Below are 72,089 nucleotides of genomic sequence, written 5' to 3' on the forward strand. Positions count from 1 at the left end.
ATCACCATGCTTCAATACAGATTCTAATAGGAGTAAGGTTTCTGCTTCAGTCCAGACAGCCTTGGAGTTCGCACCATCCATCAACTTGAACTCATCTGCCAATTTGTCCTTGTCATAATTACCACTTTTAAAGCACTTCTCGCATAAATTATAGCTTGCATTCTGGATAAAACCAAGAGAAAGCAATCAAGACAGCTGCTATTCTGAATATACCAATTTTCAAGCATCCTGTAGTTTTCCAACTAAAAGTTATTTTTAATATTTTTCGCCAGCATTGGTAACATAAGTGTATACAAGAAAAATGCTACAGATCAAATTGGCAAATTATCATGCATCGACATATAAATCTTGTTTATTAAACTATCTAGGACGGAAATATCATAAGAAACTGACAAGCAAGTGCAAAATAAAGAAACATGGTCTATTTAGGGGTTCTCAGTACATTGATTTGAAGAGCCAGCGCCCTGCAAGTTGTTCTAAAAATTTTAGCAATCATCAATAAAGATAGTTCCATCAGAGAGTATTTTGCGTCTAGAGGTTAAAGCTTAATAGATCTCCTAACAACTTTTTTGTCTTTGTTATATAAACAATTTTGTCAAAAGCCAAAAGTAACTTATAGAAAGAAAAAATAGTCAAACTATACATTGCAGCTTATCTAAGTCCTACTAATAAGCATTTAGGTACTCATCCATATGAATATCACTCGCTTTGTCACTGGCCTTTCAATAAAGATAGTCTGAAACAGCTCACTTACTAAACCCAAAACAGATACACACAAAGTTTTTACAAAGACAAAGTGATCCACTATATCATGCTCAATTCCTGATCATCTAATTGTTGTACCAATATTGAGCTCAAAATGATAATTCTGGAACACCAAATTATGTTTCCATCCACTCTATTGCGATTACTACATAGCAGTAACTAGAATTCAAAACGAATAAAGAAAACTAGCAAAGAATGAAGTCAAACTACTCAAAAACACACAAAAATACCTTGATGTACTCATAATGACCCGAAGCACACTGTTCTTTGCAACTATCACACACTACACTTTCCTTCCTTTGTGGATCCATCGACTTCCCATAAACATCCGAATAGGACGCCAAAGGTGATGCCTTTACTACACTATCTGCCACATCACCACTCCTCCCCCTGCCACCACCTCCGTCCCCGACGACCACCGGAGACGGAACCGGCACAAGGGGCTTCAAAGAATGAGGAGCTGCCACAACCCTAACCCCATGTGGGGCCCCTTCTTCAACCCTAATCCTCCACTTCTCATCCTCCTTATTATCCTCTTCCTCCGCAGCACCAATAACCGCCGGCGCTATTTCAGTATTACTAGGGTCAAAATTGATCAAACCCCACTTCTCTAGAAAAGTAAATACCTTGTGGAGCACGCTTATATCGCCCACTAATGACTTCCGGACCTCCGTGAAAGTGAGTTTTCGGGTCGGATCCTCACGGTAGGAGGTAATAATGAAATCCCTGTACTCTTTGTAAATCCTGGGCGTCCTTGTAATTGAACTGCCATCGAAGAATTCTCGCAATGATAGCCTCTCTACTTCGTGTATGCTTTGCCAAGAAAACCAACCTTTTTTTCATTCACACAACAACAAAAAAATGTATAAATTAAAGCTAATTTCAGAAAAATACAGACAGGAAGGTTTTGTGGGTTACTTACTTGTGTAACTAGGGATTGTATAAAGATCGTGGTCAGGCTCGTCGGAGGGTTTTAGGTGATTAGGGTTTTGGGAGCGAGATGTATCCATTAATTTGTAGTGTTAAAACCTCGGCATTCGTCGGGTCCAGTTGAGTCGTTCCGAAAGTGCAGGAGGTTGAATTTATAATATTCGTATTTGTATGATAGCATAATTGTTTTAAAATTTTCTTTTGTGCGCAAATAAAAATACTCCTACTTTGCCTTGGTAGAACCGCTAATTCGGTCTTTTGTACCAATATTACTCTAAATTTTCTTGATCTTATATTAACAATTTTATACTTCTATAATTTTACTTGATGTTGCCATTTTTAAGATACAAGTACAATTAAAAGCCATATGTTTTTTTTCTCTTTGAATAACATTTTCTCTATAATTAATATACAATAATATTATTTCTTTAGAGAAATATTTGTCTATATATATACAATAATATTTGTTTCATGAACATTTCCAGCAATAGGAATTAATTTGCTTAGTATGAATGACTTGTACGATTCACCATGCATTTCTTCTAGGCATTTGAATAATTTTGACTCTATAATCTGATGAGAAAAAAAGAATATATAATTAGTTAGGACCTAAATTTTATATTTCCTCTGTCCTAATTTATGCAATATTTTTTGCTTCTCGAGAGTCAATTTGATTAATCTGCAAAACAAAATATACATGAAACATTAAATATATTTTAAAATATTGATCAAAGTTCACAGTAGTTTGAATTTCGAGAAGTAAATGTTATTGTATAGATACACGTGCAACGCACGTGCCGAGGAACTAGTGTGTGTATATATATATTCTGTTATTTCTGTATGTTATATACAAAAATTATATGAATTTTATATACTTTTTCGGCTACTGAATGTAAATAGTTTTTTACGCGGGTTAAAAGTAAAAAAACCTAATAATATGAGATCTATTTTTTTGAAAAAAAGAGAGAAGAAAATGAGTTATTTATATTTGTATATATATGTTTCATAACACCTAGAAAAACCAACCCAATCAATACAAATCATTTCACCTCTTAAGTGTTGGTGTATGAATCCTTAAATACGGCTTAGGTATAGGTGAAATCATTTCACCTTATAAGAACAGTTTCAGGGGTATAAGAATAATGTTGAATATGGTGTATTAATAATGCTTGCATTAGTTATGCTTGCATTAGTTATGATGGTATTAGTTATGCTCACATATTTCTTATCCATTATTTGGTTTGATGTATTAAAGCATTGCATAATTTCTAAAAGAATTATTTATTTACAAAAATACCCTCAAAACTAGTCCATCAATCAAACTTTTTATAAGAAACATATGTTGAGAAATATTTTTATATGAAAAAGTTTAAAAAATTATTTGGTTTGTCTACCTATATTGTAAAATAGAACTAAATATTTATTAATAAAAAAGGAAATATGTTAAGTATTTATTTATTTACTAGAGATATAATTTTATTTCTCACTATTTAAATTATTTTAAACTTGCATTAATATAATAACTAGCATATTTTAATCAAGCATAAATTTTGAACGATAATTTTGTCTTTAACTAAGATAATGCATACATTAAAACTCATTGCATTGCTAATACCATGGTTTTTAATGCATTAGTTATGCATATGATAATACCAAATAGGATGTATAACTAATGCTTGCATAACTAATGCATAGGTTCAAAATGTCTACCAAACAAGGTATTATTAATACACAAAGCTAATGCAAGCATTATTTTATCTAATGCATCCTACCAAACGACCTCTTACAGTGTTGGTGTATGAATTCTTAAATACGGCTTAGGTATAGGTGAAATTATTTCATCTTATAAGAACAATTTCAGGGGTATAGCGTATTAATTTTTAACGCTACAGAATAGCGTATGAATTTTGCACGCTAAACCCTGCAGTCAAATCGTCAAGGGGTATATCGTGATTATTCTTACGCTATACCCTAACGACAAAAATTACCGTTAAGGTATAGCATTTTCAATTTCGGCGTTATATATAGAAATGTATCTTCTTCTTTTTTACACTTATTAACGTTACATTTGTCCGAAAAGACAATAAAAAGGTTCCGGACTCTAAAAAGTTCAACTGTCAATTCTAAAAGTTACAATTGTTCGAATGTTTAAAGAATAAGCATTCCGTTATGAAGCTTTACAGTCGCATCCAATGAAAGTGCTTACTCGTAAAACGGTATAGTTGAATTTATACGTGGATTCTAGACAAGTAAACTAATTTGATCCAGGAAAAATAAAATAATTGAAGAATTATACAATACTTAGCCTCAGAATGTAGATGAAATGACATAAATGACAGTTCCGGGAATAGGGTTTCCGGGCACAGCAATGATGAGATCAAAAAGCGAGAAAGTAAAATTATATTAAGCTTTGTATAGAATGTAGTCTAAGTTAGCTAGAACATTTGTGTCATTCAACTATTACACCTTTATGAATGTTATCCCTTCCGGCGACAAGCGGAATAGCTGCATTCGGTCTTCGGCCATCCCCATCTTAGGTTCCACGTGTCTTTCCTTTAGATAACCAAGTGTCATACCATATTTAACCTATACAGATAGTCCCCCTGTTTTCCGGTGACATAACTCTTGTGTCACCGGGAAGTTGGTAAAAACACTCTTTTGGTGAGAATTACTATAACTCCCTCTGAAGTATTCTAATGGTTGATTAGACGCACGCCTCTCCGCATTTAATGCACCAAATATGCGTCATCCCACGATTCAGCATAGCTTTTGCCAATTGTCGAGGTAATCATGGCCATGAATTTAGCCGCCAAAATTTTACTTATACGCATCATCCTTCTCCTATGCACTTCATAATTCCTCTAACTTCTCACTTGCATCTTTGTTCTCCACCTTTTCTCTAATTCTTTTCAAACAAAAAACCTTTTCCTTCTTCTATTCAATGGCTTCTTCTTCAAAGAGCGTTGGCTCTTCAAAGAGCAAGAACAAAGCCGAAGACTCTGCTCCTCCAACGGTGAGTTCAATCATCCCCAGAAGTCTTAACACCACAAAAGACTTCGAAGAGAAATTCCCTAATATTAACCCTCATACATGGGCTATCAATAGGTATCTTTCTTCCGTTCATCCTTCCAGTATTCCTACTGTGAAGGAAGACTGTTATTTCCATGAGTTAGAAATTATTGCTCCTGATCTATCCGAGTGAGTGACCCTTCCCAAAGAAGGTTTTACATATTTTTACACGTATCCATTTACTTTGGGTGCGTTTTCTTTGAGTGGAGAGCTAGATTCTGTGATTGCAAAATTTTGCCTCCACTACCAAATATGTTTGGCATAAGTAAGTCCTTCTGTGTAGAGGACGGTTGCCTGCCTTTGGCGCTTGTGCAAGGAGACTAGAGAAGAGCTAACCTTAGCTCATATGATGAATCTCTACTCTCCCAAGATTTTCAGTAGGGGAATGATAAACCTCTGAAAATATGGCCACCATGCTTTGTTGACCATCATGGATGATGATAACGACTGTGGGTGGACGAAACGGTTTATTGCAATTACCACCTATAAAATCATTCCAACACGGCTTCATCCTTTCCAGCCGCTTGGAACCGCACTCGTAAGATTTTTCAATTAATATTTTCCTTTACTAAATATTCCATTGTGGCCGTATTGACTCTTCATCCGTCATATGTTTCAGCAAGTTGATGGGTCCCACCGATGGTGGAAAGCTTGGACCGGTGGGTTCAGAAGATCTTGGATGTTACGACACCCGAAACTCGTTTGTGGAAAGTACTGAACCTTAAATATGGGTGGAAGGCCAAGAATCATGGTAACTTAAACTTACCTTGTTTCTATTTTTATGTGAAAACTTGGTTGTAACACTTTTGACTTGTTCATGAAATTAGGTATACCCGCAGGCTCTGTTGCTGTCTCCGAGGAGGACGTCTTGGTTGATCCCGTTGATGCAGCAAGGCTGCTTCTGGAGGCACTTACTTGAACAGGAATCTCCCGGCCTATTTTGGGCGCAAATGCTTCACCACGGGGGACCTAGCCGGAGAACAAGCAACCAAAAAGAAGGTGTTCTTTCTGTGGCGGGGGAAAAAAATAAGAGGGCGAAGACTACTACCCCTGTGTCGTCTCCGGAAGTTGTGATCACTAGCCCTCTTCCCGGGTGAGTCATAGACACTATGTTAGTCGACAATGATGGAGACGCCAGTGATGATGGGGCTTATCTACACAGAAGGCGATGTTTACCATAAACTCAATAGAATGCTCAGTCTGTTGAGTTACTTACACCAACTGAGGATGACGTCTCGGCGCTCTGGGGGAGTTTGATTTGGTAGAAAATGCCAACTCCAGTTATCGGGTCCCAATTGCTGTGCTCGGTACTGCGGGACTGAGTATCGAGTCCCTACCGTCTTTGGTTGGCAAGCATCCAACTGCCAGCACTGCATTTGATGCAACTTCTTCACACCCTTCAACTACATTAGCTTCATCCCCGAATTTACCCGCACCAGCAACTGCTATATCACTTCCATCTTCATCCACTCTCCCACCAGCAACTGTTGCATCATCTCCACCAGCCACATCTAATCACGAAGGAGGATGTTCCTCCTCCCCAGTTCTCAGTTCATGGGAATTTGGGGCAAAATTATGTTGCCCCTTCTGAAGATCCACAGATAAGGAGGAATGTTACCCTCTCTGTCTCTACCGGGTGCAACCTGTTTTCCTAGCCGGTGGAGTGTGCTAACTATATAAAGCCTTTGTCTTTAGAGAAAGATTGGGAAAAGATTCAAGCACTCTCGGGGGGAGTGTTTGTTGAATAATGTCATGCACAATGCCGCAACGGTGCTTCCCTTTCTTCCTTTGTTATTTCTTCTACTTTTATATGAATGTATTCTAAGTTTTACTTTTCTTGTTTTGTAGGCCAACTTTCTTGCTTCTAAGGGCCTTCAGAGGTTGATTCGTAAGAAGGAGGAACTTACTTCTGAGCGGGATGAACTTTTGGTGGAACGGGATCAAACCGTTCTCCACCTTTCGAAACTGCAAACCAAAGCTACTGAGGCTGTTGTTTTGGAGGCTCGTTTGCAGTAAAGCATGAAAAAGGTGGTAACCCTTAGCCAAAGAATAGGCCTGTTGAGGGTTAGAATTGATGAATCTAAGGCTAAATAGGCTGAAGTCCAGGATGCCATTCTTGCTGCAACCAAGCGTGAGGCTGCCACTGCTAAAAAAGTGACTGACTTAGAGGCAGCCTTGAACTCCAAAATCGAAGAGCTTGCTCGTTTAACCAAAAAGTTGAACTTCGGTCAAAGCTTTAATTTAGAAGAACTCGGGTTACTAATAATCAGAAATAAATAAGGGAAATTGATTTGGCTAACAACAAGATAGACAGAAGAAAATAAAGTAAACCAGTATATTAAGATGATTTCTCGTGTCCTTACAAATGATCCATTCTCTCCTTTTTATAGCTATCTCAAAGATATATGTTTTGCCTTTGTCGTAATAAGGCCATTACAGACAATTAAATGCATTAAATGCTATGTTACATAATCATTGTAATTTAATGCTTATTAAATATTGTATCTGTACTCTCTTGTGCTATCAGATTCATTCTCCTTGATTTTTGGGTATAAATAGGTACGAGCGTGAGTCTTTTGAATAACTGCTCGTGCCTCTACGTGTACCTCTGCTCGTGTCTCTTTGCCAATCATCACTATTTGACCAGCCTCCGTGTCATGACACGTCATCTTCCAATCACTTCAATATGTAAACTCAATTTTTCCAATACAGATAGTCCCCCCACTTGTCATTTATTCATCAATTGAATATTTGGGAAGTAGATTTTATTAAAGCGGGAATATTTACTGCCAGTAATGCTACGATAGAATCGACACTTCAATTGTCATTTCCATTTAATGCTTATCACACGTGGCACCCTTTTATTGGCTCTGCAACTTTGCAACACTTTTTAAGGATTTTTTACGGCTTCACTAATCACGAAGCGACAGTTCTCATTATGACTTTTCCATCATTGCACCTTTTCCTTTGACGGTTGCTTCTTAGTATAAATATAGTTTTTGTCTTTATCCTTATCACATAAAGTTCTCTAAATATTCAATTCTTGAATCTTTGTTTGCTTCTTCCTCGTACTATCATGTCTTCATCAAACCCTAACCCTAGAAAAGTCCCCATAGTTGATAACTTTCCTCTTACCCCTAGCAGGAGTAGAAGGGGAGGTAGACTTCGTAATTTAGGATCTTCTTCTATACGTGGTTCTTCTCTTCCTTCATCTAGTTCCAGTCCTTCTTTTAGAACTAGAGATTCTTTCTCACAAAGATCTTCTTCCAGGGGTAAGGAACCCGTTGAACCTGTTCGTGAACCTACAGTAGAAGAAATAGTTCCTGCAGAACTATCTTTCTACAATGATAGGCGTCCCTTAGAAATCAAGTATCCTCTTTAGATCATGCAGATATCTATCCAACTCAGATCACAGAGGGTCTGATTTCTTTAGTTCGTAAAGACTGTCATTGGAGTCATGACTTCCCTATCATAATTCCCAACGCGAATCAAAGAATCACCTCTTATTTAATTGGATTTTTCTTTGTTTATACATACTCTTTCACATTAGGATTCAAACCTACTATTGATCCTGTTATTCTTGAATTCTGTCATTTTTCGATGTTTGCTTAAGTCAAATTGGCCCTATAATGTGGAGGGTTGTTTCCTGTTTGAGGCACTTGACTAACATGGTCGGTGTGCCTTTCATTTTGCTCATTTAATTCACCTTTACTCTCCCAGACTTTTCCGCCTAGGTGTTTTTACTTTAGTAGCAAGGAGCAAAAGAGTTCTAGTTAGTCCAGAAGATGACAGAGACCGTGGCTGGTACGCCAGGTTTGTTGCTGCCCCCACTGTTGGTTTAGTGGGTGATGAAAATGTTCCCTTCCCCAAGAAGTGGAATTTTGCACGTGAGTTTTCTTTTTTAATAACTTTCTCGTACCTTTTTCTTTAATTTTGATGATCATTATTCTCATTTTCCTTTTCTTTTTCAGCAACCATGGGAATTGTTGAGGAAATTTCTAATTTCTGTGGTTGGGTAGGAAAGTTATTAAATATAACCCCAATGGAGGGTAGATCTTGAAAGAATTTTTCCCAACGATTTGGTTGGAAAGTGAAAACTCATGGTAAGAGTTTTTTTATTTTTTATTTAACTCTTTATTATTTTTCCCAAAACTTATCTTAATCCTTCTTTTTATCAGGATTTCTTGTTCGAGGGATTAGTGTCGAGGCGGTCGTGGCTTCCCGTATTTCTTTGGAAAGAGCCCAAGAGATAATCTTGGGTTCTTCATCGAAAAGGAAAGCTGCTAGTGACCAAGACTCTAAAGAAGAGGAAGATGGGGGTTCCTTGGTAAAAAGGCCACGAGCTCGTAGACGAATCATTTCTGATGATGAAGTATCCCCCCCATCGTTTTGTTCCTCTTACCGAGTCTATTGAAGCCCCGGTGACGATCCCTGATGATGAAGTTCTCGTTGCTGCTCATGATTCAGTTGAGCAACTTTTTAACCGCGGGATTGGTGGTGAAAATTTAGGTCCGATTTCTGATGAAGCACCTCTTGCTTCTTTTTCTACTCCCGTTCCTGTGATTCCTCCTTTACCGGTCGTGGCTGTTACCGTTCCTCCCCAGGCTATTATGACTACTTTCATAGTTCCTCTCTCGACTACTCCTCATTAAACTGCTCCTTACACAGAAGTTGGTTCTTCAAGTAGGAGTGGTGCTATGAGGCGAGTTACCATTGAAGTTTCCACTGAAGTTAACCTTTTAAGGAAATCAAGTCAAGCTTGCGTGTGGCTAAAGCCTTTGATTGGTCCAGTTGAGAGAGCTAAGCTTGATAGCCATAATTCTATGACCTTGATGAATGATAAAGTGCATGCTTCTTTAAAGGTATTCCTTTTTCAAGCTTTACTTTGTCATTTTTCTATCTTCAGGATTCTCATTTTTTCCCCTCTTTTTTTAGGTCAATTTAATTGGCACGGAGATGATGAAAAGGGTTACCCTCTTAGAGCAATTAGTGTGTGACTACCAAGTGGAGGCGGATAATTGGAAGGAACAGTGTGAAAGTTTTCAAATCGACGTGGAAACTTTAGAAGAAAGTAAAAGTACTTTAGAGCAGCAGGTACGGGCTTTGACTTCAGAGTTGGCAGTTGAAAAAGCTTATTCAAATCAAGCAGGTAAGGAAAAGGCTCGTATGGAAACCTCTTTTTCCGAGCAATTGTCCAAGGCAAGTGAAGAAATTAGAGAGTCGAGGGATCTCTTGGGTGAAAAAGAAGCATATGCTGGTGAACTCGTGCAGAATTTGACTCAAACTCAAGAAGAACTCTGGGTATCTTCTGATAAGGTTTGTTCTTTAGAAAATTCCCACGCTTCTCTTCAAGCTTCTTATGAATTTGCCTTGGCTGAAAATGAAAAGTTAAGAAACGAATTATTGACTGGGAAAGAGATTACGAGATCCTTGAAGATAAAACTGTCATTGAAGTGAGTTAGGCGTTTTTAAATTCTCGCCATGATACCCTCGTTAAAGTTAGCCAGGAGAATTTTAACTTGGAATCTGAGTTAGCCAAGATCAAAGAGACAATTGATACGACTCAACAGAACCAAGATTTTTCTTCTCCTGTGGCTGAAGTTTCTGAAAATGTTGAAGATGATACGAGTATCCCCACTCCTTCAAGTCAAGTTGAGCATGTTGTTGTTGATGTCCCTGCTTCAGTTCCTTCATCTTCTCAGTGAAAAGTTTATGTTGTTTGAATTCCTTTGTGGTTTTTTTTCTTTTGGTGGTATGTGATTGTGACCCTTGGTCTTTTTAAGGGTTTGTTGAAAACGGTAAGTCCCTAGTCCTTTTATGGGGCACTTTGTATAAACAACTTTTGGTTTATGACTAAGTTCATACTTAGTCTAAACTTTTTAATAAGAAGTTTCCGTTGTTGTTTGAACTTCTGTTTTGTTTATTCTTGCCTTTATTTTTAAGGACTTACTGAATAACTTGCATTTTTATTCTTCAAAAATGCTTCTGTTAACTTTATGAATACTTGACTTAATCATGAATTTTATAAAAGAGAACCCTTTTATATTCGATACTTAATGAAGAAGACATCTCAACTTCATAATGGTGTTAATGCACGATAAAAGAAATAGGAATACACATATTTTTTGGAATAACTTCGTCAAGTTTTTATTTGAACTTTGTCAAGTTTTAAATAATACTTTACATGTATTTAAATTACTTCTATAACTTTCTCGTAACTGTTTTCCTTACAACAGATTTCAAAAAAGAAAATGAATACAAGGTTTTTACTTATAACCCGTTTCAGTACATTGCCTTTACCCTAACTATGATAAGGTTTTTCTTTGGCCTTAGCTCGTGACTTTGCTCTGCACTTGACTCACTCAATTAGTAAACTTCTTAGGCTTGAACTTTGATTATTTCCCAATCTTCTTTGCCTTCTTTATACACATGTCTATGTATATTATATAGCCCCCCAAGTGTTTGAGCTTTGAAGTATGAAGTCTCGAGCACTTGATTGTTCCTCTCATTTGGTCCTTTCCCTGAAAAGGAAAAACACACGGGACTCGGAGGTGCGATTATAGATGAAGACTGCTTAACCCGTCTGAATATCTATCAGAATAGTTGTAACCCTAGACCAGGGAATTTTAATTTATTCCACGTGCCTTGCAGGTCGTGATTCATCATTTAGTACGGGCTAGCTTTTTGCCTATCATCTAAAATCGTTAGTAAAATTTTAACAATTCAAAAATAAAATTTTAAAATATGGATACCTGACCGTGGGTATTCCTTAAAAATAGTATCTCTTCAGGTGAATGGCATTCCAGTGTGAAGGTAGTGTCTTGCCATCTATCGTTTCCAACTCGTATACTCTTTTTCCTGTGATACTATGAATCTTGTAGGGTCCTTCCCGGGTTGAACTCAATTTTCCCGCATTAGCCGCCTTCGTAGATTGAAAATCTTTTTTGAGCACGAAGTCCCCAATCTTGAAGTATCTTAGACGCGTTTTTCGATTGTAGTATTGTTCCATGACATGCTTTTGTGCTGCCATTCTTATTAATGCAGCTTCCCTTTTTCCTTCAAGTAGATCAAGGTTTATGTGCATTTCTTCGTCATTGTATTCTTCTAACGCTTGTGTAAACCTCATGCTTGGATCTCCTATCTCAACTGGAATTAAGGCTTCAACTCCATAAACCAATGAGAATGGTGTTTCTCTCGTACTTGTTTTTGATGTTGTGCGGTTTGCCCATAAAGCACCAGGTAGCAATTCTGGCCAATTACCTTTGGATTTCTCCAAACGCTTCTATAAATTGTTGATAATGACTTTGTTTGTTGACTCAGCTTGTCCATTACCCACCGGATGATAAGATGTGGATGTAATCCTTTTAATCTGCCAACTTTGGAAAAACTCTGTGATTTGTGCGCCTATAAATTGAGGTCTATTATCAGACACGATTTCCTTTGGCACACCGAATCGACATATGATATTTCGCCAAATGAAATCTCTAACTTCTTTTTCTCGCACCTGTTTGAATGCTCCTGCTTCCACCCATTTAGTAAAATAGTCAGTGAGTACAAGCAAGAATTTTACCTGTCCTTTTGCTTGTGGTAGTGGTCCCACAATATCCATCCCCCATTTCATAAATGTCCACAGTGCAATAATCGGATGTAACAACTCCGTAGGTCTATACATGTTATTACCGTATCTTTGGCATTTATCACATTTAGCCACAAAATTTTCCACTTCGTCTTCCATTTTAGGCCAATAATAACCTGCCATAATCATGGTTCTTACCAATGACCTTCCTCCGGCATAATTCCCATAATGCCCCTCGTGTATTTCTCTCATTACATATTCCGTCTGTGAAGGCCCGAGGCACCTTGCTAAGGGACCACCAAACATTTTTGGATAAAGATTGCCTTGCTTTAAACAATATCGAGCAACCTTTTTTTGAAGCGCGTGAGCTTTTTTCTTGTCTTCAAGGATGGTTCCATACTGCAAAAAAAGCAACAATCTCGTTCCTCCAATCCCAGGTTAAGTTATTAAAATTTACCTCATTTTTGTCTGGATCAAGTACTGAATGAAACAAATGAATTACAGAAGCATTTTCATTGTTTGCCACGCCTGCTGTATATGCGAGATTGGCTAGGGCGTCCGCCTCGACATTTTCATCTCTTGGTATTTGCATAACTTTCCAGATTTGGAATTGTCTGATTAGATCTGTACCTTCTCTAAGTACTGCTGCATCCGTGCTTCCCTGGCCGTATAAGTCCCCAGCATTTGATTAACTACGAGCTGCGAATCACTTTTGATTACAATTTGATTAATGCCGAGTTCATGTGTTAGTTCTAAACCTACAATCACAGCTTCATACTCTGCCTCATTGTTAGTTATAGAATGACATTTAATGGCTTATCGAATGGTTTCACCCGTAGGCGGTACCAAAATAATTCCTAAGCCTGCACCCTTCACATTAGATGAACCATCAATAAATAAAGTCCAAATTCCCGGATTAGATCCGTTGAACACCTGTAATTCTTTTTCTGCTTCCACTTGCATTCCTTGGCTAAAATCAGCCACAAAATATGCTAACACTTGAGATTTTATTGCGGTTCTAGGCTGGTATGTGATGTCATATTCACTTAATTCTATAGCTCATTTGGCTAACCTACCTGACAACTCATGCTTGTGTAATATATTGTGTAATGGATAAGTAGTTACTACAGCAATAAGGTGATATTGAAAATAAGGCCTTAATTTTCTAGATGCCATGATAAATGCAAGTGCAAGCTTTTCTAATTAAGGATACCGCGTCTCCGCATCTAATAAAGTTTTGCTGACATAATAAATCGGAGATTGTTTACCTTGATCTTCACGAACTAACACAGCACTTACCGCTACTTCGAAGACAGCAAGGTAGATGAGCAATCTTTCCCCAACTTTTGGTTTTGCGAGCAACGGCAGATTTGATAAGTATGTCTTCAAATTTTTGAGTGCCTGTTGACATTCCTCAGTCCATTCGAACTGATCTTGCTTTTTAAGAGCTGAAAAGAATTTAAAGCATTTTTCTGATGATTTGGAAATGAATCTCCCCAAGGCTGCAATTCTTCCTGTCAACCTTTGCACTTCTTTTTTACTTGTAAGCATGTCTGGGATTTCTTCAATGGCTTTAATCTGTGCGGGATTTACTTCAATACCACATTTAGAAACAAGAAAACCCAAAAACTTACCTGATGCAACACCGAATACACATTTCTCAGGATATAATTTCATATTGAATTTTCGCAAGATCTAAAACATATCAGACAAGTGTGATATATGATCCCCTGAATGTTGAGTTTTAATGAGCATATCGTCTATATAGACCTCCATAGTTTTTCCCAAATGTTCTTGAAACATTTTGGTCACTAGTCTTTGATATGTTGCACCAGCAGTCTTGAGACTAAAGGCATTACTTTATAACAGTAAGTTCCCATGTCTGTTATAAATGAAGTTTTTTCTTCATCTATAGGATCCATTTTGATCTGGTTGTATCCTGAATACGCATCTAAAAAGCTTAACAATTCATGTCCTGTAGTAGCATCAATTAGTTGATCTATATGTGGTAATGGAAAAGAATCTTTAGGACAAGCTTTGTTAAGGTCTATGTAATCTAAGCAAACTCGCCATTTACCATTCGTTTTCGGTACCACAATAGTATTGGCTAACCAATTAGGATACTTTACCTCACGGATAGACCCAATTTTTAGTAATTTTTGGACCTCATCTTGAATCACCTGATTTTTGAAAGTTCCTTGCTTTCTCTTCTTTTGTTTGACAGGCGGATATGATGGGTCTTCATTTAATTTGTGAGTCATTACCTCTGGTGGTATCCCTGTCATAACAGAATGGGACCAAGCAAAACAATCCACGTTAGTTTTCAAAAATTCAATCAACTTACCTTTCATGTCCTGGCTTAGATTGGCCCCTACGTAGACTTTCCTTTCAGGCCATTGTGTGCATAACAGTACAGCCTCCAGTTCTTCAATTGTTGTTTTGATATTTTGTTTTCCTCTGGTTCTTGAATGGCATCAGGCCTTGAGTCCACATCTGTTCGCCATTGTTCAGTTGAGGTTTGTGTTGTGGTACCCTCATCTGGATTCTGTAACTGCTATTTTTCTTCGTTTCTCGTACTTGAATCTGCTATAGAGTTTATGCTCCTGGATGTCTGTTGATCCTCACGGATTTGACATATTCCACATGGTGATGGAAATTTAATTACTTGGTGTAAGGTCGACGGAACGACATCTATATCGTGGATCCATGGTCTCCCGAGAATCATATTGTAAGCCATCTCCATATCTACCACCTGAAACTTTACATCTTTGACAACTCCTTCTGCGAATGTAGTAAGTATTACCTCCCTTTTCGTCACCACGCTTGAATTGTCAAATCCAGACAAAGTATGCGCTTTTGATATTAATTTATCTTCAGTTTGCATCTCGCGTAGTACTCTTAGCAGAATAATGTTCACGGAACTACCTGGATCAATCAAAACTCGTTTCACATTAGTATCATGTACAAGTAGAGATATTACCAGTGCATAGTTATGTGGAGATAATATGCCATCCGCATCTGCATCATCAAACATAATACTTTCTTCCTCTAAGACATGTCGCACCTGCTTTCCGTGGGTAATTGTGACTTTGGAAACTTTATTGGTTGTTGTGTACGTCATACCATTGATGTCTTCACCTCCGCTTATAACATTATCGGTCCTTTTGGGAGAAGATGGTTTGGGGAGCTCCTGCCTATTCTTCATGTATGCTTGCTTACCTCTCTTACTGAATAATTCAGTGAGATACCCTTGCTTAAATAGATGATCAACTTCACCTTGTAGCAACCTACAGTCTGCCATTTTATGCCCATGATTGTTGTGAAATTCGCACCAGTGATCAGGATTGCACTTATTTGGATTCGATCTCATTTCTTTTGGCCACCGCACCTTATCACCCATGCTTCTTAAAACAGCTATGAGCTCGGAAGTGCTTACATTAAAATTATAGCCGCCAAATCTTGCCTTCAAGTTTCTATCATTATCCCGTGAATCTCGCGTGTTTTGATCATTCCCAAATCTTGATGGCGAGCCCGACTATCTATTCCTCGACCAATGATCGTACCTGGGATTGTCGAGTTTTTACCGTGAATCTTTTCCCGCTGGGCCCATATATGGTTCGTACTTGTTTTTACCGAACCTTTTTTCGGTTTTCGCCCGTCTGGAACTTACCTTTTCTTCTTTTTAAGATCGTGAAATAATATTATCTTCTATCCTTAGCTTCGTGCTATACTTATTGTAAACGTCATTCCACGTTGTGGCAGGGAATTCACGAACACTTTCCTTGATTTGCCTCGTGGCTTCTGAACTTTTTTCATTCAAATTACTAGTGAAGGCTATAGCTGCCCAATTGTCCGGTACACGCGGTAACGTCATCCTTTCACACTGGAACCTATCCACAAACTCTCTAAGAAACTCTGAGTCCCCTTGCTTAATCTTGAAAATATCCTCCATTCTTTTTTCGACTTTTTGAGCTCCAGAGGGTGCTTTGATAAATGAATCTGCAATCTCAGCAAAAGAATTTATGGAATTTTCGGGTAAAAGAGAATACCATGTTAATGCTCCCTTAGTAAGTGTTTTACCGAATTTTTTGACCAATACTGATTCAATTTCTTATTTGGTCAAGTCGTTACCTTTTACGCCTATTGTGAATGCAGTCGTGTGGTCTCGTAGATCAGTTGTTCCATCGTATTTTGGAATATCATGCATTTTGAATTTCTTTGGAATTGGGAGGGGAGCAGCACTTGGCTTCCAAGGTTGTTGTGAATATTTATCCATATCTATCTCTTTGATTACGGGCGGTACTCCAGGTATTTGCTCTATGCGGTCACTTGCTCCTTGAGTTGTTTCTGCAATGTTAGTATTAAATTTTATAAATTAGAATTGACTAAGTTACCTAGTTCTCCTTCTCGTGACTCGCTGGGGATTCCACCACTACCTGAATTAGCAAGACCAGAACGAGGGTTCTCCAAAGTGTTGTTATTTGGAGTGGGTGGTGGTAGTGCAACAGGTAATTGGCTGACAAAGGCCTCAAAAGCTTTATTGACTTGTTGAGCGATTAGCTTTTACAAAGCTTCATTGATGGCTTCATCATTTTCAAATTGAGTGTTTCCATTTGCATGAGATCCATCAGGAATGCCTTCTCGAGACTATCGAGGGGAGCTTTGGGGAGAAGGGATCGGGGTGTGATCATCTTATGGATTCCCCTGGAGTTGATGGTTTCCTTGGGGTGTTATCATTAATGTTTGACATGGTTGATGCAACAAAAAAGGTTAGGCTAAGAAAGAATAGATTATCAGATTCCCGGTAACAGAACCAATTTGTTTAACCAAAAAGTTGAACTTTGGTCAAAGCTTTAATTTAGAAAAACTCGGGTTACTGATAATCAGAAATGAATAAGGGAAATTGATTTTGCTAACAACAAGATAGACAGAAGAAAATAAAGTAAACCAGTATATTAATATGATTTCTCGTGTCCTTACAAATGATCCATTCTCTCATTTTTATAGCTATCTCAAAGATATACATTTTGTCTTTGTCATAATAAGGCCATTATAGACAATTAAATGCATTAAATGCTACGTTATATAATCATTGTAATTTAATGATTATTAAATACTGTATTTGTACTCTCTTGTACTGTCAGATTCATTCTCTTTAATTTTTGGGTATAAATAGGTACGAGCGTTGAGTTTTTTGAATAACTGCTCGTGTCTCTACTTGTACCTCTGCTCGTATCTATTGCAACTCATGCCTCTTTGCCAATCATCACTCTTTGACCAGCCTCCGTGTCATGAAACGTCATCTTCCAATCACTTCAATATGTAAACTCAATTTTCCCAATACATTGTTGTTGCAAGGGCAAAACATTCCTAGTTTGAAGAGAAGCATAGGAAACTATCGAGCATAACAGGCTTTTTAGTTCAATTGTTTGCGACCTTGATATTAGCCTCAGATCTGTTAGGTCTTCTGGGGAAAGCCTTTCTACCGAGGTAATTCAACTCAAAGAAGAACTTAAGCACCGAGCGGCTTCCCTCATTATTGAAAAAACTTATGCCATGTACAGCATGAGGAGAAAAACCTTGGAAGAGGCCGAAGAAGGTATCATTGACTTTAATACCGAAATTTCTAAGATTTGAGAGCTTGAGTTGGCTGTTAAAAATGGACTCCCAGCGCAGTCTGATACTCCTAATTCTTCTAGTTCCAGTTTCGAGTTTTCGGGAATTGAAGAGGAATCGGAAGGCAACGATATTAAATACTAAACTGGGGAAAATGTTAAGCCATCGGTGGATCCACCTACTTCTCCTGGGGGCGCAGATACTTCTCTTCCTCCTGATTCCGGAGATACTACAGTTTAGCTCTTCTTTTCTTTTCCTATTCTTGTACTTTTGCCTTTTGGCATGTTCTTGTAAATAAAGATATATTTTTTCTCAAGTATTGTTTGAGTCTTACTTTTGTTTGAATATCCATGCAAGTCTTTACCTTTTGCATTTGCTTAAGAATTTTGCGCACGTTTTTCTGTTCGCGCTCTATTATGTGTAGTCTCGGATGAATTTTCCTCGAAGAACTTTGGTTCCAAGCATTATCCCCTTTTACGTGAGGATTTCTATAAGTATTTGCACAAGTTTACTTTTTGCGTCCTTTCGTGTACGTCTTGTAGTGCATTTTTTTCCGAAGGCATTTTGATTCCGAGCATAAATTCTTTCGAAACTAACCCTTTAACGTGAGGGTTTTCATAAGAGAGGGCCTTCTTATATTTACGGTGCTCTTGAAGAGGACGTCTCATGTTCATTACGGCATTAATATTTGAAGTACATGTTTAACTTTCAAATGACAAAGTTAGTTCATCGTTCAGATAAGAAACACGATAAAAACAAAAGGATTTTAAAAGTAGACAAGCATTTACTATGCTAAAAAGAAACTGCCATTACTTGTGGTTGTCTCGTACAACTTGTTTCTACGGGGTTGGTTGTGCAGCCCCCGATCCCAACGGTGCATTTATGTTTCCAAATTTTTGTTTCCCGATTGGCATGGCAGCCAATGTTGCGGTATCCTTATATCCTGGAATTAGGTGACGAATTCTCATAGTAACTCGGACTCTCTCTGCGTAATCCTGAATATATCGGCCTTCTGGGCTTGTACTTTTCTAGCCCCGGCATGGGCCTTGATGAAAGAATCCATGAGCATCTCAAAGGAATCTATGGAATGCTCGGGTAATATTGAATACCACATCAGAGCTTCCTTCATGAGAGTTTTCCAAATTTCTTTAGCAACACAGATTCAATTTTGTGAGGCGATAAATCATTTCCTTTTACCACCATTGTGTAGGTGGTAATATGCTCCTGAAGGTCTAAAGTTCCATCATATTTTGGCACTTCAGGTAGTTTTGAACCACTTCGGAATTAACTCTGGTGCTGCACTTGGCTTGTACGAAAATTGAGTATACTTCTTTGAATCCAGGCCCTTCAGTACTGGTGGCGCCCCAGGATTTGGTCCATGCGGGCGTTTACTCGGCTCATAAACATAAAAGTTTGTTCTTGAAAGGATCGTTCTCGTTATTGAGACCGAATTCGCTCCCCCAGCTCCATCGAAGCGAACTTCACCCATGGGAGTGTTGTTGTCGACCCTCTGAGTTGTTTGATTTGCGAGGGCACCGGGAGGAATTGGATCTCATCAATTATTTGAAGCCCCTGACAGTGCCTGCTTCAACTCCATCATAACCTTGTTCTGTCGCGTGAGATGGCCTAGGATGATCGCATGTTGCTCTTGCAAGAACCTTACCGCGTCAACGACATGCTCCTCATCAGCATCATCGGGAGTTGCCTCCCTAACTTGTCGAGGATACTGCCTGTCATGCACCGGTGTAGCGCCATTCCCCTCATTATGGGTATCACTGATTGAGTCCTCCAAGTGAGACTGATCTCCTCGAATCTCAGGGTTGTGCACGTTGTTAATAGTGTTATTTGCCATTTCTTGTGATTTTCTTTAAGGCAAAATAATCAAAGCACGTTAGTAAAAAAGGCAAGGATCAACTTAATTACATGGCTATCTAGGGCCCATGGTGGGCGCCAAACTATTTACCCGTAAAACAGTACAGTTGAATTTATACGTGGTTTCTAGACAAGGGAACTAATTTGATCCTGAAATAATAAAATAATTGAAGAATTATCCAATACTTAGCCTCAGAATGTAGGTGAAATGACAGTTCCGGGAACGGAGTTTTCGGGCACAGCAATGAGGATATCAAAAAGCGAGAAAGTAAAATTATGTTAAACTCTGTATAGAATGTGATGTAAGTTAGCCAGAAAATTCGTGTCCTTTACAATGATATTTGGGCTCACTATTTATAGTTGTGTCTAGGGAAGGAGGTCCTAGGATCGTGCCCTCCTTTAATGTCAATTATGAGGGTCATTGATGAAGATATAACGGTGAATATAAATGTCAAATTCTGTGTAACGGGTCGTCGTCCTTAATGTTGCGGATATACTTTATTAAATGCTACCGGGCGCAGAGTATTTAATATACCTCTATGAACGTTATCCCTTCCGGCGACAAACAGAATAGCTGAGTTCAGTCTTCGGCCATCCCCATCTTGGATTCCACGTGTCTTTCCTTTAGATTACCACGTGTCATACCATATTCCCTATACAGAAAGGTCACTATCTATTGACCTTGGATGAATTTTAAATATACAAATGAGCAAAACAGAAAAGAAAAAGTCCCCAAAGCCAATCATATCAGAGACATTACCCACCATAGGGATATGATATTCGATCAAGTTTCAAATTTCAGAAGCATTGTAAGGTATGTATCCTCCCCCCGCTTTGTTACCGAGTCAACTTGTGCGGGAAAAGAGTTAGCAAAATTCAGTTTTTTTGGCTATTAAGGAGATAAAAATTCTTATAGTGAGTTGGGATGCCATCGGTAAGATTATTCTTTTTACGTATTGTTTAACATAAAATTGGTATCGACTGATTCAAATTTATGTTTCCTTTCTTCCTCCTTTATGTTCTTTCCTTAATTTTATTTTATTTTTTTGTGTGTTTTAAACCTCTATTTAATTTAGTACTATAATCTTGAAAATCCCATAAACTTTTGGGATGTTTACAAAGAGATCAAAATATCAAATTATGTCTTTCTCAAGTCTTATCGTAGTTTCACAAGATCAACTCAGAGTGCAGTGCTTCTTGACAATCAAATACTTCACGAGGATCCACATAAATCCTTTACTCGATGGAGAATAATACAAAGAGAAGAACTAACAAAGAAAAATAGATTGTATTCACATTGTTTATCAATAAACTTATTTTTCTTTAAAAAAATTATATATTGTACCTTACCATAGGCGTCACCCCTAAAGAAGATGAACAATTCATAAGGGAAGCTCAAATGTTCTCTTCCTCTACAACCTCAACGATTTGTTTCTGTTTTCCTGTATATTTATATACATAATACAAAATTTATCTATAATGAATTGATGTCTCACATCATTTTGGCTAGCATTGACATTTATTTTTACTTTGTATGTTTCCCCTTTTTTGTGTGACATATTTTCTATTTTTAATAGGAGAAACTTTTGAAAATATTTATAAAATCAAATTTAAATACGCATGTATTAAATATGTATTATTTCTAAACAAAGAACGTAAAATTCTTGAAACTTTTTTCAATTCATAGGAAATCTAAGAGCTAATTAATTAAAAAATACATGACCAATTATGTGAGTAAGAGTGAATTGCACTTACATTTGAGAGTGGTCTTTCGTATGTCTTTAGCTATATTAAATTTTTTAACCAAATTAGTTTTGGCGCTTTTCTAAAGTCTATTTTATTGTATGATTTTCAATTTTACATATAATTCAATTTTGTGAATAGATTCAAAATTTGTATCGGTGATATTGTGAATTTTGGAGTTATCCATAAGAGAATATTTATATTTGTCTTTTATGTGTGAAAAATCTATCTTTTTTATCTCGATTAAGTTTTTTCAAGAATTATATTGCTAATTTATTTTTTTGACTATATAAATATATATATATATATATATATATATATATATATATATATATAGAGCTGAAGAATTGGAAAGATGATGTGGCACCTTCCAATGCCCAGCATTTTATTTACCTTATTTTACTGATAATAATGTAATATAAACTCACAATTAATGGAATAAACAGTCGTAATGTAACTCCCATGAAATATGGTTGTTACCGATACAACACTTTGTATTCTGTATTTATATGGACGTTGCAACCCTTCATTTTTCATAGTATTTATTGAGGATAAAAAACGCCTGTAGTCTCAACTCTTATATAAATATAGATGTGCAACAATGCAAAACGTTAAAAGAAGCTTATCTTAGTAAAGGTTAAAACGGCAATGGCTTTTCCTGCCAGATTTCTTCCATTTTTAATCACATATATTGCTTCTCTCCACTTATCCTTTTTCATTAGGAATATGTAGAGTTTTAAGGTTTGGGTGGGGTTTGGTTTAACGAAATCGTTGCTCTTCTTTTTGTGGGAATTACTAAATGTTCACCACCCAAATGTCTGTCTTTTCCTAACACAGAAGTATTCCTCTTTGTTGTTCTACCTATCTTGATTACCTCTTTCCACTTGCTCTTTTTTGCCATTTCACTTGTCATTGTTTTAACTTAGAAAATTACCTCTCAATTTCTTCTCCTGATTTTTCTGAAAGGATAACAATATTTCTTCTTAGGCTTTTAGCTTTTGATGGGTACTGTTGCCATCGCTATTGTCATATAATAGCTTTTGTGTGTTTGTGGGTGTGTATTTCTTACTTTTTATTTATCATGTATTCTTCCGGGAAATGATGAAAGTCCTGTCATTTTGTTCATGAGGTCATAATTGTTGAAATGTTAGTTATAGTGTTAGAATGTATAGTTGGATGCCAGCTATGCTAAGTTAGTAGAGCATTAGTTAGTTAAGTAGGTACTTAACTAATAGCTTAAATAATGTGTGTGTATATATATATATATATATATATATATATACACCAATTGTCAGTCAAATAATCAATTTAACAGAAAATGAAGAGAATCACTTGTTTCTCTGTCTCTGCGTAACTATTTCTTCACCTCCATAGTTCAGCAACTCAATCTAGATCTAGGATTTCATTGTGGTATCAGAGCTCGCGTTGAAGATCCACGCATTGTTTATCAAGTTCCGAGAGTCTTAGCTGCATCCAGCAATCGAGGTAGAGCAAGTTGGAGAAATTTTTTGATATCTTCGAAGTTAGGGCTCAATCGACAGTCAATGACTGTATTTCCTCTATTCTTCTTCATCTAAGCTCAATTATTGTTCAACAATGGCGATCGAGAGTGAAGAAATTGATACAAGTGCAGCAACAGACGGAGGAGGTCCTATCTTAATCGATCAACATCATCCATTATTCCTTCAACCATGCGATACTCCAGGTAGTTCCCTAATTTCAGTCAAATTAACTGGACCTGAGAATTATACAATGTGGAGTAGTACAATGCGTGTGAGTTTACTAGGAAAAAGTAAGCTAGGGTTTGTGGATAGTAAATACCCTAAGGAGAAGTTTGATATAACTCTTCATGAATTGTGGGGAAAATGTAATGCCATAGTACTCTCATGGATCATGAATTCAGTAAGGGCTGAATTGTTTAGTGGCATGGTGTATGCCTCAAGCGCTCACAAAATGTGGATGGACCTCAAAGAAAGGTTTGATAAAATCAATGGCTCTCATGTGTTGTATCTTCACAAACATATTGCCACTTTGACTCCAGTAATATCCTCTATGTCAACTTACTTTTCTAAGTTGAAGCAACACTGGGCAGAGTTTGATGCTCTTATGCCCTGCCCTGGGTGTGGCTGTGAGGAATCAAAGAAGTATGTTGAGCATTTTCAATATTAAAGGCTATTGCAGTTTTTGATGGGGTTGAATGAGTCCTATTCACAATCTAGCAACCAAATATTGAACATGCTGCCCATACCTTCTATCATTAGAGCCTATTCCATAATCATTTCTAAAGAAAGTAGAAGATCTATGTGTCAGACATCTCAAATTGTTGAAGTAACTGAGGGAATTGCTTTGTTTAGTAGCAAAAATATAGGTGTACCAAACAGTGGCATAGGTCTATTCAGTGGGAAAGGTCATAATAACTCAGAAGGCTCTACAGGAGGAAACAACTACTCCGGTGGACAATTCTATGTTGGAGGAAACAATTATAGATAGAAAAGGAACTCTCTATACTGTGATTATTGCAATTTTAAGGGACATATTAGGGAGAACTGCTACAAGCTAAATAGATATCCCCCTGACTTTAAGACTAAGAAAAAATTGGCTCAGGGAATGCAGTGCATCATGCTCAAGATGCATCAAATGATACAGGAAATAGTCAAGTTGTTACTGCTGCTAATTTTGCAGGTTCTTCACAGGTACAACATAGTACTACAACTGTACAGGGGATTCAGAATGTGATGTTCAACATTCCTCAATTCACTCAGGAGCAGTATCAATAGATAATTCAGCTAATCGGAAAAGGGAGTGAAGGCAACAGTACAAGTACACCAGGGTCAGCAGGTATGACATCTTGTGTAATGAACTCAAAAGTGTTGGCTAAGTGGATAGTAGACTCAGGTTCTTCAAGTCGCATGATGCATAGCCTTAATTTGTTGATTAATCGTAAGTTGATTGCTAATAATAAGGGTGGTATAGTTCAACTTCCTACAGGAAATATAGCTCACATCAGCCATATAGGACCCTCATATATTGTTCAGGGTCAAAGGATTAGTAATGTTCTACACATACCTAATTTTAAATACTTACTCTTTGTCTCAAAGCTAACTAAGGATATGAGATGGGCAGTGATGTTCTTCCTTGAATTTTGTATTTTTCAGGAACTCTAGTGGACATGTAAAGGGGATTGGTAGAGAAGATAATGGGCTATATATGTTCTACTCTAGAGATGCCAGTACAATTGGACTTCAAGTTCCTAGTACAATTTCTAAACTTTTAGTTCCTAAACCACCACCTATTGTAAATATGACCAAAAATAATAGGATAATGGATGTAGCCTTGTGGCATAAGAGATTAGGGCATACACTTAAAAAGACTTTGAGGAGCATTGTTGTATTTCAGGATTGTGAATGCAAGAATACTACTGAGTCCTGTAATGTATGTCCTTTAGCTAAACAAACCAGACTTCCTTTTCTTTTGAGCACTACTAACACTAATGTTTGTTTTCATACATTGTATTGTGATGTGTGGGGACCATACAGAGTCCTTACCTATGATGGCAAGAAGTATTTCCTTACTCTTATAGATGACTACTCTAGATACTGTTGGATATTCTTGTTGCCTACTAAGGCAGAAGTGATTGTTGCTCTTAGATCCTTTATTCTAATGATTCAGAATATGTATTCCGCTTCTGTGAAGATCTTTAGGTCAGATAATGGGAGTGAATTTCTTAACTCTCAAGTGGCTGAGTTGTTAAGGTCTAAGGGAATTATTCATCAAACCTCTTGCATATATACTCCATAGCAGAATAGAGTTGCAGAGAGGAGACACACATATATTTTAGATGTTTCCAGGTCTCTAAGGTTTCATGCGGTTGTTCCTCTTCGATTTTGGGGTGAGTGTATTACCACATCTATGTATATCATCAACAGACTGCCCTCAGCTGTGATTTAAGGGAAATCTCCCTTTGAAGTTTTACTTGGTCATGCTTCTTCCTTAGATCATATGAGAGTGTTTATCTGTCTTGGTTATGTTACAGAGGTGAAGAAGTCTGACAAATTTTCAGAGTAATCCCAGCTCTTTTCTTAGGCTATTCTATAACACAAAAGGGTTACAAAATGTATGGTATTCACTCCAGGACATTCACTGTCAGTCGAGGTGTAGTGTTTAAGGAAGATGTATTTCCTTTCAAGTATGCTCATACTACCTCTTCTATATTCCATGTCTTGGATCTTACTTCTGCTATTCTCTCTTTTCCTGAAAATAAGTCATCATATCAGCACTCTCAGCTTATTCCTTCTACTAATTCTTCACCTGGTGATAAGATTCCTCTCCAACACAACAAGTGAAACTGCAGCAGGCACTGGTGAAGCTTCATCTGGTGGCGGTCATGATGTCTCAATGTCTCTACCAGCTGAGCCAAGCTTGCCCTTATCTTCACCACTGCTTGCTCTTGAGGCTCCTCTTACCAGAATGTCCAATAGAGATAGCAGACCTCCTATTTGGATGAAGAACTATGTCACTCACAACAGAGGAAAGTCTTATTGCTGCTATCCTATCTCCACTTGTGTCAACTATGATAATGTCTCCTCATCCTTTGGCAGTGCTTTGGCAATTTATTCTGTCATTGTTGAACCAAAAACATTTGCTAAAGCTGTCAAAGATCCTAAGTGGATTGCTGAAATGAAGGATAAAATTTTAGTTTTGGAGGATAACAACGCTTGGAGTATAGTTACTTTGCCTCCAAGAAAGATGCCCATTGGCTGCAAATGGGTCTTTAAAGTTAAGTACACTTCTACAGGAGAGGTAGAAAGATATAAAGCACGGCTTGCAAATGGGTCTTTAAAGTTAAGTACACTTCTACAGGAGAGGTAGAAAGATATAAAGCACGGCTTGTAGCCAAAGGTTACAGTCAACAGGAAGGTCTAGATTACATTGAAACTTTCTCTCTGGTGGCTAAAATGCTCACTGTGAGGTCTGTTCTAGCCATAGTTGCTGCCAAACAATGGTTCATCTATCATATGGATGTTCATAATATTTTTTTTGCATGGAGAGTTGCTTGAAGAAGTATACATGGAGGTTCCTCCTGGTTTTGCAAGCCATGGAGGGAAACAGATGGCTTGCAAACTTCATAAGTCCTTGTATAGACTTAAATAGGCCCCTAGATAGTGGAGAAGCTCACGGATGCATTAGTTCAGCTTGGATTTACTCAAAGTCATTTTGACTATTCATTATTTACAAAAAAAAAAAGGTGCAGACAGAACTGGTACTAGTACTAGTCTATGTTGATGACCTGTTGGTAACAGGAAACAGTCCAAGTCTGATCTTACAAACTAGAAATGATTTAAAGCTCAAGTTTAAGATAAAGGATCTGGGTGAACTTAATTTCTTTCTGGGGATAGAGTTTGCCAGGTCAAAGCAAGGGATTGTGATGAGCCAAAGGAAGTATGCACTGGAGTTAATTGTTGAACTGGGACTTGGTGGTGCCAAACCTGTTGGTACATCCCTGGAGACCAGCTATAAGCTCACCTCTGTTGTGTTTGATAGTTTCATAAACAAAAGCTCTTCTAATGAAGCTGATACAGAAGACAAAGAACTGGAGAATGCTGGTCTTTATCAAAGGTTGATAGGCAGACTTTTGTATCTTACCATGACTAGAATTGATATCTCATATGTAGTTTAGGTACTTAGTCAGTTTAAGCACAGACCTAAGCAGTCTCATATAGATGTTGCTCTAAGAGTTGTCAGGTACATCAAGACAGCTCCAGGACTTGGTCTGTTGAAGCCCTTAGAAGGATCTGAAAAACTTGAAGTTTATTGTGACTCAGATTGGGTTGGTTGCTTACAAACAAGAAGATCAGTAACAAGATATGTGGTTAAGGTTGGTGATGCATTGATATCTTGAAAGTCCAAAAAGCAGGAAACAGTTACTAGAAGTTCAGCTGAAGCAGAGTTTAGAAGCATGGCTTCAATTGTTACAGAATTAATTTGGCTACAAGATTGTTCTCAGAGTTGGGAGTGAAGGTCACTTTGCCTATAGACCTACACTGTGACAGCAAAGTTGCAATTCAGATTGCAGCTAATCCTATTTTTCATGAACGTACCAAACATTGATATTGATTGTCACTTTGTGAGGGAAAAATCGTACCAGGGTTGATCAAGACTCATCATGTGCCTACCAAAGAACAACAAGCTGATTTGCTTACTAAGAGCCTTGGGAAAGCACAACACGACTATGTGATGTCCAAGCTGAGGTTGAAGGATCTGTTTCAACCATCAGCTTGAGGGAGGGTGTTGAAATGTTAGTTATAGTGTTAGAATGTACAACTGGATGTCAGCTATGCTAAGTTAGTGGAGCATTAGTTAGTTAAGTAGGTACTTAACTAATAGCTTAGGTAGTATGTGCGTGTGTGTGTGAATATATATATATATATATATATATATATATATATATATATATATATATACACACACACCAATGTACAATGTAATAACCAATTTAACAGAAAATTAAGAGAATCACTTGGTCTCTGTGTAACTGCTTCTTCACCTCCATAGTTCAGCAGCTCAATCTAGATCTAGGATTTCATCAATAATTATGTTATCCAATGCTTGGAATGTAAAATTGTATTCTTTTAACATAAATCCTCAACTGGACTAATTGGAATTTCCACAGTCTATCGACTATCAATGACATGACATTCACGTATTTAATTCACACAAGTTTTCTCTTATCTCAGGAAAAACTGACAGTGCAACATGCCACCAAGGGGTTAGACTCATATTTAACAACCGTTAAGGGAGTTGAGGTCGGGGAAGGACAGTAGGGAAAGCAAGGATAGCAGTTTCATCTATTACTTATGGGAGATCAATATAATGTGCATGTCATTTTAAAACTGTAATCGATGTCCTCTAGGGATCGCTAAAAGTCATTAAATAACTTATTAAGTAGATCATTTTCTTAGTAGCCTGCACTCGTCTTGAACTTTCTTAGTCCAGACCTTAGGTGGCTGTAGTTGTATGGTTTATGTTTTTGACTTTTATGTTTCATCAGCTTCTAAGTTTTCTATGTTTTCTTTGTCAAATTCATATATGTTAACTTTAATTTATAGTTTCATATTTAAATTGAAGTAGTTTTTATAGACCCGTCAAATAATTTTGTATAGCATGTTAGAAGAAGATCATGAAGATACTTCTGTTTTCAATCAATAGGATTAAAATCTGTGTGAACTATTTTAATATTTGATATTTTTAAAAAGGAAATTGATTAGTTTTTACGTCTCTGTATATGGCTAATTGAAAGCACCATAAGTGGTTATTAAATTAACGTTTTGAGGAAGACATTAGAATCAGTGGTAACTTCAAATCCAATGACTTGCTCAAGAATAACGAGCAATTTTGTGTGTTATAAAGATTTTGTTCTTGTACACATTAAAGTCCAAAAATGAGGTACGATTATTTGAGAAAGGATAATCAACCCTGAGAAAATGTTTATTTTAAGGCACGATAAAGTCTTTTGTATAATTCTAACGAATTAAATACTTCTATATGCATGCATAGACTTATATTATTTTTATGCTTTATTGAAGTTTACTTTTAGCAATTTAGATGATCTGAGTAATTCACATATAATGTAGTCTGAATTTACATCGCAAGAAGCGCGGACTAGTTAATCATACCAGGCATACGAATTTTCAGAAGTCAAACCAAACAATTGACACCTTGTAGGGTTGTACCGTCGGCTTTTTCTGGATCTCTAGTTCACTTCTCTTTACAGAAGAAATGCAGATTTTGTAAGCTCCAATTGAAACCGAATATTCTCACGTTGCCGCATTTGAGACAAATGACATATAGTCCCATCTTCCACGCAGCATCTTCAAATATGATTTACTGTATATTTTAAGATCAATTTACTGTAGCTGCAAATTTTGTCTTTTAACTAATTAATGCATAAATGAGATTTATCATGAAAATACAAACCCTTTTTTATCAACGAGCAAGTGAGAGAAAAAGAGACATAAAATCCAAGATAAAACTTAAATGGCATTAAGAAACTGAAAATTTGCATTTTCTTAAATATTTTACTGTTGTACTTGTACATATTAGTATATCTCATTTTTTGCACCTTTGGTTTCAAATTGGAATGATCTGAAATAACTATACAAACTTGAAACATCTTCAGCCCCTAACCTTATATCAACCACTATTGGAGCATTACAACTTATAGACAATTTCAATTTAACATCCGCATTTCAACTTAGTTTATCTGGAATCTGCTCTTTCAAATTAATAGCCCTTCAATCAATTATCACAGAAAAAGGTACTTGAAACTTAGAGGAGATAGCTGAGAAAGCAAAGGGAACAGGAAGCCAATTGTCACCACCAGAACAATATTAGCATACATATTGACAATATGCATTTTTTCCCTTCCAACATCCATTCACGAGACACCTTTCATTGTTTCAACTCCCAGTTCAATAAATAATTTCCCCCCTCGAAGCTGGAAAGCGATCAGTCAATTTCTTAAACCATTGGCATCTAGGGACATAGAAGGGCCACCTTTTATCAAATAGAAACTAAAGTGCTACGAACAGCCTCAGAAACCAGGGAAGCTGTGTTCTCATCAGCAACGCTTATCATGGTTCGTGTTGCTGTAACCTCTATTAAGGCTTCATTGGGCTCCGAGATGCATACAATTGATACGTTTTCTGATCCATTAGTAATCTGGGCATGCTGTGCAGTTGCTTTCATCCCCATCTTCTTTAGGGCCATCAGAAGGGAGTTCAAGTCAACTCTACCCAGAAATAACAATGGCCTATCTTGTGAAGAAAGCACTTGCTTCTTTCCAAGAACTAACTGATGTTTTCCCTGCTCAACGAGCAACTCTCCCTTTAATCTTACAATATTATTTTCTTGTATTACTTTTGTATAATTGAGCAGCTCAGGAGCCAAGTCCATGGCGATGTACATATCTGCATTATTTAACTTAGGTATAACTACAGTTTCATTTTCAGAGAAATAACTGACTGAAATTGTGGGGTTCCAACAGCTAATATGGGACCTCAAACCCTCAGGAACCTGAAATAAGCAAAAGAGGTAGTAGTTAAGAGAGCATGAATGACAGTTCAGTATCTTGGAGCAGAAAATTTGGGGTTGGGGTTGGGGTTTGTGGGGGAGGAGAGAGGGGGGCTACCAGCACATGTTTAGGTTGTAGTATCTTTAGTAAAGGTATAGCTCTCTTTAGCCTGCAAAATAGAAAATGAAGTTTGTATTTGTAATGACTAGAAGCCAGATGGTAATTAAAGAGCTATGAATTTGTAGTAATTGAAATAGAAATAAAAAATAATGTCTATTGTGTGAACTTAATAATTAAAACTAAAGAAAATGAGGAGTCTTCACTGTGAAATCTAGTTATGAACTGTTACAAGAACAGTCTCAAAAAGCTTAGTAATCTTCCTCGGAATATGTTGTGGAAAACTAAAGCTCCAACTAAAGTAGCATGTTTTGGGTGGTTTGCTACATATGGTGCTTGCCTGACACAAGATAACTTACAGAAAAAGGAGTCTTAGCCTCTGTAACAGGTGTTTATGTGAACGCTCTTTTGAAACTGTTAAATAATTTGCTGCTGCTTTATAAACAAACATGGAGGATATGGTCCCTATTCCTAAACATCTTTGATGTTCATTAGGTGATTCAGAAAGCTTCAGAGATTTACTACACTGCTGGCAAGGTCAAAGAATGGAAAGAAGACTGAAGAAGATCTGGAGATCAATTCCTTTATGTATCATAAGGACAGTGTGACATGAGAGAAACAGAAGATGTTTTGAAGGAAGAAAGGAGATGATTGCCTCTGTATTATTCAGATGTTTGCCAAATTTGTTTTGCTGGCATAGAGAAAATACTGTGATTGGTATGTCTGATTTTATGGAACCGCTTGATTCTGTTTTTATGTGGCAGATGATGTAATCTTGAACTTCGTAACCTTTTGCTGTACCCTTACTGCTTTATCAACAAAACGCTTTACCTTATCAAAAACAAAACACTTAAAGGGGGGATGGTATGTAAACTATCCAAGAGTACAGCCATGCGCATCTAATGGGTTCTTTTCTAATTCTCAAAACTCGCCTATAAACTACCTAAAAAAGATAATCAATCATATGGTAAGCAGCCAAGTGACTTTAGATCAAACATTGTGGACCCTTCCAAGAAGCATCTTGTACTTTTGTTTTTTCCTAAGGCACCTCTTAATAATAGTTCTAGCAAATTCAGCGAAGTCCAACAGAACTTATAGAGCACCAAAAGGATAAAGAGCTAAAAGCCAGACAGGCGCTGTCTGCTTCACATGAGAGAGGATCAAAAAAAGTTTGCTTACTTTATTCCAGAGATGAATGAACATTGAAGGACCTTCATTGAAATTGGCTTGAAAGGCAAAAAAGCCAAATTGATATCAGCTCCTTCCTGTGAAATGTGAAACATTGACCTCAATAATATCGTCAAGCTTGACATTAGTCATACAACCAGATACACGAGATTTGTGAATGTGAAAAGTCATATAGCTGGCATGCACCTCCATAATAAGCAAAGAGTTAGGATCGGCACACCAACGTTGAAGGAGATGAACAACAGGGCCAAGTCGCAAACTCCAGTGAGGACAAAATGCTATGCAAGGTTCCTGCCAACTTGTTCTGAGCATATATATTAGACTAGGCCATTGATGTTGATGGTAACAGCAGCTCCAATAACATTTCTTTTCTTTCTTTTTTCATAACCAAAGACAACAGTGAAGTCAAAAGATGTAAAAGGATAGAAACGGTGTAACAAAGCCAAAATAGCGTCTACAGTAAGATGATTAAGATTATTAAGCAGGTTACTATGCTCATTCTTTGTAGCTTATATTTCGACATGAGGAGACAGAATATATCTTACAGGAATTTCGATGAATGAATTGCAGGAGATACCAAGAGCTTTTTTTCCTTTGACAGCTGAATATGAGTGAATAGAGGTTGCCCAGAATAGAGCTGTGGACCCACACATAAAACAAAAAGAAATGCATAATATCTACTTGCTCAGCTTTATGTTTTAACAACAAAAGGATTAGATTCACAGTGATTATCAGTTAATGTAGTACTCTTTCTTGACGTTGACCGCACAGCCATTCAGGTATGATATTGGAAAATGCCAATAACTCTTCTGCCGCAGAAGAAACAAAATATATAGGAACCTACACAGCACAAAAACACCCAGTTTAAATACATATAAAACATATTTCAGCTGAAGCAAATTTAGGTATCCGCAACTAAGTGTGCAAAAATTATAAATGAAAGGAAGCAAAACTTGAGAATTGGAAGATTCTTGTCCATGTGTATTGATCAGAGACGGATTCAAAATATATCTTTAATAACGGGTGGCAATAGTCCACGATTGTGTATAATATCTAGGAAATACGAATCTCTCGATGTTCATTCCTTCCTACCATCAGGATTACAATTAGTATAACTATGAATTTATATCTCCAACAGCAATATCAACAAACAACATTGGAAGGGATGGGGGAAATGCTATTGATCTCTCGTCACTGAAAGTATACTCAAGTTTCATACCGATCGAAAAAGAAGTATACTCGTGTTTCAGTAAATTCTTGGAAATCCTTGAATTTTCCAAGTAAATGAAGACTCAAATTCTAATAAATTATGAAGATGAAGATGAAGAGAAGAGAAGAGAAAATCTTTGTTTGAACTTTGAAATATCCGGCTAACAATATAAGTACTCATTATATAGGAGTTTTGAGCTACATGAAATAAAGGCACGTTTCCTAACTTTTGAGATTCTTTCTTTGATTGTTACCTAACACTTGAGATTTTTAATTATGAAATAATGATCAAGATAGCATACACTTGACTAACATAATAATTAAGAATATTCTATATTATTCTTAATGATTCTCTTCAACACGCTCCCAAATTCAAAATAGAAAAACAACCGAAGTTTGTATATTTCGAAAACAAGAACATTTAAAAAGAATTACTGGAGTAGCAAATAATTGTCTGAATAGCATATTGTGTAGCCAAATAATGAACAGTCATCAGAAAGAATAAATTGTGCTGAAAATCTTTCCACAGGATGTTTACTTGCCTAGGATCATAATACAGAGATTTCTATGAGATGAATCACAATATACCACCCAAAAAAAATGTGAACTCAAAATTAAAAAAATCTTTAATATATAATACCCTCATGATTTAATATTTTTATAATATACTTTATTTTTATATACTAAAGCAAGCCGCCTTACTTTAAGAGTATTTTTGTCATTTTAGGTGATCATATCCAGCAAACGTGCTGAATACATGTGCAATTTTTACACCATACCTTCAAATTTGAAGATTCTAGTGAAAGTGATACATGTTCCAATAGCTTCAACATGACTCCAGGCCGTCCAATAGGAATAAGGACTGATCCTCCGTCATTAATAGAGTCCAAAGCACATGAACATATAAAAGATACTTTGTCCATCTCTTCTGAGTACTCATCTGAATCAAGCCAGGACTCAGTTATTGTTTCCCAACAACTACCAGTATCACTGCACATGTTTCAAGTTTCAAAGCTCATGACTTCCCCTTCCAGAAAATATGTAAATGATACGGAGGAAGATGAATAAAGGATGAATCAGAAAATGGATGGAGAACAAGAGAAGACTGCTCACCTATGCATGCCGGACAGCTTCAGTTATATGTATAATATTCCAGAATAATACAAAAGGAATGTACCTTGGATAGGAACTGGCAGTAGCAGGAGGGAAATCATTCTTTTCACTATCAACATCATTGCAGGCTGTGAAGTCTGAATATAATAGAACATCACTTCCTTCAAGAGCTTTGTAATCAAAACTGGATGCAGTTGTTGATGCAAAAACTGAGCCAGAAAGATATGTGATGCTTCCTTTTGGACTTAGGATATTCCAATTACATGCACCTATCTCCAAACCAGAGCTGAACGCTTTTATGGTCAATGTGCCATTATAGCAGGCTTCTTCAGCATACTTAAGGGATTGAACCTTCTCCATGCAACCCCTGATATCAGCTGCACTGAAAAATTTTCCCATCACTTTTGCAGATCATATAAAGATCAACCCATAACAAACACAGAGCTTCAAAGTCTCCGCTTCATTTTTCATTTTTCGACTACTGGCTATGTGAACCAGGGTCCTTTTCTTTAAGACTGGGATGAATAGTCAAATTCTGTATAAAAAACGTCTAACTGTCCATTTCCAAGTCAGTAAGTTTGTAACTGAAAAATAAATGCATCCACATGTAACTATATATAGGTACTGAGAAGGAACTGACTCCTATTTACTTCCACTACCATACCAAATTGAAGGTCTCGCTATTTTCATGTCTCAGTTTAATGTCCCCTCCGATGAGCAGATATCTAATTTGCAAAAGCACAACTCCTTACAACTTCATAGAAATCATAACAGACTATTCACTAACTTAAACCAGTAAATTTGATATAGAATGAAAGTAGCCTATGTTTATATTGGTGAAAAAAATTCTGAGACACCTGCAATCATGTATTCTCAGTTTCTTACGGTATGTTATTTCTATGCTTCTGTATCAAGAAGAACATTTACATCCAAGTCCATCCTACAAAAAAAGCACAACAAGCATCTAAAAACTTAGGCATAAGTAGCAGAGTAATATCTAGTAAGTAAACGCACTAATTGATGAAAGCAAACCACAAGAAACATGACAAAAACAGATCTTTCTATCAAATGAAATAAGAAGTGTTAATGCCGATTATGGAGTAGGACCTTGGAAGTACATTAGCAAGTTGGGAAATGATTTTTTCCAATATGTTCATTTCAAGCCGCGCAATGGAGCACCCATCAAGTTCTAGAAGGGTAAGTGGCTCAATAATACTACACTTATGGAGGACTATCCTAATCTATTCCACTTTGCTCTGGACAAGAACTCCTCAATTGCTCAAAACAGAACTAGCAATACCTGGGATATGCACTTTAGAAGAGCTGCTCAAGACTGGGAGATTGAAAGCTTGATGGAAATGATAGCAAAAGTGGAGGCTTACAATATTGATGGGAATGCTTCATACATGATGAGATGGGGCAGTAAGGGTAGTTTCACTGTCAAAGAATGTTATAGGCAACTCAATTCTCGGAATCAAGTAATTGATGCATGGCCTTGGAAGCTGATATGGAGGACCAAATTACCAGTGAAGGTCATTGGTTTCAACTGGACAGCCCTACCTGAAGCTTGCCTAACTCAAGACAATCTCAACAGAAGAGGGATTCAACTGGTTAATAGATGTTATCCATGCAGGAGGAACCAGGAGTCTATCAGTCACCTATTCCTGCATTGTCCACTGTCCAGTAGCCATTGACATACGGACCATGTTCTACTGTACTTTTGGGATAAGTTGGGTCACGCCACAGAATCTGAGAGAGGCGTGCTTGAGTTGGAGTCTTTGGCAAGTTGATAAGTCCATCAAAAAGATCTGGATTATGATCCCTGCAGTTATTTTTTGGAGTCTATGGAATGAGAGAAACAAAAGATGGTTTGATGGCATCTCAAAACAAAAGATGGTTTGATGGCATCTCAACTCCAAACCACTCTCTTAAAGCCAGTTGTTTAACCATCTTTTTTTGCTGGACAAAGTCGTCCCCAACAGTTAGTACTGAACACTTTTTGGAGTTTGTTAGCACTCTTGTCCTGGATAGAGACATTGTAATGGGGCTAGCAACTCACTTTTGTTATTTTTGTATTTATGCTTCTTGTAAGTAGCTCCTTGTAATCTTGCATCTTCTTGATGCCTTCTCTTTTAATACAACAATTTACTTCATCAAAAAGAAAAAGTGTTACCTGTATATGGGCATCCATCCACCAAGTTCTGTCCCTTCACTGCCTAAAACAATATCCTTTAGTGCCATAGGAAGTAGTTCAAGCTTTTCCCATGTCATCCATTGAGGGCAACCAGACTCTTCAGGTCCATAAAATTGTCTCAACTCCATATGCATGGAAACAAGGTCTTCCATCATCAGTTTCCCTAGTCTGGAAGCTGCTTCCGTTACATATACCTGATGAGATAACCACATTATAAGAAATTCACCAGCATAAGGTTAATTCTATTTATAAATGCAAGAAAATATCCTTTCCATCACCTTCGATCTAAAATCTTTGAGGCGGGTAAGAAATGGTAACCCTAGCATACCCATCGGACTTGAGATTAGTACCACATCTATGGAATAAATACTCCAAAGCTGCAAGCTTTTCACAGTTTTGTACCAAGGCTCAGCCCGTATCAAACTTTTGGAATCAAGAGACTCCCCAACTTCCCGTCTTACAGACTCTGAATTTGATGAACTTTGGACACTAACATTTGAAGTTTTTTCATCAAGCAGAGAAGATGTAACAATTGGTAGGGGAGAGAAGACCGAGAGTGCTGAAAGGTCCAAAGGGCAGTCAAATAACACCCGGAAGCCACTAATATTGACTATGTGGCATGGTGGGAAATAATAGCCCCTGCCCTCACTTAAACATGTCTGCAAATGTTGGAATCCATGAATACATGATGTCAGTATGTACTCCAAAAATATGCACGCAAGCAAATATGCAGAGAAGGGAAGAGACTTACAAACTTCATGGTATGGAAGATTGCTAAAAGTTTCTCGCCAACCAGAATCTCATACTGTTGCAAGGATACCAGACTACAAAAGAAATACATAATAGTAAAAGCAACTTAAAAAAAAAGTAAATCAGCAGTATAAAAAGAGTAGTATGAAGCAGTGGCAGCTCATGATTCCAGGAACAGGTCAGTTCAAAATCAAGAACAGCATAAAACTACATGAAAGCAGAAATATGGATCTTTAGTTTTAACTTTACGGGGTTGGGCAAAACTACTGCTTTAGTGGTCTCCTTCCACCCAAAAGTATAGACTGGAAAATTGCAGATATAAGCAACCAGTTGGACCAAAAATCTAAACAATAGGATCACTTCCTTCACAACACTGATCTCATGCAGCATGGATCCTGGTTTTTTCTAGCTTTTGCTGCTGTTGTAATGCCTCATGAGTCCATGTTTTCACTCTTCTTCAGTTTTTTTCTTTTTTTTTTCCTTTTGGATCAGTAAAGTCCATGTTTTCACTTGAATTTTGAGTCCAGATTTTCTTATTTTCTCTTCTCTTTTTTCATCTCATAATTGGCTAATTGCCTATTTTGGACTGCATCATATAACCTTTGAAGGAGTAAACTCAGACAAGATTTTTTTTTTTTTTTTGCCTTGCAGTTTATTTGAATCAAAGACCAAGGATGAGAATACTTCAGGCAAAAGGAAATACCAAGATTTAAAGAAAAAGATTTAACAAGACTGCAATTGGAGAGGAAAAATGTATCACTTTCGAAAGTGGCTTTACCAAGTTTGAAGTTACTAGAACAATAGTCATCACAGAACACCAAGAATTTCCTCTTGCGACATGACAACTTAAATTAGCTCTCTTCAAACTGCATTAGAGAATGATATAATCAGAAGCCTTTAGCAACAACAAAAAAATGCTTAGCCTCTTTGATTCAACTTACGTGGCTCTCATTATTTCATGTCATTTTTCAGTAGATTTATCTTTTTTAACTTTTCCCATCAAAAGAATTACCATTTTCAGCTTGTAAGTGAAATTTCTTATGCTGCAACTTTTACAAGTAAATAATTTACCTTCCACAATTCTAAATCCAGAACAAATCATACTACATGATGGATATCAAAGAAGTTGCAGAAATGATAAACAAAAAGGGTCCATTAGCAAGGAAATGAGAACTCTACTATTGTTTTCAAAAAGCTAATTCCTTTATTTTCCTTTTTTCCATGAATATATACAACAAAACTTGATTAGAAATTACGAAGAGAAGAAGCAGATTAAGAACGCCAAACTTCGAAGCCAATATAAGTAAGAACGCAAATTAACTAGTAAAAATCATATGAAGTATGAAAAATAAGCTTAGACTTCCATTATACAGATGATAGAAAAATCAAAAGGAAAAGTGTTTAGGGTTTAAGGTTTATGCCACATGAGAATCGCAGAGAACGAAAGGTAACTCACAACTCGATTTCGCCGGAGAAAGCACTGATGGTTAGCCCGTAGCCGTAGAAATTATAGAAAAGAGGAAACCGCAAAAGGGAGAGAATGGTCGAAATATTGATGCTCAATAGAAACCAGATTTAGTACCTTTTTTTTTTCTTTGGCTGGTAATTTTCAGTACTTATGTAAAGGGGCGGGAGATCTCTGTGTTGTGATTTTTTGCACGTTTTGATATCACAGTTAATTTAAGCAGTTCTTCCAGGGCAATTAGCAAAGTGTGTAAAGGTTTAAGGATCAAAAGTGTCCGAATTTTGCATACATTAAGGTCTAGGGAACTATATTTGTTAAGTATGACTGGCAAGCGGGCGGGTCGGGTCGGATATTGTTCGGGTCGAAAACGGGTAATGAAAAACGGATCAATTATCTGACCCGATCCATACTTAATACGGATAAAAAACGGGTTAACCAGACCCATATTATCCATGAATTCTTGCATATGATTACTTTTGGAAGAATTTTTAGTTTTCCTAACTTGAGGAACCCCCAATTCGAGGCTTTACAAATGTAAAAGTTAGACTCGTTGGTTATACATTGGTTATTCATTTTCTAAATGAATAATATGGTTTTTATCCATATTTGACCCATTTTTAAAAAGTTCATTATCCAACCGATTTTTTAGTGGATAATATGGGTGGTTAATTGTTTTCTTTTAACCATTTTACCAACCCTAATGTTAAGTGATATATATCTATCTATATTTATATCTATATTATAGAAACCCTTAAGTCAAAAGTTAAATTACCAAAATACCCTTTTAAATCATTTAAATACTTTACATATAAAAAAAATTACACAAAATGGTAAATTTAATTGAGAAGATGCAACCCTTCGTAGTTAGAGGCGAACCTACGTTGGGGGTTGAGGGGTCACGGGACCCCGTTAACCTCGGCAAAAATCTTGTATATATCTTATGTATTCTACTTACTTATTTAGAAGAGCGCAGAAGCTGCTCTCCGTCGACATCCCTGCTTAGGTACAGGGGTATTTTCGTATTTTCGTATTTTCAGATATCTTTTGTGGTTCTAGCGCTTACACGTGCGCTGAAGTTCGGTGAGTAAGCCATGTGAGATAACAACACATATACAGATATTTCTACTTCTTTTCCATGGAATTTCATCTGGCTCCATCATCTCTTCGCTATCTCAAATACCAATCGAGTTCTCTCCATCGGTTTTTGTTTTGTGAATATCAGTACTTTTACTGAGGTTTGCATCGAATCCGAAACTTTTCTAATGCCTTTTTGGGCAAAAAATACATTTCTACTACTAAAAAAAGTTACATAAATAACTAAAACGCAATATAATACTGCGTTTTACTTTAACAGAAAGTTAGCCTTTAAAGTAAAATGCAGTACTATACTGCGTATTATTAAAAAATTAATTTTTTTAAGGAAAACGCAGTATAATACTGCATTTTTCTTAAACGCAGAATTGTACTGCGTTTCCCTATTATCGGGCCCACTTCTGCAGAACCTGCTGGGAATATTTTTTTAATGCAAAACGCAGTACAATATTGCGTTTAAGGAAAACGCAGTATTATACTGCGTTTTGCTTTAAAATTTGGGCCCACCAATAAGTGTTCTGAGGATAACTGGCATACCAATAATTCAAATACATAAAACGTGGTATTGTAGTGCGTTTTACATAATAAAAAAAATCTGTACCCCAAGCTTATTTAAAGGCGTTTGAATTTTATGAAAATCCATTCAATACTTTCCTTCAAACTTTCGTTCATACTTCTCATTTCTTCTTATCAATCATTTTTTTACAATGTCTGAAGAGCCAAAAATAAGGGTTTCATTATATTGGGGGTGAGGTTGTGCTGGAGAATAACTCTGTGAGGTATAGCTCACCTCCACAGTGTCATGTTAAATTGCCGCTTACAATGGAGTACGATAAATTGGTATCGTTGTTACGTAAAAAAATGAGTCAGAGGAAGCGTTCGGTTAACCTTAAAGTAACCAGTAGATTTCCGTATTCAGTTACTCCGCAGGGGTTTGCTTATTACTCTGAGTTTAACATCGAAGATGATGAAACTCTTAGAGTTTTTTTGCGAATTCCGAATGAATACAGGGAATTTACTATAATAAAATTGTTGGAAATGTACGTCAAGGTGGAAGACGTTCCCAATAATGAGGGCGTGCATAGTAGGGATACCCCCAGTCATCGGGTGGTTATTCTGGAGCAGTTTTTGCCGGACAGATTGCCGATGAAAGAGCTTGCCTTGATTTAAACTTGTCACCACTGGCGAATGAGCAGCCACAAAATAATTTTTCGACTTTATATAATCCACAAGACGACTGGTAAACTTCAATTTTTCTACGCTTTAGCGATGTTTATTTTATGTTTGAATTGGATTTGTATTAACACTCATATTTTTCATAGGGGTACCGTCCGGATATGAATTTTACAAGTTATGACCCCGCCCCTAGTTAGAATATGCATAGTTCTGGAGTATTGGACCACGGTGGTCCATCCAGGAGTCATCACCAACAAGATAATATCCATCATGAAACGTCAAGACAGTACGACTTGTAAGTAAAGTGATATATCTATTTCTAAAGTATTTATTTAGTTGGGTAACTTATCATTTTGTTCTTTTTGTGAAGTGAAAACGAGCTTCTTGATGTTCCCGACCTCACACAGTTGCCCATAGACGACGTATTCACTCGTGAGTTGGCAGATGCGCAGAGTCAGGAAGATGATAATGATTATGACAACAATGCGGATGAGTCTGGAGATGACACACCCTTCCATGATGAGGGTGATAATGAGGAGGGAGTGAATGTTGAACCTGAGCTGACGAGGGAGCATGTTCCTCCACCTCCCGCTAGACCAAGAGTGTACGAGTCCCACGTGCCATTTCATGAGCGTAATATTCCCTACCTTGATAATTTGCCAAGTATGTCGAACATGGATGCTCTCACAAAGGATGATGATGAAATTCGGTTAGCGATGTGGGATGAGTCTAGACCAGCTGTTCTGACAAAGGGTATGTATTTCCCTGACAAAGCTCGCCTAATTAGGGCTGTAAAAATCTACAGTATAAGAGAGTGTCGTGAGATGATAGTAAGTGAGTCAACTACGGAGGTATACAAGGTTGTATGTCGTAGAGACTTTATGAGTTGTCACTGGATGTTGCATGCCAGCAAGAAGAAATCAGGTTTGTGGAAAGTGGGTAAATTTATTAGCACCCACAGATGTGAAATGGACACATTCAATGAGAATCACTTCAACCTGGATGTGGACTTGATTTCTCTTGTCTTGATTCCATATTTGGAAGTGTCCATTAGGTTCAAGATTAAAGAGTGTATTACAGCCGTCCACCAAGAGTATGGTTGTACTATAACCAAAAGAAAGGCATATCTCGGTCACAAACGTGCCTTTGAACTTATTTATGGCGACTGGGATAAGTCTTTTTCAAATCTGCTCAGGTACATGGCCACACTGCAACACTTTAACCTCGACACTATTGTTGAATGGAGGTGTGAGCATAGTCCGGACATACCCAAATATATTTTCAACTATGTGTTCTGGTCATTTAAAGCAGCAATTGATGGTTTTGTGCATTGTCGTCCTGTAATTTCCATAGACGGTACTCATGTCTATGGAAAGTATGATATTAAGCTTTTGATTGCAGTTGCAGTTGATGCCAATGGCCAAATATTTCCACTAGCTTTTGCCATTTGTGCCAACGAAAGTGAAGCGATGTGGACGTTTTTTTTGAACCACTTGAAGCAGCACGTTGTCAAACAACGTTCAGGTATTTGTCTAATATCCGATCGACATGGTGGTATTTTAAGTTCTGTACGACACTTGCCTGAATGGCAGGAACCATATGCATACCACCGTTACTATGTGAGGCACCTGAAGGCCAATTTCCAGAAGAAATATCCTGACAAGGCCTTGCATGACTTAATATGGATGGCTGCAACTGAGCACCAACAGTGCAAATTCACCAGGCGTATGGAAGCGATCCGGCAGATAGATCTACGAGCCTTTACTTGGTTGATGGGACATGAGCTTCACATGTGGATATTTCATGCTGATGGCGGTAGACGATGGGGAGCCCTCACTACAAACGTGTCGGAGTCATTCAATGCTTGTTGAAGTCTGCCTGTGGACTGCCTGTCACTGCCATGGTCCGCATGACATTCAAACAAAGTGTGGAGAGGTTAGTTGAAAGGCATGGAGCTACATCGGCATTGATGGATAAGGGTGTTCAATTTATGCCAATACCCATGAAAAGATTTGAAAGGTACAGGAGGCGAGCACAATGGCATTCGTTTCTACAGTACGATGATGACCGGGGTGTTTTTGAAGTTAAGACCGCTATTCGCGGACACCGTGGGAATAATTTACAGATGGTGAATGAAGCCAGAAGGTTTTGTTCATGTGGGAAATGGACCATCTACCACATGTCGTGCGCACATGAGTTGAAGTGCTTTCAACAAGTTGGATATGGGGCAACCAACTATATTGATAGGTAATATAGTGTTGTTGAATACGTAGACACGTATAGCGGGTAGTTGCAACCATTAGGTGCTTAGCATTATTGGTCGCCGGAACCTTTTAAGATGGTATGTAACAAGGACTATTTGCGCAAGCTGCAAGTGAAAAAGAGAACGCGTATACATAACCAAATGGATGTTGGTGACACCGTTTATGCGTGTAAATGTGGCATATGCTCGCATCCAGGACACGACCATCGTAAATGTCCTTCAGGTGGTGTGCGTGGCGGTGGTAATCCAGCTCCTGGTGCAAGTTCGTCGAATGTACCCAACTATCAAGGATACCCCTAGTCTTTTGTTTTGGTTTTGTTTTTTTTAATATGTGTCTGTACTTGTGTATGTTGCAATATATATCAAGTAAAATTATGTTCCACAATCTTGTTACATCTTATTTTTTAACGTGACGTTTTGATATAGTTGTTCAAATATTAAACTTATTTGTGTTAGTAAAGAAGACCAAGAATGTGGAATAAAAAAAATTACGTATTAAAAAATAAATCTAATATGTAAAGCGTGGTACAATAATACGTTTTATCTATTGTATTGTTGTTCTCAAAAAGCTGGAATGACTGAAGAAAAAGCTGTTTCATTGCAGAACAACTTTAATATGTAAAGTGTGGTATAATACTACGTTTTGTTGAGTTGTCATGTCGTTCTGAAAAAGCTGAAAACCATGTGAAAAACCTGTTTTGTTGCAGAATAACTTTAATATGTAAAGCATGGTATAATACTACGTTTTGTTGAGTTGTCATGTCGTTTAACTTCAATAACTAAAACGCAGTATAATACTATGTTTTGTGTGAAATATTGACTATAAATAACGGGCGCATGCTACTTATGTTCTGCGCTTAACAATAACCAAAGTTTCTCTTTAAGAAATGTCTCAACAACCCATTTATGTCCCAAGGTGCTATTGCGGAGAAAAATGCAGTTTGTACAAATGGTGGCCAGATGGTGGACGCCGCTACTGGGCATGTATGAACAAGGAGGATGAGCAACCCGACAAGCCTACATGTAAATTTGAGGTATGGATGGATGAACCATGTAACCAAGAGTACTACAAAGAAAGAATTTATGATCTTCATATTACCTGTACGAGGCAAGCGATACGCGAGCGCCGAACCAACCAAGAAATTGATGAGTTGAAGGCGAAACTCAATGAGGTAGAAGAAGAGAAAAAAAGCTGGAAGACCAACTCCAGTGGTTGGAGCAAATAGTAGTACGTGGTCGTGACTAAACAGTGGCTTGTACGTGTTGAGCGTACTAGTGTATCTTTATGTTTCCCTTGTCAAGTATTTTCATTAGTTCTACTGTTTGTTTTTGTTATGTGTATCGTTAGATTTACCGTGTTTGTGTTTGTGTTGTCATGTTTAAATAAAATTGTTGTTCAAATTCTGTCACAATAACCTGTGTCGTTAAACTAGAATTGTTGCCATTATCTACATAATGTATTATTTTCTTTATAGAATTGTTCAAACATTCAACATATTGGTGTTACTAAAGAACACCAATCTAAAAATTTTAAAAAAAAATTATGTGCAAAGCATGGTATAAGACTACGTTTGTATAGTACTACGAAGGGTTGCATCCTTCCAGAAGGACGAACAACTCATTCACGTTTTAAAATTCCGATTAATATTGATGAAAAGTTCACTTGCAATATCAGCAAGCAAAGCTCACTGGCATCTTTGATTTGTGATCCAAAGTTGATTGTTTGGGATGAAGTATCAATGGTAAAAAAAAGAACATGATTGAAGCTTTAGATTCTCTTCTAAAAGATATAATGGACACAAATATGCTTTTTGGCGGAAAAGTAGTTGTGTTTGGAGGAGATTTTAGACAAACTCTACCTGTAGTTCGAGTGGGAAAAAGGAAGACTTCATTCGAGAAAGCATATTGAACTCTGAAATATGGAATGAGCTTGAAAAACTACGATTATCAGAAAATATGCGTGCGAGAATTGATCCCTCTTTCTGTGAATATTTGATGCGAATTGGAAATGGAATAGAAAAGAAAAATATGGATAACAAAATACAAATCCCGAGGTCTTTTATTGTTCCTTATACTACTGAAAGACAATTGTTGGACATGTTATTCAAAATAATATATCTTGATTTGCATACTCTTTTTCAGGATTCCTCTATTTTAACTTTCCATGTTATTTTAACGACTAAAAATGATTTTGTTGATGAAATAAATGATAGGCTTATAACTCAATTTCCTAAAGATGCTAAGATATTTGTTGCAACTGATGAAACTATTGGACCGAATGATCAAAGTCAATTTAAGGATTTTTTACATTTATTGAATCCTGGTGGTTTGCCTCCTTACAAACTAATACTGAAACAAAATTGTCCCGTCATGTTATTGCGAAATTTAAATCCTTGTGAAGGTTTATGCAATGGTACATGATGGATATGCTGCGATTTTAAGAGTCGTGTTATAAGCGCTCGAATTGCAAGTGGTGATTTTAAGAATACACATGTATTTATCCCCAGAATATCATTATTATCTTCAGATGATGAAAAATTACCTAATCCCATTTAAAAGAACATAATTTCCTGTACGTCTGTGTTTTGCTATGACTATAAATAAAGCACAAGGACAAACATTAGATTATGTTGGAATTTATTTGCGCAAACCAGTATTTTCTCATGGCCAATTATATGTTGCTTTATCGAGGGCGAAGAGTGCAAACTCTATAAAAATATTAATCCGACCACCTACTGCAAATAGCGATGATAATCAATCTACATATAACATAGTATATGACGAAATCATTCAAAAGACCCTTCTATAGCTTTGTGCCTTTGTTGTTTAAGTTCTTTGCATGACTATATATTTGTTTTAGTGAATGCTACTTCTCATTTTCTAGGTCTTGGAAAAAAAGGGAAACAACATCTAATGTTCTATTAAGCTCGAAATAACTTTTTGAAAATTACTATGTAGCAGAGTTTGCTTGTTTACTCGCAAAATCTTGGCCAAGCTTTTATCCTTATGATGTGCAATATATGAATAAAACTATTGGCATTGTGAAATTCTTTCGGACGAGCAATAAGTCAAAGCATTAGTGTCTACAAATCTCAATATATGAAGACTTGTTACATATTTATGATAACACTGATTAATGGTTCGAATTCAATTGAAAAAATCATTCTAGAAAGGTTAACAACATACCTACAAGTCTATCAGTTTTGTTCTACATAGAAAGGGAACACATCTTTCAACCAAGCATTAGCGAGAGGAACCAAAAGAAAGTCAAGCCATCAAGTGAAGGGCTGAAACTAGAATCTTCCACACCATCAAGAAGAATGTAAAAGGTGAGTCTTGTCTTCTTAAGTATCTATAATTGAGATTTGGTTCTTTCCCCTCACCTTTCAATTGATATGATTGAAATATAATGTAGCTTAGATTTGCTTATTTCCTCACAATTCTGAGTGTATTTATGTTATCTAATTGCAGGAAGTAGCTACTTTATTTAGGGATTTTGATTTACTGGAAAAGAAAACCTTTTAGGTTCTCAGATGAAGGGGAAAGTCTTACTCGGTGGTGATGATTGATCATTAAAAACTAGGGAGGATAAATTAGGGAGGATGATATGCTGGTTATTCAAGTTTTGATGCCTCAATGTTCTAGATTTAGAGGTAAACAATATGCCAAATGTGCCCATTTGTATTAGCTTACCTGCAACAATTTTTTTAACCACATGAAATCAATTTAAATTTGATGTTTCATCTTAGCATGGTTATTGAGCATTATGAAATCTTACTGTTTCAAAGGCCTCTCTGTAGTCTTTATGATTGATGAGATGATGTCATTTTGATTAAGTAATTTTTTTTTCTTTTGTTGTCACATATGAATACCAATATTGACTTGCATAAGTGTGATGAGAACTAAAATAAAAGCGCACATTTACTGTTAGTACAAAACCCATGTTCTGCACTTCATACTCTGGAATTTGGTAAAATTTGGTAAAAGAACTATTGAAACAGATTTCTATGGTCAGACTGGTTGTTCCATTCTGTGTTTTAAAATAAAGAAAGAGGAAACCATCTGTATGGTCTTTGATTAATCTGATAATTCAAGCATTAAGAACTCCTAAAAAAAATTTCTCCCACAATTTTCTTCAAAAATGTCTTAACAAAGAGAACCTCTCATATGCATTAGAGTTTCTTCCATTCTACCACGAGGCATGAATGTCCTTTCTTGTTTGAAATTTGTGTCTTAGATAGGCCTGTTGATTTCTTGAACCATTCGGAGTTTGAGTAAATACTTTTGTCACTATCATAATTATATATTCTAATTGAAGCATCCACTTGCTCCCTTGCGTATACCCTTCTATCTGCTTTCACTATTTTCCTACAACTATAATTATAAATAGCAAAATTTTTGCTCTGCTGTTATGTGTTGTGTAATAAGATCGGTAGATTTTCAAAATATGATACTCTGCCGGTTCTTATAAATTTTTCAGTCACATAGTATTTGACATCTTTTACAAAAATCCATATTTGGTTTCTCTACATGTTTCTGCTCTTAACTGGATAGTAGTTGTAGTTTCAATTCTTTTCAACTGACCATTTCAGCCTATATTGGTTTTCCAATTGCCTTTACTTAATTGGTACAGAAATCATGTAAACATTAGTTATGATATCAAGTCTACATCATAGACTAAACACTTGGCAAGATCAAAGGTACCTTTTAACGTGTTCCAGCTATATTCCATTACCATTCTGAGACTTCAGATTATACTTTATTTCAGGAGACGAACTTACTGTTGTTTTGATTTTGGATGAATGAAGAGATGGGCATCATACAACCTAGCAACATATTTTTGTCCCTGTATTATTTGTTGCATATCTCCAACTATTTGAACACAAATCATCAGTTTACTCAGGTAATTCAGGTAATTCCTGTTACTTGAACAAATCATTAGTTGGAAATGTAATATATCGCTTTTGCTATTTTTTAAGAACAGATATTTAAGTGTCCTTACCGCATAGAGGAAGTTTGTAGATTTGTATGAATGGATATTTAGGTGTCTTGGGGCATATAGGAATTTTTTGCTACTTATGTGCCCCCTGTTTGTTCTTCTGTTTTATCACTTAAATAAATATATACATCTCTATTTCTCTCAATTCCGGTTTCCTTAATTGATTGGTGATTTCCTGCTAAAGGAATTCTGAGAGTGACAGTAGCTTCGTTGTGTCATTTGGGATGTATGTGCAAAATTTTAGGTCATTCGGACGAGATTTGGTAGGCTTTTTGATCGAAAGCATAATTTAAGAGTTCTTGGAGTTCTTAGGCTTGAATCTCTTGTTAAATTAGTGATTTGATGTTGTTGTGAGCATCCCGAGGTTTTGAACAAGTTTGAACGATGTCATGGGATGTGTTGGTGCAATTGATTTTGAATTCCAGAAGTTCCGGGTAGGTTCCGGGATGTTTTAGGCCAAAATCATAGCTGTTGCAGGTCTAGAAGGGTTGCAGGCCTCGGAACCCACCCGTGCGGACCGCACAAAACGAAGTGCGGCCGCGGTATGTGCTGTGCAGACCGCACAAAATGAAGTGCGGCCGCCGTGGTTTTGTGCGGACCGTGGTGCTTTTGCGCAGACCGCAGTGGTTCTGTGCGGACCGCGGAGGCTGAGATATGAGGAGTACTCTATAAATACGAGGTTTTGGGTTTTATTTGATATTTTAACCTACATAGCTCGGATTTTGGCGATTTTTCGAAGGTTTTTCAAGAAATTCATTGGGGTAAGTGATTCTAACTCAGATTTGGCTAGCGTACATGAATCTATCATTGAATTCATCATTTAATTCGTGATTTGAGATGGAATTTGGGAAGAAAATTGTGAAAACTTTCAAAAATGTAAAATGATGATCTGAAGGACCAAATGGTATCGGAATTGGAAAATTTTCATATGATTAGACTCGTGAGAGTATAAAGATTCAAGTTTTGTGAATTTTGAAAAATTCTGAGATGCGGGCCCGAGGGTCGTGTTTGACCAAATTCTAGAATTTTGTGGTAATTCGATTGTTTTCACTTGGGCTTTGTTCGCTTAGCCTATTGTGATGTATTAGTTTTGATTTTAGATAGACTCGAAGCGCGTGGAGGCCGATTCGAGGGGCAAAGGCATCGCGAGATAGAGATTTAGCCGGTTCGAGGTGAGTAATGAATGTAAATGATGTCCTGAGGGTTTGAAACCCCGGATTTGCACATCGTAGTGCTATATTGAGGTGAGACACACGCTTGATGATGAGCGTGGGTCGTTTACTATTGGAGATTGTGACTTGGTCCGTCCTGAGTGATGCTTTTACCGCATATTTTGGTTTAAACTTATTTGTTCTCATCAATGTTTGAACTGACTGCCATATTTGGGCTTCGTGCCAATTATTTGAACCCTCCGGGGAGTTTTATCACTATTTCCTCACTGTTTTGACTTATTACTTGAACTCAGTCGTACCGTTTTCCACTGTTTTACAACTCCGCCACTTTTTACTCGGTTTTGAAACTAAAATGATATATTAAATGATGTTTTGGGCTGAGAACTACTATTTTACTAATGCCCGAGGGGCTTATATGATTTCTGGACTGAGTACGACCAAGGGCCAGATGTGAGGATACTATGGGATCGGGCTGCGCGCCGCAACAGTGTTATACTAATATTGATATGAGGCCGAGGGCCTAGATTTGATGCCACGAGATGGCTTGATATTGCGCTTGGACCGTAAGGGGCCCCTCCCGGAGTCTGCACACCCCCAGTGAGCGTCGCCGACGATAAATGTATGGATTGGGCTGCACGCCGCAACGGATACTATATGGTACCGTTCCATGTGTTGATTTTCTTTATATGTCCGTCACTTAACTGCTTATTTGTTGTAGCATTTCCATATTTCGTTTCCATTGGTTTATTGCTTTTATATTACTTGTTTAAAATGCCGCATTATAGATTACTCTATGTTTCTCCGTGATTTCTTATTCTCAGTCATTATTTATGCTTATTACTCACTGGGTCGGAGTACTCACATTACTCTCTGCACCTTGCGTGCAGATCCAGGTGCATCTGAGGTTGAGTGAGGATTTTCAGTTGAGCAGCGCATATCCGGGAGCATCGAGGTAGCTGCATGGCGTCCGCAACCCTGATCTCTCCTTTCTATCCTTTTGTTTTATCCGCATTCCTTAGATTGATATGTATTAGGGTGATAAACTGGTATTAGAGGCTCAGACTTGTGACACCGGATCTATATGGGCTATGTAGTAGTAGTTTTATCATTTGAAACTCCGCCTATTTATCTCTGGTTTTAGACTTTTAATATGGTGTTTTGGTAATTTAACTGTGTTAGCTAATAATGAACTATATAAGAAATGGGTTGAGGTTGTTAATTGGTCAGGCTTGCCTAACAGTGTGTTGGGCGCCATCTTGGCCGGGGTTGGGGTTGTGACACTAGGTATCAGAGCCTAGGTTACATAGGTCTCGCAAGTCATGAGCCGGTTTAGTAGAGTTTCGCTGATCGGTACAGAGACGTCTATATTCATCCTCGAGAGGCTACAGAACCTTTAGGAAAAACTTCATATTCTTGAAATTCTAGTCGTGCAACTTTGTTGATCCGAGAACTAAACTTCTGTTATTCCGTTCTCTCACAGATGGTGAGGACGCAAGCTACCGGATGAGGTGGACGACCACCAGTGCCACCCACTGAGGCCACCAGAGGCCGGGGATGCGGTTGTGGACGTAGTAGAGGTAGAGTAGCAAGGGCAACACCTATTGATCCCCCAGCTGCCCCGGCTCCAGATCAGGCTCCAGCAGCACCAGTTCAGGAACCAGCTATGCCCATCGTGATTCCGGGTCTTCAGGAGGCCGTGGCACAGATCTTATCAGTTTGCACTGGCTTGGCTCAGGCAGTTTCAGCCACTACCGCAACAACTACTTCACAGGTCGGGGGAGGCAATCATACCCCCGCTGCTCGCACACCTGAGCAGGTAGTGCAGGGACTACAGACACCGGGGGCACCTCCAGCTCAGCCAGTTGCACCAGTTCAGGAGTTCATGGTACCAGTTATGCGACATGATAAGCAGCGTCGTCTTGAGAGGTTTGATAGACTTCAGCCTCCGTCATTCAGTGGTGCTGAGGGCGAGGATGCCCAGGGTTTTCTTGAAAAGTGTCAGTGGATGCTCCATACAGCAGGGATCCTTGAGTCTAGTGGTGTAGCATTTACCACTTTCAGTTCTCGGGGGCTGCCTTTACTTGGTGGGAGGATTTTGAGAGGCGTAGGCTTGTCGGTGCAGCACCCCTTTCTTGGCAGCAGTTCTCCGCTCTCTTCTTGGAGAAATATGTACTGCAGTCCCGCAGAGAGGAGCTATGTAGGCAGTTTGCAGGGGGGTATGACCGTGACCCAGTATAAGATGAGGTTTTCTAAGTTGGCTCGTCATGCCATTTGGATGATTCCGATAGATCGTGAGAGGGTCGGGAGATTTGTGGATGGACTTAACTACCATCTCCATATTCTGATGACTAGAGAGAGAGAGTATTGGGTGCTACGTTAGAGGAGGTGGTTGATATCTCTCGTGAGATTGAGATTGTTCGCCGTAGGGAGCGAGAGGAGAGGGAGGCCAAGAGGCCTCAAGGATCGGGCAGTTATAGTAGAGCTCCGTCGAGGGGCTAGTCCCAACATGGTAGAGGTCGTTCTTTCAGGCCTGCTCAGTCGGCCCGTCTAGAGTATCGTGGGGCATCTTCAGGTCGTGGTCATCAAAAGTCCCAGTAGGGCCAGCCTTCATTCAGCGCCCTCCCAGCTCAGAGTTCATCTCATGCCCCATCAGCTCAGGGTTCTTCTGCAACGAGTGCATCTGCTAGTCACTCCGGTGCGAGGGGTTAACTTCAGTCCCCATCTCCAGCACTGGGTAGTTGTTATGAGTGCGGAGAGTTTGGACATATGAGGAGGCAGTGCCCTCGACTTCGTGATGGTCAGTTTTAGCAGAGGGGTCAACCCTCAGTTTCTGCTCCAATTACTTCACCACCCGCCCAGCCAACTAGGGGTGGAGGTCAGGAAGCCAGGGGTCGCCCTAGAGGGGGAGGCCGATCAGGCGGTGGCCAGGCTCGTTTCTATGCTATTCCAGGCAGGCCAGATGCTATTGCTTTAGATGTTGTCATTACAGGTATTGTTTTAGTCTACCACAGAGATGCCTCTGTATTATTTGATCCCGGTTCCACCTTTTCTTATGTATCATCATACTTTGCTCATTATTTGGGTATGCCCCATGAGTTTCTTGCTTTACTTGTTCATGTATCTACCCCGGTGGGCGATACTGTTATTGTAGACCGTGTGTACCGGTCATGTGTGGTGACTATTGGAGGTCTGGAAACCCGAGTAGATCTATTGCTATTGAGCATGGTGGATTTTGATGTCATTTTGGGCAGGGATTGGCTATCTCCGTGTCGTGCTATTCTAGACTGTCATGCTAAGACAGTCACTTTGGCTATGCCGGGTGTACCGCAGATCGAGTGGCGTGGTGTGACTGATTATGTTCCTAGTAGAGTGATATCTTTCTTGAAGGCCCAACATATGGTTTGGAAGGGTTGCCTTTCATATTTAGCATTTGTGAGAGATGTGGAAGCTAAGACTCCTAGCATTGATTCTGTTCCAGTTGTGAGGGATTTTCCTGATGTGTTTCTTGTAGACCTGCCGGGCATGCCACCGGATAGGGATATTGATTTTGGTATTGACCTAGTGTCGGGCACTCAGCCCATTTCTATTCCGCCATATCGTATGGCACCAGCAAAGTTGAAGGAATTGAAAGAACAACTTCAGGAACTCCTAGATAAGGGGTTCATTCGGCCTAGTATGTCACCTTGGGGTGCACTGATTTTGTTTGTGAAGAAGAAGGATGTCACGATGAGAATGTGCATTGATTATAGGTAATTGAACAAAGTAACAATTAAGAACAAGTATCCTTTGCCTCGCATTGATGATTTATTTGATCATCTTCAGGGAGTGAGAGTGTTCTCCAAGATTGATCTCCGTTCCGGTTATCACCAGTTGAAGATCGGGGATTCAGATATTCTTAAGACTACCTTCAGGACCAGATATGGTCATTATGAGTTTCTTGTAATGTCTTTCGGGCTAACCAATGCCCTAGTAGCATTCATGCATTTGATGAACAACGTGTTCCGGCCTTATTTGGATTCGTTCATTATTGTATTCATTGATGATATTCTGGTGTACTCGGTAGTCAAGAGGAGCACGCGGAGCATTTGAGACTTGTGTTGCAAAGATTGAGGGAGGAGAAACTTTATGCAAAATTCTCCAAGTGTTAATTTTGGCTCAGTTCAGTGGTTTTCTTGGGGCACGTGGTGTCCAGCGAGGGTATTCAGGTTGATCCAAAGAAGATAGAGGCGGTTCAGAGTTGTCCTAGACCGTTCTCAGCCATAGAGATTCGTAGCTTTCTTGGGTTGGCAGGCTATTATCGCTGGTTTGTTCAGGGATTCTCATCTATCGCATCACCCTTGACCAAGTTGACTCAGAAGGGTGTTTCATTTGTATGGTCAGACGAGTGTGAAAAGAGCTTTCAGAAGCTCAAGACAGCTTTGACCACAACTCCAGTGTTGGTTTTTCCATCAGCTTCAGGTTCATATACCGTGTATTGTGGTGCTTCGAGAGTTTGGATTGGTTGTGTATTGATGTAGGAGGGTAGAGTTATTACTTATGCTTCTCGTCAGTTGAAGCCCCATGAGAAGAACTACCCTGTTCATGATTTGGAGTTGGCTGCCATAGTTCATGCATTGAAGATTTGGAGACATTATTTGTATGGTGTATCTTGTGAGATATTCACCGATCATCGCAGTCTTCAACATTTGTTCAAGCAAAAGGATCTTAATTTGAGGCAGCAGAGATGGTTGGAGTTTCTTAAGGATTATGATATCACCATATTGTATCATCCGGGAAAGGCCAATGTAATGGCCGATGTGTTGAGCCGAAAGCCAATGAGTATGGGAAGTTTGGCATATATTCCAGTTTGGGAGAGACCTCTTGCAATTGATGTTCAGGCCTTGACCAATCGGTTCGTGAGGTTGGATATTTCGGAGTCCAGTTGGGTGTTGGCATGTGTGGTTTCTCGGTCTTCCTTATATGATCGCATCAGAGAGCGTCAGTATGATGATCCGTATTTGCTTGCCCTTAAGGACAGAGTTCAGCATGATGATGCTAGAGATGTGACCATCGATGATGATGGTGTGTTGAGGATGCATGGCCGGATTTGTGTGCCCAATATGGATGGGCTTAGAGAGTTGATTCTGGAGGAGGCCCATAGCTCACGGTATTCTATCCATCCGGGTGCCACGAAGATGTACCAGTATTTGAGGCATCACTATTGGTGGAGAAGAATGAAGAAAGATATTGTGGGATTTGCAGCTCGGTGTCTCAACTGTCAGCAAGTAAAATATGAGCATCAGAGACCGGGTGGCTTGCTTCAGCAGATGGTTATTCCCGAGTGGAAGTGGGAGAAGATTACTATGGACTTTGTGGTTGGACTTCCTCGGACTTTGAAGAAGTTTGATGCTATTTGGGTGATTGTGGATCGGCTGACCAAGTCCGCACACTTTATCCCTGTGTGTACTACCTATTCTTCAGAGTGGTTGGCAGGGATTTATATTCGGGAGATTGTTCGGTTGCATGGTGTTCCGGTTTCCATCATCTCAGATAGAGGTACTCAGTTTACTTCCCAGTTTTGGAAATTTGTTTAGCGAGAGTTGGGTACTCAGGTGGAGTTGAGCACAGCTTTTCATCCTTAGACGGACGGACAGTCCGAGCGTACGATTCAGATATTGGAGGACATGTTGCGTGCTTGTGTTATTGACTTTGGAGGTTCATGGGATGAGTTTCTACCGCTTGCATAGTTTGCTTACAACAACAACTACCAGTCGAGTATTCAGATAGCTCCATATGAGGCTTTGTACGGGAGGCGGTGTAGATCTCCAGTTGGTTGGTTCGAGCCCGGCGAGGCTAGACTATTGGGGACAGATTTGGCTCAGGATGCCTTAGAGAAGGTGAAGGTGATTCAAGAGAGGCTTCGTACAGCACAGTCGTGTCAGAAGAGTTATGCGGACCGGAAGGTTCGAGATGTGTCCTACATGGTCGGTGAGAAGGTCTTGCTGAAGGTTTCGCCCATGAAGGGTGTTATGAGGTTTGGGAAGAAAGGGAAGTTGAGTCCGCGGTTCATTGGGCCTTTTGAGGTGCTTCGGAGGATTGGGGAGGTGGCTTATGAGCTTGCTTTGCTACCCAGCTTGTCGAGCGTGCATCCGGTATTTCATGTTTCTATGCTCCGGAAGTATATTGGGGAGTCGTCTCATGTTTTGGACTTCAGCACGGTTCAGTTGGATGATGATTTGACCTATGATGTGGAGCCAGTAGCAATTTTAGGTCGTCAGGTTTGAAAGTTGAAGTCAAAGGATATAACTTCAGTGAAAGTGCAGTGGAGAGGTCGGCCCGTGGAGGAGGCTACCTGGGAGACCAAGCGGGAGATGCGGAGCAAATATCCTCACCTGTTTGAGGCTTCAGGTATGTTTCTTGACTCGTTCGAGGATGAATGTTTGTCTAATTTGGGGAGGATGTGACGACCCGGCCAGTCATCTCATGAGTTACCGCTTCGTTTTCCCCTATTTTAGCTTCTTTACGCTTCGTTATCCGTGTTTTATGTGATCGGGTTGATTAGTTCGAGTTCGTAGAGGATTTGGTAAGAAATGAGACACTTAGTCTCTTTTAAGAAGGCTTAAGTTGGAAAGTGAACCGAATGTTGACTTATGTATTAGAAGGTTCGGAAGTGAGTTCCGATGGTTCGGCTAGCTTCGGGAGGTGATTTGTGACTTAGGAGCGCGATCGGAATGGGTTTTGCAGTTGTAGAGAAGATTTAGGCTTAAATTGGCGAAGTTGATATTTTGGCGGTTCCGGTTGATAGGCGAGATTTTGATATAGGGGTCGGAATGGAATTCCGAGAGTGACAGTAGCTTCGTTGTGTCATTTGGGATGTGTGTGCTAAATTTTAGGTCATTCGGACGAGATTTAATAGACTTTTTGATCGAAAGCATAATTTAAGAGTTCTTGGAGTTCTTAGGCTTGAATCCCTTGTTAAATTAATAATTTGATGTTGTTGTGAGCGTCCCGAGGTTTTGAACAAGTTTGAACGATGTCATGGGATATGTTGGTGCAATTGGTTTTGCCACGGTATGTGTTGTGTGGACCGCACAAAATGAAGTGCGGCCGCGGTGGTTTTGTGCGGACCGTGGTGCTTTTGCGCAGACCGCGGTGGTTCTGTGCGGACCGCGGAGGCTGAGATATGAGGGGTACTCTATAAATACGAGGTTTTGGGTTTTATTTGATATTTTAACCTACATAGCTCGGATTTTGGCGATTTTTTGAAGGTTTTTCAAGAAATTCATCGGGGTAAGTGATTCTAACTCAGATTTGGCTAGAGTACATGAATCTATCATTGAATTCATCATTTAATTCGTGATTTGAGATGGAATTTGGGAAGAAAATTGTGAAAACTTTCAAAAATATAAAATGATGATCTGAAGGACCAAATGGTATCGGAATTGGATAATTTTCATATGATTAGACTCGTGAGAGTATAAGGATTCGAGTTTTGTGAATTTTGTCAAATTTCGAGATGCGGGCCCGGGGGCCGGGTTTGACCAAATTCTAGAATTTTGTGGTAATTTGATTGTTTTCGCTTGAGGTTTGTTCCCTTAGCCTATTGTGATGTATTCGTTCTGATTTTGGATAGATTTGACGTGCGTGGAGGCCGATTCGAGGGGCAAGGGCATCGTGAGATAGAGATTTAGCCGGTTCGAGGTGAGTAATGAATGTAAATGATGTCCTGAAGGTTTGAAACCCCGGATTTGCACATCGTAGTGCTATATTAAGGTGAGACACGCGCTTGATGATGAGCGTTGGGTCGTTTACTATTGGGAATTGTGACTTGATCTGTCCCGAGTGATGATTTTACCGCGTATTTTGGTTGAAACTTATTTGTTCTCATCAATGTTTGAACTGACTGCCATATTTGGGTTTCGTGCCAATTATTTGAACTCTCCAGGGAGTTTTATCATTATTTCCTTACTGTTTTGACTTACTACTTGAACTCAGTCGTACCGTTTTCCAATGTTTTACAACTCCGCCACTTTTTACTCGGTTTTGAAACTAAAATGATATATTAAATGATGTTTTGGGCTGAGAACTACTGTTTTACTAATGCCCGAGGGGCTTATATGATTTCTGGACTAAGTACGGCCAATGGCCAGATGTGTGGATACTATGGGATCGGGCTGCGCGCCGCAGCAGTGTTATACTGATATTGATATGAGGCCGAGGGCCTAGATTTGATGCCACGAGATGGCTTGATATTGATCTTGGACCGTAAGGGGCCCTTCCCGGAGTCTGCATACCCCCCAGTGAGCGTCGCCGACGATAAATGTATGGATCGGGCTGCACGCCGCAACGGATACTATATGGTACCGTTCTATGTGTTGATTTTCTTTATATGTCCATCACTTAACTGCTTATTTGTTGTAGCATTTCCATATTTCGTTTCCATTGGTTTATTGCTTTCATATTACTTGTTTAAAATGCCGCATTATAGATTACTCTGTGTTTCTCCATGATTTCTTATTCTCAGTCATTATTTATGCTTATTACTCACATTACGTGCAAATCTAGGTGCATCTGAGGCTGAGTGAGGATTTTCAGTTGAGCAGCGCATATCCGGGAGCATCGAGGTAGCTGCATGGTGTCCGCAGCCCTGATCTCTTCTTTCTATCCTTTTGTTTTATCCGCATTCCTTAGATTGATATGTATTAGGGCGATAAACTGGTATTAGAGGCTCAGACTTGTGACACCGGATCTATATGGGCTATGTAGTAGTAGTTTTATCATTTGAAACTCCGCCTATTTAACTCTGGTTTCAGACTTTTAATATGGTGTTTTGGTAATTTAACTGTATTAGCTAATAATGAACTATATAAGATATGGGTTGAGGTTGTAAATTAATTAAATTCCGGCAAGGGAACAACATCAATAATCTCAACATCCCGGCAAGGGAGATAATCAACAAAGCAACAATATCCCGGCAAGGGGACAATTTAATAACTCTTTCTCTTTCTTTCACTTTTATTTCATAACTCACTTTACCACTTGAGCCAATGCTCCAAAGGGTTCAATCATCTCATATACTTTCACAATTCATAATATAACTTTAGCAAATGCTCCAAAGGGTTCAATCATCTCATATACTTTCACAATTCATAATATAACTTGAGCCAATGCTCCTCGATGTTCAAAGGTTACAATTCCTTCCACAAACTTTCCACAACAATTAGAAATCATCACCAAGGCATGAAAGATACAACGAAATCAGGATCTTCAAAATTTAAAGACTCATGGTCATGCTAGACACCAACGTATAGATACTCGTCGCCATGCCTATACGTCGTACTCAACAATTATCACGTAGCAAATAAGACTCAACTTCTAATCCCTCAAGCTAAGGTTAGACCAAACACTTACCTCGGTGGCTCGAACACAACTCAAGTTTCAATTATAGCTTTACCCCTCAATTCCTCCGCCAATTCGCTCGTATCTAGCCACAAGTTACTTAATTACATCAATAAACGCTAAATGAATTAATTTGAATGCATGAAAATGAGTTTCCCAAAGTTTTACCCAAAAAGTCAAAATCGCCCCCGGGCCCACGTGGTCAAAACCCGAAGTTCGAACCAAAACTTGATTACCCATTCCCCCACGAGATTAAATATGTAATTTGTTTTGAAATCGGGCCTCAAATCGAGGTCCAAATTCCCAATTTTTGAAAAACCTAGGTTCTACCCAAAACACCCAAAATTTCCCCATGAAAATAATTGATTTGAAGTTGAAATCATGTTAAAAGATGTTAATGATTAAAGAAAACTAGTGAAAATGACTTACAAAATTTGGAGAAGAAATGTTGTTTAAAAAATCGCCTCTTATGTTTTTGGGGTCTTAAAAATGAAAAATACCTAAAAATCCCGTCTAAATATACTGCCCTCAGATGCCCTGTGCGGACCGCACAAAATCAACCGCGGCCGCACAGGCCTTCCTGTGTTCTGTAGTGACAGGCTTAGTATTTTGGCCATAACATTCTTTATAGATGTTCAAATTGTGATTCCTTTATTTTTCTGGAAACTAGACATGAAGGGCTACAACTTTCGTTTTTGAATCATGTCAAAATTCCTTATGGATCAGAATATATAGGCTTCAAAAGTCGGACCAGTGAAGTGTTCTTCACCGCAGACCGCACCAAAACTAGTGCGGCCGCACAGGCCCTCACCGCGTCCGCACAAAATCCAGTGCAGCCGCAGAAGCCCCTCCGCGGCACCATTCCTTTTTGTGATGACCGCACTGGTCGGTTCAGAGGCCTTCCACCTCTCTGAACCAGCAATACCTATGTTTTTAAGCCTAAGACATCCCGGAACCTACCAGAAACTCACCCGAGCCCTCGGAACTCCAAACTAAGGGTGCATACTAACTCAAAAACGTCATATGGACCTAATCGTGTAATCAAATCATCAAAATAACATCAGGAACATCAAATTAAATCTTGAGATCAATGAAATTTTCTCAAAACTTCTTTAACCATAAATTTTGCAATTTAAGTCCGAATCATGTCATATGGCATCCCTTTTTGACAAAATTCCACAGAAATGTCTTAAATCATATTTAAAACCTGTACCGGGCATCGGAACCGAAATACGGGCCCGATACCATCATGTTCTAATCAAATTTCATTTCAAATTTCTTTAAACAATTCCAGAAAACAATTTCCTTTGAAAATTCATTCCTCGGGCTTGGGATCTCGGAATTCGATTCCGGGCATACACCAAGTCTCATATTTTCCTACGGACCCTCCAGGACCATCAAATTACGGGTCCAGGTCCATTTACCCAAACGTTGACCGAAGTCAAATTAGCTCATTTTATAATCAAAACTTATCATTTTTCACAGATTATCATATTTAAGCTTTCTGGCTGCGCGTCCGGACTGTGCATGCAAATTGAGGTGACTCTAAATGAGGTTTTCAAGGCCTCAGAACACGGAATTTTATTGTAAAACAACCGTTCATCCTCGAACGGACAGAAGAAGGAAGTACCTGAGTCGGGGAAAAGATGAGGATAACGTCTCCGCATATCGAACTCGGACTCCCAAGTCGGTGCCTCAGGAGGCTGACCTCTCCATTAAACACGAACAGAAGGAAAACTTATCGACCTCAACTAACGAACCTGCCGGTCTAGAATAGCTACCGACTCCTCCTCATAAGACAAGTCCTTATCCAACTGGACAGTGATGAAATCTAACACGTGGGATGGATCGCCGTGATATTTTCGGAGCATGGACACATGAAACACTGGATGCACGACTAATAAGCTCGGCGGCAATGCAAGTCTATAAGCCACCTCTCCCACTCGATCAATAATCTCAAATGGACCAGTGAACCTAGGGCTAAGCTTGCCCTTCTTCCCAAATCTCATCACGCCCTTCATAGGCGACACTCGGAGCAATACCTGCTCTCCAACCATAAAAGCCACATCTCGAACCTTGCGGTCTGCATAACTCTTTTGCCTGGACTGAGCTGTACAAAGCCTATCCTAAATAATATTGACCTTTTCCAAAGCCTCCTGAACCAGATCCGTACCCAACAATCGAGCCTCTCCCAGCTCAAACCATCTAACCGAAGATCGACACCGCCTACAATATAAAGCCTCATAATGAGCCATCTAGATACTCGACTGGTAACTGTTATTGTAGGCAAACTCTGCTAAAGGAAAAAATTGATCCCACGAGCCTCCAAAGTCAATGACACAAGCTCGGAGCATATCCTCTAAAATCTGAATAGTCCGCTCGGACTGCCCGTCCGTCTGAGGATGAAATGTTGTACTCAACTCAACCTGGGTGCCCAACTCTCGCTGAACTGCTCTCTAGAAACGCGAGGTAAACTACGTACCTCGGTCTGAAATGATAAATATAGGCACACCATGAAGATGAACAATCTCCCAGATATAGATATCAGCTAACCTCTCGGATGAATAGGAGACCACCACAGGACTGAAATGCGTTGACTTGGTCAGCCTATCAACAATGACCCATACTGCATCAAACTTCCTCTGAATCTACGGGAGTCCAACAATGAAATCCATAGTGATCCGCTCCCACTTCCACTCGGGAAGCTCAATCCTCTGAAATAAACCACCAGGCCTCTAATGCTCGTACTTAACCTGCTGACAATTCAAATACCGAGCTACATATGCAACGATATCCTTCTTCATTCTCTACCACCAATAATGCTACCGCAAATCCTGATACATCTTTGCGGTGCCCGGATGAATAGAGTACCGAGAGCTATGGGCCTCCTCTAGAATTAACTCTCGGAGCCCATCCACATTAGGCACACAAACTCGACCCTGCAATCTCAAAACTCCATCATCATCTAAGGTAACCTGCTTGGCACCTCCACACTATACCGTGTCTCTAAGGACACACAAATAGGGATCATCATACTGCTGATCACGGATACACTCCAATAAAGAAGAACGAGCGACCGTGCAGGCCAATATACGACTAGGCTTAGAAATATCCAGCCTCACAAACTGATTGGCCAAAGCCTGAACGTCCAAAGCAAGCAGTCTCTCACCGACCGAAATATAAGCAAGACTGCCCATACTAGCTGACTTCATACTCAACGCATCGGCCACCACATTGGCTTTCCCGGATGATACAAGATAGTGATATCATAATCTTTCAACAATTCCAACCACCGCCTCTATCTCAAATTCAACTCCTTTTTGCTTGAACAAATACTGAAGACTCTTGTGATCCGTGAACACCTCACATGCCATGCCATATAGATAATGCCTCCAAATCTTCAATGCGTGAACAATGGTTGCCAACTCCAAGTCATGAATCTGATAGTTCTTCTCATGAATCTTCAACTACCGCGAAGCATAAGCAATGACCTTTCCATCCTGCATCAACACTGCACCAAGCCCAATACGAGATGCATCACAATAAACTGTATAAGGCCCTGAACCTGTGGGCAAAACCAACACTAATGCCGTAGTCAGAGTTGTCTTGAGCTTCTAAAAGCTCGCCTCACACTCATCTGACCATCTGAACTAGGCACTCTTCTGGGTCAACCTAGCTATCGGAGTTGCGATAGATAAGAACCCCTCCACGAACCGACGGTAGTAGCCTGCAAATCCCAAGAAACTTTGAATCTCTATAGCTGATGCTGGTCTAGGCCAGTTCTTGACTGCCTCAATCTTCTTCGGATCAACCTTAATGCCCTCTGCCGATACAACATGACCCAGAAATGCAACTGAACTCAACTAGAACTCACACTTCTAGAACTTAGCATATAACTGACTATCCCTCAAGGTCTGAAGAACCACTCTAAGATGCTGCTCGTGCTCTTCCCTACTGCGGGTGTGAGCACGTGATTTTTGCCTCACGAAAACTACTCCAAAATAAATCAAAAATAAAATGAATTTCTTTTAGTGTGCAATTTTAGAATTTGTGTGGCGTTTATTAATTATTTGTGTTATGTCCATAAATGTTTACTTTGTCATAGTAAAATAAATAATACAATAAAACTACATGTGCATGCAATTTAAGATTTTAATTTAAGAAATAAATAGGAAAATCGCAAAAATATGTATTTATATTATTTTTTTCGTCATTTAATTATGTCATTGTGTGATTAATGTTTTATCTATGTGTTAATAGTTATTAAAAAAAAGTAATCAGTATTTTTGTAATGATAATTTTGTTTTTATAATTTTAATTAAGATTTTAATAATTAAGAATAAAATTAGAAAAAAAAATAAATTGTAAAAGTAAAAATCGGACCTGGACCTAAATCCAGGCCCAAACAAAATAAACCCCACAGCCCAATCCAAACAACCCCATGTCCGGTCCAATTCAAACAAACCAAACGACGACATTTGGTCATCCTTCATCAAGGGCCGTTGGATTAAATCCATCCAACGGCTGAGATCCCCTACTCTTATCCGGAACCCTTACCCGACTCATTGCTCCGATTCAACCCGTTCCCCCGAATTAAACCAAATGACATCGTTTGGTTAAATGAGTTGATCCAGACCATTGATCCTGTTTGATCTAACGGTCAAGATTAACTCACCCCTTCCCTATATAAATCTTAAACCATACCCCGACCCCCTAACTAAACACCCCCCTCCTCTCTACTGTTCATCATCCCCTCCGAAATCACACCCCTAACCCTAGCCGCCCTCATTCCCCACCGCCTGAAACCCGGCGGCAACAACGCCGCCGGTCACCACCTTAACACCCCAGACTCCTCACAACCTCCTCTTCACGGATCTGGCCTTAGTTTCCTTCGAATCAGGCCCCAACTCTTCGAATCTTAAATCGAAGGTTGGCCTGAAAACCTTATCTTCTCCAATAGCCTCCAAAATAACACCACAGCTTCCCCTAAATACCCTCACCACGGATCTGTTAGTTGCATGGCTCGAATCCTACTGGAACTGCTCGAATCTTCATTTGAAGATTCGAGTGAAACCTGACCCTATCCCAACCTACCTCAAACTCACACCAGTTACCCACCTGATCTCCCTCGTGCCTAGAATACCATTGGTTTGATTCGAATATACCTAGAAATGTTCGGATTTGAAATCAAAAAATCTGAAACCCTAAAAATTTCCAGTCATGGAATTTGTCTAATTCAAGTGAGGGATTGAGGTCTAAGAGACTTTAATCGAGGTATTCTCAGTTGAGAATACTTCAAATAAAGTCTGTTCAGCCTCAAAAGGTCCAAGTCCGAGTCGACCCTGTGTCCGTGTGAATTTAAAGATTCAAAGGTATTTTTCCTATTTCTTTTTATATTCTATGTATATATTGTTGCCTGTTTCAGTAGCTGGTGTAAGTTTTCATATTTGTTTAGTTGATTCCGTGATTCTGTCTCATACCCGTCTATTTGATCAGAATTATACTATTGTTTTTGTTGATTATGATTGTTTATAATATGTGTAATCGACTCGATTAAGTTCGTCGATTAGTTGTTTTGTAAATTCTTATTGCCTTTAATGTTGATTGTAATACTCTGTTGTCTGTTTTGGTTGTTATCATTTTGTTGAAGTCAGTTAATTAGTTCTTCCCAACTAGTTATTTCTTGTTTAATAAGTCAGAAAGATTGTCGATCATTCGTGTATGTTGATTTCTGAACCAGTTGGTTTCAGGGCATTGTCAGTATATTGACAATGCTCCTGTATTTGTTTAACCCTGAACTAGTGGTTCTGGGTTACAGTTTTCACTTAAGTCCCCCGGCACATGCTAACTGGCGTGCTCCTGTCATATCAGGTACTTACCCACGAGCCTATCATGGACCAGGTTTCAGGCCTAGGCCAGCATTCAGGGGAGAAAGGGAACAGAAAAAGAAAACCTACACTCCATTGGGAGAGTCCTACACTAGTCTGTTCCACAGGTTGAGACAGCTGGACATGCTAAGACCAATACAATCCAAGCTACCCAATCCTCCTCCAAAGAATCTGGACTACACCATTAACTGTGAGTATTGTTCCGGTACACCAGGCCATGATACGGAAAAATGCTGGCATTTAAAAAATGCAATACAAGAGCTGATTGATACTAATAAAATCGAGGTTCAAACCCCCGAAACTCCCAATATCAACAGAAATCCAATGCCAGCCCATCAGGAGGCCAATATGATAGAAATCGTACAAGCTAATGGGGAGACAAAGAAGCCGTCATAAACTGTCATGATGATCAGGTCTCATGAAGCCAAGCCAGATAAGCAGTTAACAGAGGAGAAGCCGATACCTAAGCAGAACAAAAATGGTGATGAACCATCTGTGGTAGTCGAGAAGGGGTCTTCGAGTAAAGTTGTCACAAAGCAAGAAAGGTTGAAAGTGATAGTACCAGGGGTTTCCAGCAAACCCATTGTAGTTGTGGAAGGAGCCCGTATAGATCGGGTTATTATCAAACCTGTAACCCAGCTACCAGTGATCAACAACAAAGTTATTCCATGGAACTATGAACGGGTGACTGTAATGTACAAGGGAAAAGAAGTCAAGGAAGAAGTCTGTGAGGTGCAAGGTTTGACTCATTCGGGAAGATGTTTTACTCCCGAAGAGTTAAGAAAAACTAAAAATAATCCAACACCAATAAAGAGAGCTATGACGGAAGAAGAAGCGGAAGAGTTTTTAAGAAAAATGAAACTCCATGACTATTCTGTTGTGGATCAATTGAAGAAGACACCCGCTCAAATTTCATTGTTGTCATTACTGATCCATTCAGAGGAGCACCGTCTGGCTTTGATGAAAATCTTGAATGAGGCTCATGTTCCTGAAAAAATCTCTGTAAATCATTTGGGAAGAATAGCCAACAGAATCTTTGAGGCAAACAGAATTACATTTTCTGATGATGAATTGCCTGTGGAAGGTACTGAGCACAACATAGCTCTTTACCTCACCGTGAAATGTGAAAACTCCGTAGTAACCCGGGTATTGGTTGACAACGGGTCAAGTGCAAACATATGCCCTCTCTCCACTTTAAGCAAATTAAAAATCAAAGAGGAGAGGATCCAGAAGAATAGCATTTGCGTACGGGGGTTTGACGGTGGAAGCAGAAATTCATCTGGCGACATAGTGTTGGAACTGACAATAGAGCCAGTTGAATTCACGATGGAGTTTCAAGTACTGGACATAACTGTTTCTTATAATTTGTTGTTGGGTCGACCATGGATCCATGCTGCTAAAGCAGTCCCGTCAACACTACATCAGGCGGTCAAGTTTGAATGGGATCATCAAGAAATAGTTGTGCATGGGGAAGAAAGTTTAAATGCTCACAGCAATGCCATTGTACCGGTCGAGGGAATAGAAAATGACCAGGGACCATGGGTATACCAAGTGTCCGATACAGTGTCGGTAGAGAAAATTCCAGAGGGGAAGTACATTCCGAATCCAAAGATAACCTCTGCATCAGTCATGGTAGCCTATGAAATGTTAAAAAATGGTTTTATACCCGGCAAAGGTCTGGTTTCATCTTTACAAGGAATCATACAACCAGTATCTCTCCCCGAGAACTGGGGAACATTTGGTTTGGGATTCATACCCACTGTCACCGACGTGAGAAAGGCCAGAAAGCTGAAACAAAAAGCATGGGTTCTGCTAAAACCAGTCCCACATCTATCAAAGACTTTTGTCAATACCAGTGCTAAAATTCGCCCGATAATAACAATTCCTAAATCCCTGGTCAATCCTAAGGAGGAATTAATTGAAAGATTCGAGAAATTGTTTGACGATGTGAATATGGTGGAAAGCGGGGAAGGTTGTAGCAACGCAGAAGTTCAATTCGTTGGGCCAGAAACAAAGCTTAATAATTGGAAAGCCACTCATCTCCCCATTCGAAAGGAGTCTTGGTAGTTTATTTTGATTTTCTTTCAGTTTGTTTGGGTTACCTCAGGGTTGTAATCCCAATGCTTATCTTACAGTTTGTTTGAAGTGTGCAAACCTTGTTATCTTTCATCATCCAATAAAATACAGTTTCCTTTTTCATTATCATTCCTGATAGTTTTCTTTTTCCCTTTCTTCTTTTTCTGTACAGTTCTTTTTACGCTGGCTCTAGTGATATGGCATGCATGAGGAATCCTCAGCCCAGTCTTAAAAATCAATCTGGTTCTGAAATAATAATTCAAGAAATATATTGTGATTATGAATCAGAATATGATGAAGATGAGGTTTTTGAAGAGATTAGTAAAGAGTTAATTCACTTTGAGGAAAAAACCAAACCTAATTTGAGTGATACCGAGGACATCAATATAGGGGACACGAGTAATATCCGGGAAACTAAAATAAGTGTCCATCTCGAACCAAGGATCCGAGAAGAGTTAATTAAAGTACTCATAGAATTCAAAGATGTTTTTGCATGGTCATATGACGACATGCCTGGCCTGAGCACTGATTTAGTGGTTCACAAATTGCCCACCGATCCAACGGTGCCTCCTGTTAAGCAGAGGCTGAGAAAATTCAAGCCTGATATGAGTGTGAGAATTAAGGAAGAAATCACCAAACAGTTGGAAGCAAAGGTCATTCGAGTCACTCGATATCCTGTTTGGTTAGCTAATATCGTTCCTGTGCCAAAGAAAGACGGCAAAATTAGAGTATGCGTCGACTACCGCAATCTCAACAAAGCAAGTCCGAAGGATAATTTCCCATTACCCAATATCCATATTTTGATCGATAATTGTGCCAAGCATGATATAGGATCTTTCGTGGATTGTTATGCCGGGTATCATCAAATTCTAATGGATGAAGAAGATGCAGAAAAGACGGCATTCATAACACCATGGGGAACTTATTGCTACCGGGTAATGCCATTCGGTTTGAAGAACGCCGGAGCAACCTACATGAGAGTGATGACCACAGTGTTTCATGATATGATACACAAGGAGATTGAGGTATACGTGGACGATGTGATCATAAAATCAAAGCATCAGGCCGACCATGTTGGGGATTTGAGGAAATTCTTCTTAAGACTTCGCAGGTACAATCTCAAGCTTAACCCTGCCAAATGCGCATTTGGAGTTCCATCTGGAAAGTTGCTGGGATTCATAGTCAGTCGGCGAGGCATCGAGCTAGACCCATCAAAAATCAAAGCCATCTAAGAATTGCCACCTCCAAGGAACAAAACTGAAGTAATGAGTTTGTTAGGGAGGTTGAATTACATCAACAGGTTTATTGCTCAGCTTACGACAACCTGTGAGCCTATTTTCAAATTGTTGAAAAAGGATGCTGCGGTCAATGGACCGATGAGTGTCAAGAAGCGTTTGATAAGATAAAAGGATACTTGTCGAACCCACCTGTGCTGGTCCCGCCGGAGCTAGGAAGACCTCTGATTCTTTACTTGACGGTCTTGGAAAATTCATTTGGTTGTGTATTGGGGCAACATGACCTCACCGGCAGGAAAGAACAGGCCATCTACTACCTTAGCAAGAAATTCACAGCTTGTGAGGTTAAGTATACTCATCTAGAAAAGACATGTTGCGCCCTAACGTGGGTAGCTCAGAAGTTGAAACACTATTTGTCGTCCTACACTACTTACCTCATTTCGCGTTTGGATCCGTTGAAATATATTTTTCAAAAGCCTATGCCAACGGGAAGACTTGCAAAGTGGCAGATATTGCTCACAGAATTCGACATTATCTATGTGACTCGAACTGCAATGAAAGCCCAAGCACTGGCCGATCATTTAGCCGAAAACCCGGTCGATGAGGAGTACAAGCCATTGAAAACCTATTTTCCCGATGAAGAAATAATGCATATCGATGAGATTGAGCAAATTGAAAAACCTGGCTGGAAACTTTTCTTCGATGGGGCTGCTAACATGAAAGGAGTCGGGATAGGAGCTGTAATCATTTCTGAAACAGGGCACCACTATCCTGTTACGGCTCAACTACGATTTTATTGCACCAATAATATGGCTGAATATGAAGCTTGTATTTTGGGGTTAAGGCTAGCCAAAGACATGGGTATCCAGGAAATCTTAGTCATGGGAGATTCGGATCTTCTGGTACATCAAATTCAAGGAGAATGGGAAACCCGAGACTTGAAGCTCATACCATACCGACAATGTCTACATGATCTTTGTCAGCGTTTTCAATCAGTGGAGTTCCGGCATATTCCAAGGATCCATAATGAGGTTGTCGATGCATTGGCTACCTTGGCATCAATGTTTCACCATCCAGACAAAGCTTATGTGGATCCACTACATATTCAAGTCCACGATCAGCACGCTTATTGCAATATGGTTGAAGAAGAATTTGATGGTGAACCATGGTTCCACGACATCAAGGAGTATATCAGGATGGGGATATATCCCGCACAAGCCACAGGAGATCAAAAGAGGACCATTAGGCGATTGGCAAATGGATTCTTCTTAAGCAGAGGAGTTTTGTATAAAAGAACACCAGATCTTGGATTATTAAGATGCATAGATGCCAGACAAGCTACGACTGTCATGTCTGAAGTACATTCGGGAGTTTGTGGACCCCACATGAGCGGATATGTGTTGGCAAAGAAAATCCTCCGAGCTGGTTATTATTGGCTTACCATGGAGCGAGATTGTATCAGTTTTGTGCGCAAGTGTCATCAATGCCAGATACACGGAGATTTGATTCATTCTCCACCATCCGAGTTGCACACAATGTCGGCACCATGGCCCTTCGTTGCATGGGGCATGGATGTGATTGGACCAATTGAGCTGGCAGCATCCAATGGGCACAGGTTCATTCTGGTAGCCATTGATTATTTTACCAAATGGGTTGATGCCAAAACATTCAAATCAGTAACCAAGAAAGCTGTGGTCAATTTTGTCCACTCAAATATCATATGTCGATTCGGAATCCCAAAGGTGATCATCACAGATAACGATGCTAATCTTAACAGTAACTTGATGAGGGAAGTATGTCAACAGTTTAAGATTATACATCGCAACTCTACCTCATATCGGCCCAAGGAAAATGGAGCAGTCGAGGCAGCCAACAAAAACATAAAGAAGATACTTCGGAAAATGGTATAAAGTTCAAGGCAATGGCACGAAAAATTACCATTTGCGTTGTTGGGATATCGCACTACTGTTCGCACTTCAGTAGGAGCAACTCCTTATTTGTTGGTATATGGCACTGAGGCAGTAGTTCCTGCAGAAGTTGAAATTCCTTCCCTTCGGATCATCGCCGAAGCTAAGATTGATGATGATGAATGGGTCAAAACCCGTCTGGAACAGTTAAACTTGATTGATGAAAAATGATTGGCCGCAGTATGTCATGACCAATTGTATCAAAGAAGAATAGCAAGAGAATACAACAAAAAGGTGCGTCCCCGGAAGTTTGAAGTGGGTCAACATGTGCTGAAACGTATTCTTCCACATCAGGTTGAGGCAAAAGGCAAATTTGCCCCGAATTGGAAAGGACCATTCATTGTGACCAGAGTATTATCGAATGGTGCACTATGCTTAACAGATATTGAAGGCAAATTCATAGACATGGCTATCAATTCTGACGTGGTAAAGAGATATTATGCATAACTTTTTGAATGTTTGTATTTAGCATTATTTCGAAGATTGGAATGACAAAGGCAATTTATTCTGCTATCCAAACACTATACCCTTTGCTTCCCCTTTGAGCCATATTTGTTTCTTTCCTACCCTCTCTTGGAATCAATGAAAATCAAATATGAAATAATAATAATAATAATAATAATAATAATAATAATAAAAAAAATCACTATTATTTAGTGAACTACGTTTGACCTGATTCCTCAAAGAAGGATACGTAGGCGCCTCACGGCTCGGTCATAGGGTGCACAATATGCATAATGTGCACAAAAAGAAACATTAAGAGACCCCAATCAAGAAACTGGGGCAGGAATTGTATTGTAAATAAGGAAAAAATTCCAAAAGTTGTAATTTTAATCCCATATCAAAGCTGTTTAACCTTTTTTTGATACCTTTCCATTTCCAACCACATACCAAAAAGACCTTTCAATCAATCTTAGAAAAATGCTGAGTCAAGCAAATAAAGATGGTTCATAACACTTTGGTACAAACAAGAAAAGAAAGAGAAAATGAGAGAGTCTTATAGGTGAAAACCCACACGGGCACCATAAGACGATGGAAGTTGAGAGAAAGTAAAATGAGAGAGTCTTATTGGTGAAAACCTTCGCAGGCACCATAAGGCGAAAAGGGATTAAGAAATGAACAAATGAGGAAGGTTTGTCGGTGAAAACTCTTTAAGATATTGCAAGTCAAACAGGTCTGTAAAATGAAAAGATGAAGTTGGATTATGGAAATTTTGGGAAAACAAAATGAGACAATTGAAAGGAGATTGATTAAAAGACTGGGTTGATTAATCCAAAATGCATACCATGATCATTGGTGCCAGTGACTCCAATCAGATAAGTCCTTTATTTTTCTTCAACAGTCATCCAAATTTGGATTTTTCTTTTCATTCTAAATTTTCGAAATCATCATGTTTTCGTCACTGATAATCTTACAATTCTAAAGTTTTTGAGATGAGTTTTGTTCCAAACAAATAAGAAGGAATATCAAGGTATACTAGCAAGATTCAAGATTGCATAGGACAAAAATACGGCCATGATGGGCAGTAGGTAATAGGATAAAAAATAAGATATGGGTGGAAGAAAAGTGGAATCAAAAGTGGATCAACAATGTCAGGAGAGACATATGATTGCGGTTAAAAAGGTTTGAAGGAAAACATATAGTTGGGGATCCTATAGTTAAAGATCAATTACAAGGACAAAATAGTCTTTTCAACCATTCCAAGGCAATAAAACAAGACGAAGAGAAGCCCCACCGTCGGCAAGAATGCCCCAGTTAACCACCCTATTTTAAACTAACGAAGTTTTCTTTAATTTGAAACAGGGGCAAAAACAACATTTGTGTCAAGAAACACCCGGTGAAGAATTTAAGAAGAAGTCAGGCGTCCACCTGGAGAATGAGGATGAAAAATTGAAGAAGAAGTCAGGCGTCCACCTGGAGAATGAGGATGAAAAAATTTAAAAAGAAGTCAGGCGTCCACCTGGAGAATAAGGATGAAAGATTAAAGAAGAAGTCAGGCGTCCACCTGGAAAATGAGGATGAAGAATTTAAGAAGAAGTCAGTCCACCTGGAGAATGAGGATGAAAAATTGAAGAAGAAATCAGGCGTCCACCTGGAGAATGAGGATGAAGAGATAAAGAAGAAATCAGGCGTCCACTTGGAGAATGAGGATGAAGAATTTAAGAA

The 72,089-nt window shown here is 38.7% G+C and overlaps 4 protein-coding genes across 6 annotated transcripts in view; 2 read left to right on the forward strand and 2 right to left on the reverse strand.

Annotated features, from left to right (window-relative positions):
• The window catches only part of LOC107824877 (SWI/SNF complex subunit SWI3A), a 4,119-nt gene extending 2,273 nt beyond the window's left edge, over window positions 1-1,846 (reverse strand). For both annotated transcript variants that reach the window (XM_016651681.2, XM_016651680.2), the window contains exons 1-3: window positions 1,688-1,846; window positions 996-1,597; window positions 1-162 (exon numbers count right to left, since the gene is read on the reverse strand). The exon at window positions 1-162 is cut by the window's left edge and continues 318 nt beyond it. In XM_016651681.2, coding sequence (XP_016507167.1) covers window positions 1-162; window positions 996-1,597; window positions 1,688-1,775 — 852 coding nt within the window. In that variant the 5' untranslated portion in view covers window positions 1,776-1,846. The remainder of the gene's footprint in view (window positions 163-995; window positions 1,598-1,687) is intronic.
• A 21,321-nt stretch (window positions 1,847-23,167) lies between these two features.
• Window positions 23,168-23,740, forward strand: LOC142182119 (uncharacterized). The gene has a single exon (XM_075256076.1). The coding sequence runs from the start codon at window positions 23,168-23,170 to the stop codon at window positions 23,738-23,740; it is 573 nt and encodes a 190-aa protein (XP_075112177.1).
• A 132-nt stretch (window positions 23,741-23,872) lies between these two features.
• Window positions 23,873-27,470, forward strand: LOC142182120 (uncharacterized). The gene is made up of 6 exons (XM_075256077.1): window positions 23,873-23,978; window positions 24,176-24,338; window positions 24,727-25,323; window positions 25,891-26,371; window positions 26,817-27,187; window positions 27,272-27,470. Exons 1-6 carry the CDS (start codon window positions 23,873-23,875, stop codon window positions 27,468-27,470), a joined length of 1,917 nt encoding a protein of 638 aa, XP_075112178.1.
• Window positions 27,471-29,606: 2,136 nt separating this feature from the next.
• On the reverse strand, window positions 29,607-38,863 carry LOC107824878 (uncharacterized). 2 transcript variants are annotated; one of them, XM_016651683.2, is made up of 13 exons: window positions 38,669-38,863; window positions 37,991-38,078; window positions 37,214-37,286; window positions 36,741-37,121; window positions 36,442-36,656; window positions 34,333-34,650; window positions 33,935-34,145; window positions 32,694-32,786; window positions 32,492-32,583; window positions 32,133-32,250; window positions 31,938-32,023; window positions 30,759-30,810; window positions 29,607-30,643 (listed from the first exon to the last, which is right to left on the reverse strand). In XM_016651683.2, the coding sequence occupies exons 3-13, from the start codon at window positions 37,220-37,222 to the stop codon at window positions 30,131-30,133; spliced, it is 2,088 nt and encodes a 695-aa protein (XP_016507169.1). In that variant the 5' UTR covers window positions 37,223-37,286; window positions 37,991-38,078; window positions 38,669-38,863; the 3' UTR covers window positions 29,607-30,130. The 2 variants fall into 2 exon arrangements, with proteins under 2 accessions (XP_016507169.1, XP_016507171.1); XM_016651685.2 differs by lacking the exon at window positions 37,991-38,078 and having other exon boundaries at window positions 38,669-38,809.
• Between the last annotated feature and the right edge of the window lie 33,226 nt (window positions 38,864-72,089).

This window comes from Nicotiana tabacum, chromosome 6 (assembly GCF_000715075.1).
Source record: "Nicotiana tabacum cultivar K326 chromosome 6, ASM71507v2, whole genome shotgun sequence".
NCBI classification, from domain to species: domain Eukaryota; kingdom Viridiplantae; phylum Streptophyta; class Magnoliopsida; order Solanales; family Solanaceae; genus Nicotiana; species Nicotiana tabacum.

Bases quoted from the DNA above. Each gene is read 5' to 3' on its own strand.
- LOC142182119 (XM_075256076.1), top strand. From the start codon at position 23,168: ATGGCGATCGAGAGTGAAGAAATTGATACAAGTGCAGCAACAGACGGA.
- LOC142182120 (XM_075256077.1), top strand. From the start codon at position 23,873: ATGTGTCAGACATCTCAAATTGTTGAAGTAACTGAGGGAATTGCTTTG. The intron at 26,372-26,816 runs GTAGAAAGATAT...AAAAAAAAAAAG, and splicing joins AGTACACTTCTACAGGAGAG to GTGCAGACAGAACTGGTACT. The intron at 27,188-27,271 runs GTTGATAGGCAG...GTTTAAGCACAG, and splicing joins AATGCTGGTCTTTATCAAAG to ACCTAAGCAGTCTCATATAG.
- LOC107824878 (XM_016651683.2), bottom strand. The intron at 30,811-31,937 runs GTAAGCAAACTT...TCTATTTTGCAG, and splicing joins TCATTCATCTCTGGAATAAA to GCTAAAGAGAGCTATACCTT. The intron at 30,644-30,758 runs GTAGCCCCCCTC...TGCTTATTTCAG, and splicing joins TACAACCTAAACATGTGCTG to GTTCCTGAGGGTTTGAGGTC.